This window comes from Pan troglodytes, chromosome 20, assembly GCF_028858775.2.
Source record: "Pan troglodytes isolate AG18354 chromosome 20, NHGRI_mPanTro3-v2.0_pri, whole genome shotgun sequence".
NCBI lineage: Eukaryota > Metazoa > Chordata > Mammalia > Primates > Hominidae > Pan > Pan troglodytes.
In genome coordinates this window covers 3,542,669-3,609,151 of record NC_072418.2, presented here as the reverse complement: position 1 = coordinate 3,609,151, position 66,483 = coordinate 3,542,669, and the positions used below count along the sequence as shown (strand labels likewise).

General features: G+C 63.3%; 5 protein-coding genes and 1 long non-coding RNA gene across 26 annotated transcripts; 2 read left to right on the top strand and 4 right to left on the bottom strand.

Moving 5' to 3' along the window:
* Positions 1 to 6,254: 6,254 nt before the first annotated feature.
* LOC468645 (small ribosomal subunit protein uS19-like) lies at positions 6,255 to 6,702 on the top strand. Its single transcript, XM_054673742.2, has one exon. The coding sequence runs from the start codon at positions 6,325 to 6,327 to the stop codon at positions 6,676 to 6,678; it is 354 nt and encodes a 117-aa protein (XP_054529717.1). The 5' UTR covers positions 6,255 to 6,324; the 3' UTR covers positions 6,679 to 6,702.
* A 5,483-nt stretch (positions 6,703 to 12,185) lies between these two features.
* EFNA2 (ephrin A2) lies at positions 12,186 to 27,734 on the bottom strand. The gene is made up of 4 exons (XM_024351245.3): positions 27,231 to 27,734; positions 17,589 to 17,902; positions 14,857 to 14,922; positions 12,186 to 13,665 (listed from the first exon to the last, which is right to left on the bottom strand). The coding sequence occupies exons 1-4, from the start codon at positions 27,368 to 27,370 to the stop codon at positions 13,544 to 13,546; spliced, it is 642 nt and encodes a 213-aa protein (XP_024207013.1). The 5' UTR covers positions 27,371 to 27,734; the 3' UTR covers positions 12,186 to 13,543.
* A 7,359-nt stretch (positions 27,735 to 35,093) lies between these two features.
* FAM174C (family with sequence similarity 174 member C) lies at positions 35,094 to 39,383 on the bottom strand. Its single transcript, XM_003953305.4, has 3 exons — positions 38,561 to 39,383; positions 37,098 to 37,214; positions 35,094 to 35,561 (listed from the first exon to the last, which is right to left on the bottom strand). Coding segments are annotated over exons 1-3 (402 nt in total). The 5' UTR covers positions 38,845 to 39,383; the 3' UTR covers positions 35,094 to 35,560.
* Positions 39,384 to 39,583: 200 nt separating this feature from the next.
* Positions 39,584 to 53,260, bottom strand: CIRBP (cold inducible RNA binding protein). 16 transcript variants are annotated; one of them, XR_010153488.1, is made up of 9 exons: positions 52,217 to 53,260; positions 49,897 to 50,104; positions 43,349 to 43,457; positions 43,136 to 43,242; positions 42,915 to 43,053; positions 42,750 to 42,831; positions 42,333 to 42,403; positions 39,953 to 40,086; positions 39,584 to 39,745 (listed from the first exon to the last, which is right to left on the bottom strand). XR_010153488.1 is itself a non-coding variant. In XM_063800376.1 (8 exons), exons 3-8 carry the CDS (start codon positions 43,449 to 43,451, stop codon positions 41,943 to 41,945), a joined length of 519 nt encoding a protein of 172 aa, XP_063656446.1. In that variant the 5' UTR covers positions 43,452 to 43,457; positions 49,897 to 50,104; positions 52,217 to 53,260; the 3' UTR covers positions 41,217 to 41,942.
* LOC101058752 (uncharacterized) lies at positions 44,426 to 46,896 on the top strand. The gene is made up of 2 exons (XR_675791.3): positions 44,426 to 44,556; positions 45,977 to 46,896. It is a non-coding gene; the product is annotated as an uncharacterized LOC101058752 (long non-coding RNA).
* A 1,943-nt stretch (positions 53,261 to 55,203) lies between the features above and the next one.
* MIDN (midnolin) lies at positions 55,204 to 65,860 on the bottom strand. 6 transcript variants are annotated; one of them, XM_016934540.4, is made up of 9 exons: positions 65,711 to 65,860; positions 63,848 to 64,484; positions 62,729 to 62,816; positions 62,477 to 62,539; positions 60,295 to 60,423; positions 59,899 to 60,210; positions 59,316 to 59,472; positions 58,683 to 58,955; positions 55,204 to 57,383 (listed from the first exon to the last, which is right to left on the bottom strand). In XM_016934540.4, the coding sequence occupies exons 2-9, from the start codon at positions 64,078 to 64,080 to the stop codon at positions 57,106 to 57,108; spliced, it is 1,533 nt and encodes a 510-aa protein (XP_016790029.1). In that variant the 5' UTR covers positions 64,081 to 64,484; positions 65,711 to 65,860; the 3' UTR covers positions 55,204 to 57,105. The 6 variants fall into 6 exon arrangements, with proteins under 6 accessions (XP_016790029.1, XP_016790028.1, XP_016790030.1 ...); XM_016934539.4 differs by having other exon boundaries at positions 59,316 to 59,475; positions 65,711 to 65,859; XM_016934541.4 differs by lacking the exon at positions 60,295 to 60,423 and having other exon boundaries at positions 59,316 to 59,475; positions 65,711 to 65,859.
* Between the last annotated feature and the right edge of the window lie 623 nt (positions 65,861 to 66,483).

The following is a 66,483-nucleotide window of genomic DNA, read 5'->3' as shown; positions in this document are numbered from 1 at the left end:
ATTGAAATTGATCGTGGGGAACAGCTCGGCAGGGTGGAACAGACACACGGCCACCGGGGAGCGCAGGGGCGCCCAAGCGTGTGAGCGCATCCCAGCCTCCGACGGAGAATCTTTTAATCTGCGGTGGATGCTGCTAGCTGAGGCCTCTAAGTAGCCACAAGGCACGGGGGCTAGACTGCAGCAGCTGGCAGGCATGAGGACACCTCCTTCCACTTCATTCATTCATTCATTTCTTCCTCCAGAAGACACTGGGTAAATCTAGAGCAGCAGAGGGTGGCCAGAAAGGCCCCTCCCCCTATTCCAGACAAGGGGCTCCTGGGGCCTCCCCGGGGAACACACAGGGGCCAGGTACCCAGAGAGGTTCCTGAAGACTAGGGGTTTGTAAGCTAGCCGTGCCTTCCAGGGCCAGCCAGACGTCCCGGAATTCCTGTTTGGTGACTCAGGGAGGGGCAGCTGCCAGCTGTGTCTCTCTCCCTGCAGGTGGCTAGGCCTGGCTCCCACCCCAGAGCTGTGGGGCTTAGGAGGGCTCTTCCACGCCTCAGTTTCCCGTGTTGGCCTCCGAGAGGTGATGACCGGGCACGTGGCCAACGGGGCAGCCGCGTCCTGCCGAAGCCCCTCCGACCCTGACCCGGAAGCCCCCCTCGGTGCCTGGGGCGGGGGTCGTGCCCCAGCTCATCTCCCAGGGCCCCTCTCCGGTGAGAGTCTCAACCCCGGGATTAGGGGGCCGGGGTCAGGGGTCAACAGCATTTGCCGCGGCTCCATTCAGGCCAAGAGCGGATCCGTTCTCCCTGCCACCTCGAATTTCCTGGACAAAGGCGCAGTGGAGGGACCGGGCAGAGGGACCCCCGAGCACCCTGGGAAAGCCCCGGGAGAGCCTCTGCCCACACAGCCCCCATTCAGCCGCCAATGAGCCGACGAGAGGAACCCTGTATGCCCATGCTGCAGACGGGGAAACTGAGGCAGCCAGCGGATGGAGCCGGCCGAGAAGCTGCAGGGCTTTAGTCAGGCGGGGGCCACGCGAGGCAGCCCAGCCCCCAGAGAAACGGGGCTCAGGCACGGGAGGCAGGGTCTGTGACGGCAGGCGGGTGGGGGGCTGGCGGCGGACAAAGGCGGGCGGGCTGGGTCCGCGGGGGCGCGTTCCGCTCGTCAGCCTTGGTTCCACTTCAGTCCACCCTGGACAGGCCGGAATAATCCCTCCCGTGGCCGCTGCTGGGCCGTGACGACTTGAAGGGGGCCCGGCCAGCCTGACTGACGGCTGGGCGGGGGGCAGGGGTGCCTGGAGCTCCCCCCCACCCACACCCCTCCGGCCCTCCACCCCCATCCAGTGCTGGGAACGGCATCTGGCCGTTGCTGATGACACGGACGAGGAAACTGAGTCACAGACAGGCACACACCCCCTCCCAGGTCACAGAGCAGGCCCACCATGGCCGACTCCAGAATCACCCTCACTGGGACGGTCCCACCCTGCTGCAGCTTTGCACAACCCCTCACCTGGGAGTTGGAGGAATTCTGAGGCCTGGGCCTGAAGGAGTCAGAGAAACCCCTCGCCTCCTTTTCATTCCCCAGCACCTGGGAGGCTGGGACAAGCTGCTGGCTGGAGCGGGGCCAGGCCCCGTCGGGTGCCGCCCGAGGCCTGCAGAAACAGCTGTCAGCTCATGCCTCAATTTTTTCTTTTTTTTTTTTTTGAGACGGAGTTTCACTCTTGTCACCCACGCTGGAGTGCAATGGCACAATCTCAGCTTACTGCAACCTCCACCTCCCGGGTTCAAGCAATTCTCCTGCCTCAGCCTCCCGAGTAGTTGAGATTACAGGTGCGTGCCACTATGCCTGGCTAATTTTTGTAGTTTTAGTAGAGACGGGGTTCCACCATGTTAGCCAGGCTGGTCTCGAACTCCTGACCTCAGGTGATCCACCAGCCTCGTCCTCCCAAAGTGCTGGGATTACGGGCGTGAGCCACCGCGCCCAGCCTCATGCCTCAGTTCCTCCAGCTGCCAGCCGATCTGCAGAGCCGCCTGCAAACTCCACTAGGTGGGGGTGAGGAGGGGCATCACCCCCTCCCATCATGCACCTGGGCTCCTGGACGGACTTCAGCAGGTGGGGACAGTGTGCAGGGGAGGAAACTGCTGGACCAAGGGCCCCACAGGCAGGAGGGTAAGCAGGCCCTATGCGAGGGGGCTGGGTGAGCCTGGGAGAGTGTGGGGCCACGCTGAGGAAGCTGTGCTTCCGAGGGAGGCGGGCTTGGGGGTCCACGGTCCCGCCATGGATGCTGCAGGGGCCATTTAGGTTCAAGCCCTCCGAGGGCTCCCTGCCACCCTCAGGAGCAGCCCAGCCACGGGGCTTCTCAGCTCACGCCTCCCTTCGGCCACCAGGCCTTCCCTCAGGCCTGCAGTGGCCTCACCGCACTTCTGTGGGGTGACCTCCTCCTCCCCACCTCCCAGCGGAAGCGGGAGTCCTTGGGGAAGGCCTCTCCCGGCTGCCTTCGTCTTCGTTGAGTGCCCTGAGCTGCCAGGGCACTGGGCTCCCATCTCCTGTTACCTTTGCCACCTCTGGCTTGGCAAGTGGTAGGTGATTAATAAAGACATTTCAAAAGCACCAAAGGATGGGGCAGCTTCAAAGGGCCTGCGACGGCGGCAGGAGATGCGGGCCGGGCCATGGAGCCTTAAGCCGGGTCCAGGGGTCCCCAGCTCCCCATCTTTCAAACCCACCGAGTCCACCATGTGGGAAAATAGCCCTGGGTTTGCGACAAAGGAAGGAGCGGCTGGCAAAAGTGCCCTTGACGCTGAGAGGGGACCCCTGGTGGGGGGGGCCCTTCCCCGGCCTCAGTTTCCCCAGCTATAAAATGGGTGCTGGCTTCTTCAGAGGACCCCTCTCCCTCTGCCCTGGACCTCCGGGGGCTGCTCCCCCCAACCCTCCAGGGGCCCCGCTGCGCTAATCCGCCAGGCGGCCTGCGCCTCGGTTTCCCCTCCCGGCGGCCTAATCCCCGGATTGTCGGAGGCCGGTTTTACATACATTTAGAGGCTTTTCATAATAGATTTACTGGGCCCCAGAACGGCCCTCACTGGGAGATTAGCTGCTTCGTAATTGAAAACTGCCCCCCACCCCCTCCGCCCCTCTCCCCTGGGCTTGGGTCAGAGGGAAGGGCCCAGGGAGGACCCTGCAGCTGTGCGGGCCCCACGGGGGCCTCCCTGTGAGCTAGAACGGGGTCTCCCTGGTACCCGACCCGACGGAGGCTGCTCCCAGCCCTTGAGTGCTCAGCCGGGACTTGAACCAGGTCTGCCCCATGCCCACTGCCAAGGGCAGCCTCTGTGCTGGGATGGGGGGCCATGGTCTCCCTGTTTCAGACGAAGACACTGACTCACCCAGGGCACCCCGTGGGCAGCTGGTCTCTCTCTAAGCCGGGCCAGATCCTGGGTGCCCAACTTGGGGCTCAGAATTTGGGTCCTTACTCCCTGACCCCCTCAGCGCTTCCCAGAGACCCGGCAGGACACGGGTCTCAGGAATGTTCATGGGATACAATGTGGGAGAGGATGGGGCTGAGTCACCGCCCTTGGTAATTCGGCACCATCCCCTTCCACCCCCAGCCTTCGCTGCCCGGTCCCCAACTGGGCAACTTAATTCTGCCTGTCACCAGGATGTGGGCTGAGTTTATTTATCTGGTGTATATATGTATTTTAATTTAAAGATCTGCCAGCCAGCACAGCTGACTCCCGCGGTTCCCCCGCTGCCCCCCTCACCTGCGAGAGGCCGTTCCCCACCACCACCCCTGCCCCCTAGGCCTTCCTGGAGGAGTGAATGATGGAGAATGAGCCCTTTGCCTCCAGTCTTGCCCAGTTGGCAAGAAAGAGCACTTGACTCAGAGTCCACACATGACACACTCATTCAGTCATTCCACAAACATCCGTGGAGGGCTTGCTGGCATTGTGCCAGACAATGGGATCACAGGGAAGGCGGGGAGATCAGGCAACAAAGGGCCTGCCTCCATGGGCCTGGCGATTCTGCTCATCAAGAGCCCCCAGGATGTGAGACCCCACCCTGTGTCACTGTAGCCTGTTTTCCAGATGAGCAAACTGAGGCTCAGAGAACAGCGGCCTCACCCACAGCGGGTGGTGGAGAGGGCACTGGAACCTGGGCTTATCTGATGTCTGCAGCTGTGCCCTCACGCAGGGGTCGAGGCGAACCTCTCGGTGCCTCAGTTTCCCTTCCTAGCCAAAGAACTTCTAGAGCCACAGCCACAAGCGTGATGGACGATGTTAATAACAGCCCCGGGTGCTCGGGGACTCGGATACCACCGTCATTAATGCTCAGGCTGGGAGGGGCATGGGATATTGCAAACCATAACTCTAGTGCCTGGTGGGCGGGCAGAGGGGGCCGACAGCGGTCCCGGCGAGAGGCGGGCCCCCTTCCCATCACAAGATCATAACAAGCTCTGGTTTTCAACGCTTAGGGGGCCATGAGGACCACCCAGCGCCGAGACCACCCACTCAGGTGCCCCCAGCTCCTCCTCATGTGGGGAAGAAATATCCAGATTCGTCGCTTCTCTGGGCACCTGCGCTGCTCTCCCTGGAGGCTGGGGCGGGAGGCCAGGCTGGGGCGACTGGCTGGAGTCGGTAGTGGTCAGGCTGCCTCCCCTCTGCCATCCACTGGACCCTAAAGGGGTCCCGGCTGTGGGGCCCAGGGCCTGGGCACTCCCCTTCTCTGACCTCATCTTCCTTATCTACAAAGTGGGTCTCAGACTGGGCTCATGCCTGTAATCCCAGCACTTTGGGAGGCCAAGGCGGGAGGATCCCTTGAGCTCAGGAGTTGGGAAACCAGTCTGGGCAACATGGTGAAACCCCATCTCTACAAAAATAAATAAATAAATAAACAAAAATTAGCCACGTGTGGTGGCTCATGCCTGCAGTCTCAACTACCCAAGAGGCTGAGGTGGAAGGATCACCAGAGGCCAGGAGTTCAAGACCAGTCTGGGCAACACAGCGAGACCTCATCTCTACAAAAAATAAAAAAAATTAGCTAGCATGGAGCCGCGTGCCTGTGGTCCCAGCCACTCGCGAGAGGCTGAGGTGGGAGGATTGCTTGAGCCTAGGAGGTGGAGGCTGCAGTGAGCCACGATAGCACCATTGCACTCCAGCCTGGGGGACAGAGGAACACCCTGCCTCAAAAAAAAACAAAGAATCACAGAAGCCCCAGGGGAGGCCAGATGGGGGCGGAGAAAGCCCGTGAGAGATAAACTTGCCCCACACCTCCCTCCTCTCTCCTGCCATCCACGCTCCCTTCGGAGCTTGAGCTGGGGAGAGGCAGGGAGGGATGCTGTTGAAAGATGCTCACAGATTGTCTCTAGAAGCTTCTCTCATGCCTGGAGACAGGCACTGTGGACCTCAGACCCAGAGGGGGTGCCCCACAGCGCCTGGTGGGAGCCAGGACTTGAGCCCAGGACAGAACCGTAAGCCCCAAAACCCGGCGGGGCAGTCGGAGCTGGGGAAGAGACCACCCTGGGCACACACAGCCTGGTGGGGTGTCCCTAATGACCCCCGGAATGAAGGGTCCCCAGCTTCATTCTCCCTGGGCTGCTCCAGATGCAACCCCTGCTTTGGGCCACTGCTTCGGGCCAGTGACCCATGGGGCCTGGGAGCGGCCTCAGTTTCCCCCTCTGCACAGGGAAGGGTGTCTCCTGCGACTCAGCGCCCCTCCCCCCACACACACATGTCCATTAGGGCGCATTGATCGCTCCTGGGCCGAAGCCGTCCATTTCTGGATCAATGAGGGTGGGGGAGTCAGGGGCTGTCGGGTGGGCAGGCCCCTGGGAGGCCTGGGCAGGGTCTCTCCCTCTCTCAGGCTGTAAAGGGAGGGGTCCGGTCTGAGACGTTCCAGACTCAAGTGCGGAGCAGGTGACTCCGCAGTTCCGGCCTCGGAAGCCACCGTCTGAGCCCAGGAATGTGCACAGACAAATGGACGGGGAGCCGCTGGCGGTGGTTTCTGCTCCACCAGGCGACCGTGCAGGAGGGCCCAGAGCTTGCCGGGGACGGTGACCCACGCCTGTGATCCCAGCATTTTAGGAGGCCGAGGCAAGAGGATCCCTTGGGCCCAGGAGTTTGAGATCAGCCTGGGCAACGTAGCAAGACCCCATCTCTACAAATAATCAAAAATTAGCCAGGTATGGTGGTGTGCACCTGTGGTTCGAGCTACTCGGGAGGCTGAGGCAGGAGGATCGCTTGAGCCCAAGAAGTCAAGACTGCAGTGAGCCATGATCACAGCACTGCATTCCAGCCTGGGCAACAAGGGCAAGACCCTGTCTCATAAAGAAGGGCCTGGAGAGCTATTCTGAGGATGCAGCAAGATGGCAGAGGTACAGCGCAGAAGAAACAGACCTTCCGCAACTTCACCCACCGCGGCGTGGACCTGGACCAGCCACTGGACACGTCCTCGGAGCAGCTGACGCAGCTGAACAGCGCGCGCCGGCGGCGGCTGAACCGGGGCCTGCGGCGGAAGCAGCACTCGCTGCTCAAGCGCCTGCGCAAGGCCAAGAAGGGGGCGCCGCCCACGGAGAAGCCGGAAGTGGTGAAGACGCACCCGCGGGACGTGCTTCTCCTGCCCGCGATGGTGGGTAGCACGGTGGGCGTCTACGACGGCAAGACCTTCAACCAGGTGGAGATGGCCGGGCGCGGCGGCTCATGCCTGTAATCACAGCACTTTGGGAGGCCGAGACGGGAGGATCACCTGAGGTCGGGAGTTCAAGACCAGCCTGACCAACATGGAGAAAACCCGTCTCTACTAAAAATAAAAAAATAAAAAAAAAAAATAGGGTCGTGGTGGTACGTGCCTGTAGTCCCAGCTACTCGGGAAGCTGAGGCAGGAGAAACGCTTGAACCCGGGAGGCGGAGGTTGCAGTGAGCTGAGATCACGCCACTGTACTCCTGGGCGACAGAGTGAGACTGCGTCTAAAAAAAAAAAAAAAAAAAAAAAAGGCCGGGCGCGGTGGCTCACTCCTGTAATCCCAGCACTTTGGGAGGCCGAGGCAGGCAGATCACGAGGTCAGGAGATCAAGACCATCCTGGCTAACACAGTGAAACCCCGTCTCTACTAAAAATACAAAAAAAAAAAAAAAACAGCGGGTGTGGTGGCGGGCGCCTGTAGTCCCAGCTACTCGGGAGGCTGAGGCAGGAGAATGGCGTGAACCCGGGAGACGGAGCTTGCAGTGAGCTGAGATCGTGCCACTGCACTCCAGCCTGGGCGACAGAGTGAGACTCTGTCTCAAAAAAATAAAATAAAATAAATAGGCCGGGCGCGGTGGCTCACGCCTGTAATCCCAGTACTTTGGGAGGCGAGGCAGGCGGATCACCTGAGGTCGGGAGATCGAGACCATCCTGGCTAACACAGTGAAACCCCGTCTCTACTAAAAATACAAAAAATTAGCCGGGCGTGGTGGTGGGCGCCTGTAGTCCCAGCTACGCAGGAGGCTGAGGCAGGAGAATGGTGTGAACCCGGGAGGCGGAGCTTGCAGTGAGCCGAGATCGCCCCACTGCACTCCAGCCTGGGCGACAAGAGCGAAACTTCATCTCAAAAAAAAAAAAGAAAAAAAGGTGGGGAGAGCCCAGAGGAGACTCGGGAAGGGTGTGCCAGCCAGGGCAAAGAGGGAACACCCGTGAGTGAGAGGTGCCCTGGGGAAGAAGCAGGTGTCAGGGCTGGGTTGGGGGACCAGAGGACAGAGTGCTGTGGCCCCTGGGGACGGTGGGGGGGTCTTCTTTTTTTTTTCTTCTTCTTATTTTGTTTGTTTTTCTTATTTTTGTTTTGTTTTGTTTTCTTTTCTTTTCTGGAGCCTCTCATTACTGCCATGTGGCTGTTGGATCCCTGCAAGGCGATTCTTGTGTTTCAGCCTTCCCGAGTAGCTGGGACTACAGGCGCCTGCCATCACGCCTGGCTAATTTTTGTATTTTTAGTAGAGACAAGGTTTCACCATGTTGGCCAAGCTGGTCTCGAACTCCTGACCTCAAGTGATCTACCCGCCTTGGCCTCCCAAAGTGCTGGGATTACTGGTGTGAGCTGTTCAGTTTTTTTTTTTTTTTTTTTTGAGACAGGGTCTGGCTCTGTCACCCAGGCTGGAGTGCAGTGGCGTGATCATGGCTCACTGCAGTCTCAACCTCCTGGGCTCAAAGCATCTTCCCCCCTGGGCCTCCCGAGTAGCTGGAACCAGAGGTGCGTGCCAGCATGCCTGGCTACTTTTTTAATTTTTATTTTGCCGAGATGGTGGTGGGGGGGGTCTCATCCTGTTGCCCAGGCTGGTCTTGAACCCCTGGCCTCCAGCAATCAGCCTGCCTCGGTCTCCAAAATTGCTGGGATTACAGGCAGGAGCCACCATGCCCAGCCTCCGTTCAGTTTTGAGGGTGAAGAATGAGACACCATTTCTAAAAAGCAAAAAAAAAGTGAGCCCCCCTCCATCATGGCTGTTTGGACCAGAGGGTGGGGACCAAGGGGTTTTCTCCTCAAACACAGATGTAGACAGGGACACTGAGGCTCAGTGGTGAGGTCTGGGGGGAGGCAGAGCCCTGCCCTGGGCCACCGGGGCTGTGGGGGGCGGCACGTTCCACCCCAAGCCGCACTCAAGAGTTTTGGGCGCCTCAGGCCTCCTTTCCCCCAGCAGCCTCCCGCCACCCCCTGCCCGCGGCGGGCACCGAGGCGGCAGTAACTGGCCGGCAGGAGGGAGATGACTTCCCTCAGGATTCTCCGGGCGGAAAAGACTCTGCGCAGGACCAGCGTACCAATGGCTGTCCAGGGCTGGCAGGAGCCGGCATTGGGGTCTCGCTGGGGCTGGGGTCGGGGGGTAACCAGGTTCCCCAAGGAGCGCCCACACCCGGCGGGGACATCCCAGCACAGCCCCTGGAGTGAGTGGCCACTCGACACGTTGATGCAGCCACTGGGAGAGGCACCAGGGTCTGATCAGGGTCTGGCGCGGGAGTGGAGGTCAGTTCCTGAGAGGCTCGGGCCCAAAACACATGTGTCTGGCGACACAGGGGTACACAGGCATGCAGGTGCAAGCGCAGGGCTATGCGTGTGTGTGTGTACACGTGTCTGTGTGTGGCCAATGACACGGTCCCAGGAGATTCCCTGCTCTGGGCCCAGCACTGGTCCCGGCGATAACCAGGACAGACCCAGCCCTGCCCTCAGCGGCTGCAGCCTGGGGAGGAGTCAGGTAAGGAAACAGTCACAAAGGGCACCACGGCCTCCTGGCCAGGAGCTCAGGTGACATCTGAGCTGAGTTGGAAGGGGCTGAGTGGGGGAGCCTGGCTGCAATCTGCAAGAGAGGTTCATCGGGGCAGTGGGGTGGGGTGGGGGGACAGTGCGTGCAAAGGCCCAGAGGCAGGAGCTCAGCCATTCTTTGTGTATTTACCCAAAGTCACCTTTTAGGCTGGGCGCAGTGGCTCACGTCTGTATTCTCAGCACTTTCGGAGGCCAAGGCAGGTGGATTACTTCAGGTCAGGAATTTGAGACCAGCCTGGCCAATATGGTAAAACCCCATCTCTACTAAAAATACAAAAATTAGCTGGGCGAGTTGGCACACACCTGTAATCCCAGCTTCTCGGGAATCTGAGGCAGGAGAATTGCTTGAACGTGGGAGGCGGAGGCTGCAGTGAGCCGGGTTCGTGCCATTACACTCCAGCCTGGGTAACAGAGAGACTCAGTCTCAAAAAAACACAAAAACAAAAACGAAAAAGCAAAGTCACCTTTTGCATTGAAACTTTGTCTCAAAAATAATAAGATTGTCACAATATGCCTGTAGTGCCAGCTACTCAGAGGCTGCGGGAGGCAAATCGCTTGAGCCCAGGAGCCAGAGGTTTCAGTGAGCCGTGATCGCACCACTGCACTCCAGCCTGGGCGACAGAGTGAGACCCCGTCTCTAATAAATAATACAGAGTTAAATAATCAATCTAAAAAAAAGCATCTTGGCTGGGTGTGGTGGCTCACTTCTGTAATCACAAGAACTTTGGCTTGTGAGTTTTTGTTCTTTGTTTTTTAGAGACAATCTCTGAAAATGGTGAGATTACAGGGGTGAGCTACCATGCCTGGCACCCCCAGCACTCTGGGAGGCCAGGGCGGGAGGATCACTTGAGCCCAGGAGTTCGAGACCAGCCAGGAAATATAGCAAGACCCCATCTCTACAAAAAACAATAATAATAATAAATTGTATTTTTAACAATTGTCATAATAGCTAAAAGGTGGAAAGTACCCAAGTGCCCCTGGATAGACGATTGGGTAAACACAGCGTGGTCCTTCCACACACTGGAACATGCTCAGCTGTGAAAAGGAGCGAGGCTCTGACCCAGGCCACAGCGCAGGTGCACCTTGAGGACGTCACACTCACTGAGAGATGCCAGACACGCAAGGCCACACAGTGTGTGACCCATTTCCATGAAACGTCCAGGACAGGCCCATCCACAGAGACAGGGAAGGAGGGGATACGTTGGTGCCAGGGGAGGGGATAAGGAGTGACGGCTGATGGGGACAAGGCTTCCTTTTGGGGTGATGGAATGTTCTGGAATCAGAGCTGATGGCCGCACAAGTCTCTGAATGCACTGAAATCCATGCAATTGTACTTAAAATGGAGGGAAGGACACTATTGTGTTTTTGTAACAGCATCACAGTCAGCGCTGGGATGCCTCCCGTGATCCCTGATCTCATTCTGTCCCTGGTCCTCTCTGTCCCTGTGGTCACGTTGCAGTTTGGGTTGGGGGTCTCGGCGTGAATGGGCTGTGGGGGTCGCCTCCCTCTCTGAGCCTCGGGGTCCTCTGTGGAGTGGGGCATGGTGAGGCCTCCCCCGCGGTGCTCAGCACGGTGGCCGGCCGGCCCTCTGTGCCTCCGTGCGTCCACCCCGCGCTGGGCAGGGGCGGGGCGGGGCACACACAGGGGTCTTTGTGCCTGGGCTGCCTCATTAGGAGGCGGCCCCCGTCACCGGGCCCAGCGCAGCTGAATTAATTAGCTGGGAGCGTTCCCGCTAGCTAATTGTGCCGGAGACGCCGTCGTCACGGCAGGTGGGATGCAGGCGACCATCGTCCAGCCGTAAAGACCTCAGTCCCCTGGGCCGGGTCACCTGCCGCGTCACCCCCAGCCTCTCTGTGCCTCAGTTTCTTCAATCGGGGCGTGCCTGGCGTGAAGGCCCCTGGGACCCCAGAACTTACAGACGTGCCATTTGCAAGGGGAAGAGCTTAGGAGATGACAGAGCCCCTGCCCTGGCCTGGAGCAGGTGGGGAAACTGAGTTACACGGAGGTAGAGCTTGCCAGTGGAGGTTTCACAACATTTGATTGGATCCTGAGGCCCAGGAATTCCACCATGTTCAGGTGTGTGCCGGCCAGCGGTGTCCCCGGGGCCAGCCATGCACAGGCCCCGTCTCCTCCCTCCATCCTCCCAGCTGCCCCCTCCCAGCCCTAGGCGGGCTGTTGCTACTTCCCAGAGAGGGAAACTGAAGCCCATGGATGGCTATGAAGGATACGGGCCCTATAAAATGCTCATCCCAAGGCCTGACCCCAAAACGATGCACAGAACCAATGAATCAGTCAGGTTCACAGCTCTGGGGATCCCCAGAGGTTCCTCGAAGCCGCACCCCTCTCCCCAGTAGATTCCAGACCCACCTCTAAATTATTATTATTATTATTACTATTACGATTATTTGAGGCAGGGTCTTGCTTTGTTGCCCAAGCTGGAGTGCAGTGGTGTGATCATAGCTCCCTATAGCCTCCACCTGCTGGGCTCAAGCCATCCTCTCACCTCAGCCTCCCGAGTAGCTGGGTCTACAGTTGTGCACCACCACGCCGAGCTAATTTTTTTTTTCCTTTTTGAGACAGAGTTTCGCTCTGTTGCCCAGGCTGGAGGGCAAAGGCACGATCTCAGCTCACTGCAACCTCCACCTCCCAGGTTCAAGGGGTTCTCCTGCCTCAGCCTCCCGAGTAGCTGGGATGACAGGCGTGCACCACCTCACCTGGCTTTTTTTTTTTTTTTCATATTTTTAGTAGAGATGGGGTTTCACCATGTTGGCCAGACGGGTTTCAAACTCCTGACCTCAAGCGATCTGCCCGCCTCGGCCTCCCAAAGTGCTGCAATCACAGGAGTAAACCACCACGCCCAGCATCCACCGCCAAATTAGGAATGCAAAAGTCTCCTTCAAGTAGGGCAAGGCCCCCACATACAGACACACGCGTTTGAGGTTTATGCTCATTTTATTATAAAAAAATACAGAATCCAAAGTTGATTGTGACGGGAAGAGGGAGGCCCGGTCGCCAGCTCCAGGCCTGGCAACGCGGCCCGCCCCGCCGACCCCCTACAAAAGCCCTCTGCCCACCCCCCACCACCGGGCGTGCCTCGAGCCGCTGGCCGGCGGCCGTACACAATATATATTTATATATAATATATATAAAACACAGAGTCAGGAAAGGCGGGTAGAAATATGAAATCCGTATAAATGTGTTGTTTCCTTCATTAAAGTGTCTTCGGGGAGGAGTTTCTTTTTTCTTTTTTTTTGGTAGTGGTTCCCTCCCTTTTGTCCTTTTTTTCTTTTTCTTAGAAACATTATCAGGTCACAGAGTTGAGAGAGGGGCTCTGACAGACGACACGAGCTTATTGCCAAGTGCAGCTTCTACTCTAAAAGTCCACCCCACCCCCCCACCAAAATAAAAGACCCCCTATGAAGGGCTGAAAAAACATCAACGGTCCAGTCCGTCCTCAGGAATACGTGGAAAATAAAATCACAGTTTGCACTTGCTGGCTGTATTTACAGGAACAGAAGGTCTTCTCGGCCTCGGAGAGGGACCGTGTGAGGCGAGGGGGACGGGTAGGGGGCTGTTTGCATCGGCCAAAGCAGTTTCTAAGACACGGCGGGACTGTGATTCCGAAGGGCGCTGGGGCGAAATAGTGTCTGGGAGGAAATGACCAGGAGGACGGGGGTGGGCGATGGGGTATGAGGTCTCCCCAGCCACAATGAGGGGCGCTCACCACGTACCCCTTCCGGCTCAGACTCACCCAACCTGGAGCACCAGGGGGGTCCGCGGTGGGCTGCAGCCAGGACCCCACGAGTGGGGTGCAGAGCAGAGAGGAGCAGCTGTGTTCCCGACCCCATGTTCCGCGTTCCCCTCCCCCAGGCCAGGGCACAGGGACCCCGCCCCGCTGCAATGGCAGGGAATAAATTAAATTAAAAACTCAAGTCTTTTTGATCCAACCACGAAAAATACACTAAAAAAAAAAAAAAAAAAAAAAAAAAAAAATCGCCAAGAGGTTCCCGGGTTCTCGGACGCCCCAGAGGAGATGGCTTGGCCAGGGTCTGCATCCACACCCCGGCCCCTCGGGCCTCCGTTGGGGGGGGGTCTCGGCCGTTTCCCCTCCCTGAGGGCTGGTCCTGGGGCGGGTGGATGGCCCCTGCCCGGCGGGGGCGGCACCAGGCGAGGGAGAAGCAGCGTCTCTATTTGGTCTCGGAGGCGGGGGCCGCAGCCGGGTCCGGAGGGCCGAGGTCAGGTGGTCCAGGCGGGGCCGTCCAGGCAGGGCCGGCGTCCTGCGGGGCTGGGACTAGGAACCCAGGAGGGTCCAGAGCACGGGGATGGTGCTGAGGAAGAGGCGGCAGCCGCCCGGGCTGCTACACGAGTTATTGCTGGTGAAGATGGGCTCAGGAGCCTCGTACAGGGTCTCATCTGCGGGTGGCAGAGACAGCACGCTCAGCGGCCGCCCGAACCCCACTGGGCTCCCCACGTGCCGCCCGCCCTCAGGGTGCACATCTGCCCAACGGGCTCATCACCCCACCAGGCAGGCCCTCCGCTCCCTCTTGGTGCCATCCCTGATGCCCACTCTCCGGGCAAAGTCACTTGGCCTGAAGTGGGGGGCCTGGCTGTTGAATTCAACCTTCACTCTTTTCATCTTTTTTTTTTTTTTGCTTTATTTTATTTTATTTTTTGAGTTGGAGTCTCACTGTCGCCAGGCTGGCGTGCAGTGGCGCAATCTGGGCTCACTGCAACCTCCGCCTCCCGGGTTCAAGCGATTCTCCAGCTTCAACCTCCCAAATAGCTGGGACTACAGGCATGTGCCACCACGCTCGGCTAATTTTGTATTTTTAGTAGAGACTGGGTTTCACCATGTTGGCCAGGATGGTCTCCATCTCTTGACCTTGGGGTCCACCCGCCTCAGCCTCCCAAAGTGCTGGGATTACAGGTGTGAGCCACCGTGCCCGGCCACTCTGTTTTTATTTTTATTTTATTTTATTTTTTAGACACAGTCTTGCTATATCACCCAGACTGGAGAGCAGTGGCGCAATCTGGGCTCACTGCAACCTCCACTTCCCGGGTTCAAGTGATTCTCCTGCCTCAGTCTCCTGAGTAGCTGGGATTACAGGAGCCCGCCACCAGGCCCGGCTAAATTTTGTATTTTTAGTAGAGATGGGGTTTCGCCATGTTAACCAGGCTGGTCTCAAACTCCTGACCTCAGGTGATCCACCTGCCTCAGGCTCCCAAAGTTGGGATTACAGGCGTGAGCCACCACACCCGGCCTGCTTTGTTTTTTAGAGACAGAGTCTTGCTCTGTCACCCAGGCTGGAATGCAGTGGCGTGATCTCTGCTCACTGCAGCCTCGGCCTCCTGGGCTCAAATGATTCTCCCACCTCCGCATCCCACTGTGCTGGGATTATAGGCGTGAGCCACTGCGCTCAGCTAACCTTCACTCTCGAAGGTCTGACATGTTCATCAGACGGGGAAATCGAGGCTGGGGCAAGGCAGGGCAAGATAGGGAAACCCGAGGCTCCCTGTCCTGGCTCTCCTGAACACTCACTGGTTCTGTGGGTTTAGGACACAAGGGTAGGGGCCTGGATCCTGCCCATCCCCCTGAGCACTTACTGGTCGGCCGCACGTACACCTTCAGTCGCAGGCAGGGCCGGTCCACAGCATTGGGAGGCGTGGCAGCTAGAAGAGAGGGGATGGGGATGAGTGGGGAAGTGCCTCTTGGTGCCTGAGACCTCCTGGGGCTGTACTCCCTTCCCCACCTTGGTGAATCAACCCTGACCCCAGGTGGAGAGCCACCCTTAAAACTCCTAATCGTACATCAAAGCCCCAGACACAATGCCCCCTGTTTCCCAGCAGTCTCCTGCACATTCCCCCTGCTCCTCCCTCTGTCCAATCCTGACCCCAGAACCTGGGGGTGTCTGTGTTTTTGTTCTGCTCTGCCTCACCCCAGGGCAGCACAGGGTGAGCTCGGAAAATGATGTATTTGTTTTCAAGCAATCAGCAAAGAGGTGATATATTAATAGTGAAATGATTGACCTGGGTTCAAATCTCTGCCTCTGAGAGCCTGTGGACAAGCCGCTCCCTCTCTGGGCCTCGCCTGGCAACACAGTAGATTCTCTGGGAAAGATTCTTTTTTTTTTTTTTTTTTTTTTTTTTTTTTTTTTTTGTGATGGAGCTTTGCTCTTGCCGCCCAGGCTGGAGTGCAATGGTACGATCTCGGCTCACTGCAACCTCAGCCTCCCGGGTTCAAGCAATTCTCCTGCCTCAGCCTCCCAAGTAAACAGGATTACAAATGTGTGCCACCATGCCTGGCTAATTTTTGTATTTTTAGTAGAAACGGGGTTTCACCATGTTGGCCGGGCTGGTCTTGAACTCCTGACCTCAGGTGATCCACCCGCCTTGGCCTCCCAAAGTGCTGGGATTACAGGCGTGAGCCACCGCCATGCCTGGCCGGGAAAGATTATTTCCATCTGGTTCTTACGCCCAAAATTCCAGCATCACTGCCCCTGCTTTCGGGCCCCCAGAAGCATCCTGGAGTGCAGTGGGGGCGTCTGCAAGGGTCAAGAGAGGAGGAAAAGGACGCCTGAAGCCGGGGCCGCTGGGGTGTGCACACGTGTGGACAATCGAACAGGGGTGGGTCCACGTGCACGCACGCAGGGATGTGGTCTTGCTGTCTCTGCCGGGCCCTGGGCCCCTGATGGCCTGGCTCTCATGGCCACCACCTCTGCCCGCCCCCTAGAAACCCCTCACCCTGGAAGATGAAGATAAAAAGCATGTAATAAAAATAACATTCATCACAGAGGTAGGACGAATAATTACAATAATTATCTTTATGAAACTGCCGTCTCAGAAAGAAAAATATAATTTTTCTCATATTATGGGGACTTAATTTAAACACCTTCCCCCGTCCCCCACCTGCTTCTTCCCTGAATTAAAAGGGAAAAATCCAACTAGAGCAGAGAAAGGAGGCAATGGGGCCTTGTAAAGTTTAATTTCACACAGCAGGAGCTGGGTGTCCAGGCACTGGCCCCCCTGCAGCCTGGGGGCACAGACCCCAGATCCCTGACTCCCCATCCCTCAGGCCCCGAGATGCTGAGAAGCCGGGGTCCCCACTCCACGAGAATCCCTCAGTCTCAGCGCCACGGCGGAAGCCACGAGTGTGATGCCATCATCCCCATCTCAGGTGGGCAGTGCCTGGACCCCTCATTCCCCCGCCAAGGTCACAGATATCATGGCCAAGCAGGACTGGGACTCCGGCTGGCGCTGCTGTGTTCCCCACCTGCCGTTGGCCTTTCGTGGGGACAAAAAGGCCAGCTTCAGACCTCCGATAAGCAGCAGGGACTGGCAGCCTCCCTCAGCCTGGCCCACCCAGCCTGGCCCACCATGGGGTCCTGCAGATGTGACTATCCCCAAGGCTGCCGCCACCCAACCTTCAGATGAAGACCCCACGGTCCTCAGGGAGTCTCCGAGCCTGGCATGGGTCCCGGGGAGATGCGGGGGTGGGTGCGGGGCAGGGAGGACCTGGAGACCCCTACCCAGTCTGGGTGCGGCTGGTGCGGCAGGGGCCCTGTGGGGTTTTTTCTTCTTTTAAAGACAGGGTCTCGCTCTGCCACCCAGGCTGGAGTGCAGTGGAGCGACCAGAGCTCATGCACTCCAAGCAGCCCTCCCACCTCAGCCCCCTGCACAGCTGGGACCACAGGCCCATGCCACCACACCCGGCTAATTGTTTTTATGTTTTTGTAGAGAGAAGGTCTCCCTACGTTGTCCACGCTGGCCTCAAGTGATCTTCCCGCCTCGGCATCCCAAAGTGCTGGGATTGCAGGAGTAAGCCCCAGCACTCAGCCTAGCTGTGGCTTCCACCAAGCTCCCCTCCCCTGCTGGGCTCCGGATGCCTGTTTCCCTCATCAGTGTGCTGGGGCTCGGGCACCCTGGTCTCGCTATCGGGGGACTGAGCCAGGTCTATTGGCCCAACCACCAAGTGGTCTGAGCTGGAGGCCCGAGATCACAATAGTGCAGCCTCAGTCCCCCTCCAAGCCTCAGTTTCCCCATATGCAACGAAGGACGAGGAAAGTCCTGGCCTCCTGGGATGGCTGGGAGAATGGCACGTCCATCATGCACTTGACATCTGGGGGGGTGTCAGTAACCTGGGTGGGTCAGTGGCCAGCACCGGCCCTGGCCCCACTCCGCGGCCCCGCCCACTCCCCCCCGGCCCCACACCGCGGCCCCGCCCACTGCGCTGCCCCGCGACTCCCCGGCCCCACCCCCGCGGCCCCGCCCACTTCCCGGCCCCGCCCCCGCGTCCCCGCCCACTCGGGCCCCGGCAGCCCCGGCCCGACCCCACTCACAGATGTAGTAATACTCGTGGCCGGGCCGGAACTCGAAGCCCAGGGAGAAGGGCGTGAAGAGCTGGAACTTCTCCGAGAACTTGAGCGGCCCCCCGGGCGCCGCGGGCCGGTTGCACTCCCAGCGCTTGAAGCCGCGCTGGCGGTGGTCGCAGGAGGCGTGGCCCTCGCCGTTGACCATGTACAGCACGTAGTGCTCCATGCGCTCTGCCGGCGGCAGCGGCGCCCCATAGTGCGGGCAGTAGATGTCCAGGTAGTCATTGATGCTCACCTCCACCGTGTAGCCCCCGCCGTCGTCCCCCGCGCCTGCGTGGAACCTGCGGGGACAAGGCGGCCAGAGGTCAGCGCCCGGAGCGAGGAACGGGGCACGGGACAGGGTGCGCGGGGAGGGCCAGGGTCAGGGGACAGGAGCACGGGGGACGGGTCAGGGTGCACGGGGAGGGCCGGGGTCAGGGGACAGGAGCACGAGGGACAGGTCAGGGTGCGCGGCGAGGGCCGGGGTCAGGAGCACGGGGGACGGGTCAGGGTGCGCCAGGGGGGACAGGGTCAGGGGACAGGTGCATGGGGCACGGGTCAGTGTGCGCGAGGAGAGATGGCTCAGGGGACAGGTGCACGGGGCATGGGACAGGGTGAGCGGGGAGGGACCGGTCAGGGGACAGGTGCATGGGGAAGTCAGGCCGGGGAATGGGGGAGGGGTCAGTTCGCAAGGTGGACTCCCCCTGGGCCCTGAATGGTGATAGCGGTCAGCAGGTGGGGTTGCACACCCCGATCACGGCGGGCTTCCAAGGTTGGGAGCCCACGATCTCTTGCCTGGCACTGCCCCCCACCTCCTGCCGCAGTGTCCCCAACAGCCCCACAGCAGGGCCAGCAGCGAGGTGGGTGTCCGGGTGGGTGACATCTGGACCCCTGTGTGCAAAGGGCCGGCGGGGGGTTCCTGACTCCGGGCCTCTGCACGAGCTGTCCCTCCACAAGAATTCCCTCTCCAGAAACTTCGCATCTACCTAACATGCTTAACATCTGTGCCGCCTCCTCCAGGCAGCCCCCAGCCCTGCTTTCATTCTGCACTCCCACCTGTTGAGAAGGACCGGGGCAGCGTGGGGGACACAGGTCGGGCATTCCAGCTCGCTCTGGGGCAAGCTCTGCCCCCACCCTGGCCTCAGTTTCCCCAAAGAGAACGGAGCTTGGCGTGAAGAATCCCTCCACCCTCCTCTCAGCACCCCCAGAGTTCCGCCCACCGCCCCCTCTCTCTCAGCCCGCCGAGTTCCACCTGCCGCCCAGCTCGGAGACATCCTGGGCTCCACTCGCAGCCCCACCCCTGCCCTCCTGTGTGACCCTGCGAGCCCCATACCACCCTCTCACATCTGGAACCCAGAAACCTCCCGAGCCCCGAGCCCCGGAATCCGGCGGCCTCCTGGTCTCCCTCTTGGGTGCCTGCACTCCTGACACCTCAGCCCCCTAGCCCTGCCTCCAGGCCTTTGCCCTGAGGTCCCCCAGATGCAACCCACAGGCTCCTTCCTCCAGGGAGCCCCCTGACCCGGCCTTGTCTGTGAGGATAGAGGTCAGCCGAGGGAGGGACCGGCGGCTCCCCTTCCCTCACTGCCTCGGGCGATGGCGGCAGGAGTCCTTAGATCTCCTGGCTGTGGTCCCCAGGGCCCCTGTCATGTAACCGGCGGCCTGGACCAAGCGGGGCACCAGGGGGGCCCTGAGAGGGGCTTATTAGCACATAAAAGACCTGAACAGGGAGGAATGGGGGGTCCCCCACACCGCTCCTGCCTCCTCCCTCCATGCACAGGCAGGGGAAACTGAGGCCCCACCAGTGTTGGCAGCACATGGGTGCAGGCTGCTACGACCCCGGCCCTGGCACTGCCTCTAGGCCCGGCACAGCCACCGCCACCCCGGCCTGCAGGGGTGAGCCCGCCGCAGGCCCCACACTGGGGGCACTAATTGGCACAGCAGCTCGAGAGAGAGGGTGGTGGGATTATCAGATGGCATCAGCCCGGCCCCCCGCCACCCCGAGATGCCACGCCAGGCGGGGCCGGGGGTTCCTGGGTCTCCAGGGGTGAGAAGGGGCAGACAGGTGTGCTCACTTGCGCCTCAGTTTCCCCACTAGGGATCCAGCATGAAGATCTCCAGAGCAAAGAATTTCAAGGCAGGGTGGCGGAGGCGGTGAAGTCACCCTCCAGCCCTTCCCTACCTGGTTGGATTCGTCCAGGGACAGAGAGCTTCCCAGGCCTCCTTCATCACCCCTGTGAGCCCAGCACAGGGGACAGTGGGAGGGCGTGTTGCAGGGAAATCTCCCCCGGGCACCAGGCCTGGAGGGCAGGGGCCCTTCCGGGGCTTCGGAACCTTGCAGTTCTGGGCTTGGGTCTGGATTTGAACCCTTGGGTCTTGAGGTCCGTCCTCCTCTCAGAGGCTCCCTTTCCCCTCCGTGCAAGGGGATGGTCCTCCCGGCTGTTGGACACTCGGGGTGCGTCCGCACAGACACGGGGGCAGCCCCCATACAGGCTCAGATGGAGATGGGCTCGGCCTCAGCCCACCCCTCAGGCTGCCCCATTGGCCGGCCGGGCACAGGCGTCTCATTGACCCGCTGGCCCCTTGGGCACGATCGATGCAGAAGCTGCTCCAGCCTTTTTGAAAAGTCATTTTCGTTCCTGACCAGCCCAAGTGAAAGCCCATTGATCAGGCGGTCGATGGCAGCCAAGGCCCAGCTCCCGCCTGGGACTGCCCACACCCAGGTCGCCCTGCAGGGGAGGCCTCCGTGGAGGGACCACAGGGGCGTCTGGGCTCCCCACTGCCCTCTGGCCTCAGTTTCCCCTCCTGTCCCGGCAGTGATCCCCAGGGAGCCACATTCAACCCAAAAAAAGAACCTGGCTCCTAGCAGGACACTTCTTGAGACAGAGCAGCCTCTGAAGGTGCCCACAGCACCAGCCCTGTCGGTCCCCCTCTGGCCTCTTGGTTCCGCAATGGTGCCTCCTTCCCCCACGTCTGACACCACTGTGTTCTCTCCTCCTGTTCTGCCTTCGGTAAAACGTCAGAGACCGAGGCTTCTGTGTGGCTGAGCGGCCAGGTGCCCGGGCCCCTCCAGGCTGCAGTGAGGGTCTGCCAGGGCCCAGCCTCCCCATATCCCAAGCCTCGCTCTTCTGCAAAGCAGACCCTGTAACACGCTGGCGGCGGCTCAGAGCCCTCTATCCATTCCTGATCCTCAGAATAAAATCCACACTCCTCCAGGCCTGTGTGGCCCATCCACTGCACCCTCCTCATCCTCCTCTCTCCAAGACTCCTCCCTTCCAGCCACACCAGCCTCCCGGCTGTCCCTGTTCCCACCAAGGGCCTCTGCAGCTGCTGTTCCCACTGCCTGCAGTGCTGTTCCCTGTGCCCCGCCCCACATCACATCTGCTCTTTACAGGGTTTGCTGTCTGAATCCCGGATCCTGATGTTGGCCTCCTCTGTACCTTCCCCAGGGCCCTACACAGGCCCTGCATACAGTGGTGCTCAATAACGAGTGAATTAAAAAGGTCAAGAGGCGAGGACTTTGCAATGCCAGAGTTGTGGGGAGCAGCCCACAGGTGTGTGTGTCAGAAGGCAGGTCCCAGGGGAACCCCCACCCCCGGCTCTGCCTGCCGGAGTGGGGCCATATTTTTCCCTTTGCGTCTCTAAAATAGCGGCGGCCTTGCTGTGTTGGCATTCCCGGTTCCAAGTTGGCGGGCGAGCCCGAGGCGGGCGCGTTGCCCCTGTTGAGGGTGGCGCCTGCAGGGGGGAGGGGGCCCCCACCCCAAAACCGCACCTGGGGAGAGGCAGACAAAGCCTTCGCTTCCTCCATTAGTGATGAAACCTCCATACGCAAATCCTCCCCGGAGCGGCAGAGAGACTGAAATTCTCACTAAGGGGTTAATGACTGATTTGGGATTTTTCCCAGACAGAGCGGCGGTGGCAGCTTTTACTCCTCCGGGTTCCCTGTGCCGGGCCACACCTTCCCCCCCACGCTCACTCAACCTGCGGGTGCCAAAGTCCACGCCTCCAGGCAGCCCTCCAGGCCCCAGGCAGAGCCTCACCCAGCAGGGCTCCCCTCCTGCCCACCCGGGCCTCCGGGCTGTCACCCGCTTCCAGCAAGCGGCCTGGAGCTAATTAGCTCCAATCGGGCAATTGTCAAGTTATTAGACGCTAATAGCTAAGCGACTAATTAGGAATCTCACCCAAAACTGGGGTGGGGGTGGGCTGGGCTGCCTTCCAGGACTGGAAACTGAGGCAGCGGTGTGGCCGGCAGCCAGGACCCCGTGGGTGGGCAGGTGGACGCCTGCACCCGTCCCCATCTCTCTTCCAGGGTGGAGAAGCTCCCGGGGAGACCCAGGCTGGCCGGATGAGCAGGCAGCCCGGGTCCTGAAGCCCAGCATGGGGCTGAGGCCGCCCGTCCCCTCCTGCCACCCCCAGCAAGACCTCCTGGGGTGACAGCACCCACACCTGGCTTTTCCAGGGACGGAAGAGATGTCCCCCCTGACTGAGGACTGGAGCTTTTCCTCCTGCTCAGGACCTGGGTGGGACCTGAAGGGAAATCAGTCCCCGGGATGGTGCAGGGTCTGCCCAAGAAAGGACAAGTATGGCCTTGTGGTGCAGGAGGGTAAACCGAGGCAGGGCCCTAGAAATGAAGCAAAATAGGAAAAAGATGGGCCGGGCAGGGTCAGCCCCACCTGGGCCTCCGTCACCGTGGGCGTGGGTGGCCCTGGTACAGAGTGCAGCGGGCGCAGCTGCCGTCGGCCACCCACCTTCCTGCCCCTCCCAGGGCTGTCCCTGGCTTCCCCCGGGCCGGCCCCAGGTGGGACACCCTGGACTGTGCCCAACTTCCGGGTGGCCTTGGGTGAGTCACCGTCTCTCAGGGCCTCGGCTGCTCTGTCCCTGAATTGGGGGCCCCCGACCCACAGGGCAGGTGGACAAGGGGCGCACAGAGCTGGGGGGGCACGCCGCTGAGTCTCTCGGCCAGACCCCACACCAGCCTGGTCTGGGAGCAGGTGTGGCACGAGCCCCCCACCAGGACCGACTCGGCCGCAGAGTTCAAACGCCTGCTTGAGGTTAAAGCAAAAACCCTGCCGGCTCGTCTGCTCCTCCGCAGGCTCCAGCCGCGTGTCTGGGGCGACGGGACGGTGGGCACAGGGACGGGAGCAGCTCAGCCCTTCCCCCAGCAAGGTACAAAGCCCAGCTCTCCCTGAGGACCCATCCGCAGGAGAGGCTGGTCCCACACACAGGACTGAGGGGCAAGGCCTGGCTGCATCCCGGTTCCTGGGGAGGAGAGAAGCCGTGTCCCGGGGAACACACGGCCACCGGGGCAGGACCCTCATGGATGACAAGGAAACCACCAGCTCCACAGGAACGCTGCCACCCGGACCCCCATGAACGCACAACCCACTGCCTCCGCTGTGACCCCGAGCGACCCACGTAGGGCCGGTCCCCTGCAGACCTGCGGAGACGTCAGCCCAGAGACGGGGGAAGGTCAAATCCCACTGCGTTCACGGCCCCCCACCACGGAACCTCTGTTCCCTTCTCTGCAAACTGAGGCCGCCCAGGGAGGCCTGCAGTGGAGGCGGAAGGCCTGGGCCACCCATGGCACCCCGGGATGCCCAGAGATGGGGAAGACAGAGACCCAAAGAGACCGTGAGACACACAGACCATGGTGCCTCGGCAGAAGCATCCTCCCCACCACAGGAGCTGCCTCGGTTTCCCCTCTGGGGAGGGGACACTAACCCCTGGGACCACCCTCAGGCCTTTGCCCATCCACACCAGGCCCTATCAGCCGAGCCGCACCCACCACAGGGCTCCGTCACCCCCACTTCGCAGAGCAGGCCTGGGGGTTCCAGGCTGCTGAGCCACCTGCCTGACGTCATGCCCAGGTCTCCCAGACTCCCGAGTCTGAGTCCAGGTACCCCACGGCCTCCAGGACCCCACCCTCAGGCCCCGAATCCCCCAGGCCCACCGCCCGGATCTCCTAGCCCCCCCAATGCCGAGTGGACCAGCTTCTCTCAAAACAAAAAACCCTTATGCAGCAGAACACGGCATCACCCCCTTCAAAACCGGCTCCCCGAGAGGCCGAGGGACGCCAGCGGAGCCACGGGGAGCGGGACACCCCGTTCACCTCTGCCCTCTGCTGGGGGACAGCTCCTCCCTCAGGGAGTGAGCCCTTGCATAGGTCACCATTTTCCATCCGGTGTTTGAGGGGAACCCGGCTGCTGCCCACACCCGAGGGCCACTGGGTCCGTGGGGAACCCCGGGAGGGTGGCCAAAGCCCAGAGATGCCCAGTGTGGGCAGGCGCCCACCCAGTGCCCCCAAGGCTGCAGATTTCCAATCAGAAGGTGGGGACTCCCGGGGACCACAGGCCCCTGCGTCCACCCTGCTCTGAGGCTTGATGGTCTGCACACGGGCCCTGGTCCCGTCCCCAGGCGAGGAGGAGAGGGAGGGCCAACAGCGGGGTTGCCATTGTGGACTGTGCTGGGGCCACCACTGCCCCCACATTGCAGGCCCTCAGCCAGTCAGCACTGCCCCCAGACAGACACACTTACATGCAACCCACACGCAGACACGCACACACACCTGCACTCCACGCACAGACAAAACGCATGCATGCCACAGGCAGACACGCACAGGGACCTCGGACACTGCAGACATCCCGTGCAAGGGCGCGCACATGCAAACGCGGGTGCCACGCACAGACACACTCATGCACACACATGCACCTCATATGCAATCACGCAGACACATGTGCAAACACGCCAGAGCTGTGCCCTGTGGATTCATGCAGTCTCCTGCCACACACAGACACATGTAACCTGCAGCCGGATGCGACTCCAGGCACACCTGCACGCCACCCCTCCCCACCGCTGCACACAAACACACATGAGCAGCCGTGGGAACGCACACGCGGTGCTGTGGCCAGGACAGGTGAGGGCAGCCGGCCAGGTCCAATAGGACAGGTGAGGGCAGCCGGCCAGGTCCAACAGGACAGGTGAGGGCAGCCGGCCAGGTCCAAGCCCTGGACGCCCCAGCCCGATGCGGGTCGGCTGGGAACAGGCCCAGAGACTCCTGGCGGCCAGCTCAGGGGTACCCAGCCCAGGTTGGGGGGTGGGTCGGACAGACGCTGTGCAGTCACTGGTGGGAGTGGCGGGGCCAGCTAGCCAGACCACCCAACGGGGCCCCACCTTATAGCGGCCCAAGGAGGTGGGTGCGGGGTCCCCTGGGTGCAGGCATCGCCTCTCACAGCAGAGAGGGTGTGATGTGGAAACAGACCACACAGTCATCGCCTGGGCAGAGGTGCCAGGCCAATGGGCGGAAGGGGCGGCCGGCGACGCCGCGGCACTGCCCGGGCCTGCAGGCCCCATCGAGCACACGGTCCCCTGGTGCCCATGCTGCTGTCTGCCCCCCATCGCGGCTGTCCCCATCTCCAGTGCCTTTTCTGTATGCCCCTCTCAAAGACTTGGGGTCCCCGCATCCCCTACACACCTGCCCGACCCCATCATCTGTCCCTGGCCAGCCCAGCCTCACACCTTAGGCCTGCCGGCTGACGCCACTCCTCTCCCCAAGCCGATGTCCCCTCCACAGGGTCTCCTTGGATACGGAGGCCCAGCACCACCCCCTGCTGTGCCTGACACCCCCACCACTCAGGGACAGGTCCCGCGCAGGTGCCCCTGGACACCAAATCTGAGAACTGCAGAGACCCCTGATGTCCGCGACAAAGCCCTGATTCTGGCTGGATCCCGGCTTCCCGGGAAGGTGCTCACCCAGCCCTGGGCCCCACTGCAGGGTGTCGGCTCCGTCCCCAGCAACCCTGGATACTGCAGGCAGGAGAGGAAGGAGGAGGCAGCCTCGGTGCTGCCCAGGTTGGCTCTGCGGACCAGCAAGGCCGTTCCCTCAGGCAGCGGTTTGAGCTGGGCAACCAGGTCAGACCCGGAGCAACAGGAGGTGGCTGGGCCAAGCCAGGCACTGGAGAGGCCACTTCCTTCCCCTGGCCGGGGGTCCAGCCCGCAGCCCACAGCCCTGTGGCAGGTGGGGCAGCAGGGCGGCCCTGATGACCCCCTTCCTCCCCCAGTTGCCGGGTCCTCGTGTGTTTGGCGTTTGCTAGAACAAAGGACAGGCCACGCTGGGGACGGGAGATTCCGCAGCTGAAACCAAAAACTTGGGCCGGGGAAGCGCTGCCCGCTGGACTCCCCGCACGGCCAGCGACAGCCTTAATCAAACCCACATGTGACCAGCACAGCGGGCGGCTCGGGGACCCGCTCTGAGGTGGGCCAGCCGTCCCCCAGCGGCCCGGGGTCCCTGCCCTCAGCCCCCAGGGCCCGACCCGAGGCCGTTGACCAGGGTGGGGGGTGGGCCTGTGCGTGTTCCCCACCCCCACGGCGGAACACGGGCCGCCCTTGTCCCTGAGCCCGCCTCAAAGAGACCCCTTCATGCAACTTTCCTCCCGGGGACCGAGGACAGCAGGAGACAGCGGGGACAAGGAGGGATGGCGGGCTCCAGAGGGCGGCTCGGTCGGCACAGGAAGCGGCTGGAAAACGGAGAGAAAGTGACCAGTGGCAGAAGAGTGGGGGGGGGCGACCTCAGCCCCCGATGTGCAGCTCCGTGCGCCTTAGGAAGACGGTGACACCCTGAGTGCTGGGGCTGACTCCCTCCCGAGCCCCAGGACCCCCAAAGCCCCGGCTCCCACGGGACCCCCAGGGAAGCTGCAGCCTGCTCCTGTCTTGGAGACCCTGGGATGGCTCAGAGGGTTCTACCGACGTCCAAGCCATGGCCAGGCCCCGGCAAACTTTTTTTGCTCTGACCAACGGGGGCTTCTCCTGTCCCCCACATTGTGCCTGGCCCGGACCTGGTTCCAAACAAGGGGGCCTGCGGCAGGCGGGTGCGGCATCTCGGCCGGGCGTGGCAGGCAGGGCACTGGGCCACCTGGGTCCTGCCCCCAAGTCCCCCCCTTGCGTGACCTTGAGCCAGCTCCTCATCCCCTCTGCACCTCAGTTTCCCGGTCAGCGCCCAGAGGACAAGAGAGGACTCCATCCCACTGCCCCTCCTGGGGCTGACCCCCAGCTCCCCGGCCCCTCAGTCTCCTTTCAAAGCTGGGCCCTAGGCCCCCTGGAGTGAAGCAGATGCTGGGTCCTGAGGGAGGGACACTCCAACTTCCCCAAGTTCATCTGGGGACCTGCGGGCAGGACGAACCCAGAGATCCCTCGAGGGCCACAGTCCCCCACCTCCGGTGCCAAGGTCCCCGGGGATCCCCACCAAATGCGAAACCGAGGGGGGCTCCCCAGAGAGGCGGGTGGATCAGGGGTCCCCCCAAGTCCAGGCAGGCAACTCAGGGGCTACCCGGCATCGGAGGGTACCAGAGGGGTTCCCCAAACTCCAGGAGACGTCGGCGCTCTGGGGGATGTGGGGCGCGAGTCCCCACAGTCCGTAGGGCAATGGGGCGCCCCGGGGAAGGCAGGCGGGAAAAGGGCGAGTCCCCCAAACTCCGGGGGGCCGGAACTCCCTGGGGGGCTCCCGCGGGAACCGGGCGCCCGCATCCCGGCGGCGGCGCGCGCGTGGGGGGCGCCCGGAGCTCGGGGGGCGCGAGGCCGGGCGCGGCTTGGGGGGCGTTGGGGGGTCCCCGGGCGCCCCCCGCGCGCGGCCGCGCTCACCTGGGGTTGCTGCGGTTCCAGTAGACGGCGTAGCGGTCCGAGTTGGCGCGGGCGGCGTCCTCGGCGCGCGCGAAGGGCGGCGGCGGCAGCGGTAACAGCAGGAGCAGCAGCGGGAGCAGCGGGCGCTGCGCGGGCGCCATGGCCCCGGTCCGGCCGCCGCGCTCGCTCTCCCGGCCGCCGCCTGCCAGCCGTCTCCGCCTCCTCCGCCGCCGCCGCCGAGCGGGCGGGCGGAGGGCGGGCGGGAGGAGGGCGCGGCGGCGCTTGGAGATCCCGGGCCGCCCCCGCCTCCGCGCGCGCGACCTCGGGCGCGGAGAAGTCAGGCGGCGGCGGGGCGGGGCGCCGGGGTCGCCCCGGGCGCAGGACCCGGCCGCGCGGACTGTCGGAGCGCGGGCCGCCGCCGCCGCACCCGCCGGGGAGGGGCCCGGGCTCCGGCCTTTGTCCCGCCCGAGCGTCGGGAGGGCCGCGGGCGCCCCCTGCCGCCGTGCCCCGGCCGCGCGGGGACTGGGCGGGGGTCTCCAGCCTGCGCCCGCCCCCTGCCCCGGCCCACCCCGTCGCAGGCTCGTCCCCCGGGGCCTGCCCCCAGCGACCCCGATTCTGCGGGCCCCCCGCCGGCATCCGCGTGGCCCGGCCTGGGGTCTCCGAGGGGCGGGGGCGCACCCTGCCTCCCGCGCCCCCACGCGCTCCACCGGGCCCGGCCCTGGGTCCCGGGCCTCTCACCTGCCCGGTTCCAGCGCTATCCGCAGCCTCACCAACCCCGACGCACGCGTCCCAAATCGGGCTCGGCCAACTCCAGTCTCCCTGCGGGGGCCGGGGCAGAGTTTCAGAGGGGCGCTGGCCAAAGTCCAAAGCTGCTCGGGCTGCGACCTCCCTGGGGCCCTCCTGGGAGTCGCCTCTCCGGACCCACGCTGTTCCCTGGGGATGGAGTAAGTCCCTACACCTCAGCCCTAAGGGTGCCGGGAGCATAGTAGGTGGACCGACGTGGAGTGTGAGCAGCTGGGGATGGGATCCAAGAAGCCCAGAGTGAAGCCCCGGCCGACAGCAAATCAGTCTCCACGCACGAATCCTGCAGGCAGGGGAGGGCCGCTGCCCGGGGGCACAGCTTGTGCAAAGACCCGGGGTCTGATCTGTTCAGGGAACGCCGAGTGATTTCTCCTCCTGGTAGGCTGACACAGGCGGGGAACTGGGGGCCTGGCCTCTGCTTTGTGTTTTTTCCAATCTATAGAGACAGTGTCTGGCCATGTTGGCCACGCTGGTCTTGAACTCCTGGGCTCAGGCGATCTTCCCACCTGGGCTTCCCAAAGTGCTAGGATTACAGGCGTGAGCCACTGCACCTGGCCTGCCCTCTGTTTTTGCCCTTATTCGTGCCACAGCCTCCCTCACCAGACGCTGAGCTTGTGGAGGGTAGGCTGTCATCAAACGCTGGCTGGACTTTGCTGGCGATGCCCAGATCGTGTTGTACGTCTCTGAATTAGTGTCATTCACCAGGCCCAGTGCAGGAGAGGGAACTGCAGGGCAAGCACCAACAGCCCTTGGACCTGAAGGTCCCTGTGTGAGGCATTACCCAAACTCCTGGCAGGGACCATGAACCCAGAGATGGGCAAGCTAACCTGTGCCCCAGCAAGGTGGGGTGGGGACGGGACCCACCACCGCCCCACAGCTCTGAGACGTGGTGGGCTCTGTCCTGTGTCTCCTGCGTGCCCTCCTCCCCCGATTCCCCAGCGGGCCACGCGGGCCACACCACCTGACCTTTGTTCAGGCTGGGTCCTGCTGGGAAGTCCTTCCACTTTTTCTTCCTGTTAAAATCCTGCTCTTCCAGAAAGGTCTGTCCCACCCAGTGCTCTAGCGTCCCTGCCAGGACAAGGTTCTCAGTTCTCTCTCCTCCAGGGAGCTCAGCCCATCTGTTCTGAGCTCCAGGTCTCATCCCCTGACCCCACTACAGACGTCCCAGGTCGAAGGCCCAGGGCTGGCCGGGTGTCTCTTCAGTGGAGGGCGTGAACCTGTCCCAGGTGGTGGCTGAGGCAGGCCCTAAGTCATCTGCCAGGCCCTCTGGACAGGCTCTCTCAGCACTCCTGGAGTGAGGGCCTGGGGTTCTAGCCACACAAGGCTCTGTAGCCCAGACAGGCTGGAGAAGCTTCCCGGGTGGCTTGGTCTGGTGGGGCTCTTTTAGGGAGGGGGACGGCCACTCCCGGAGGTGAGCACTTTCGGAGCAGAGTGGGGCGGCTGCACCCAAGCACAGGACAAGGGGCCGTGAACCTGGGGTCTTGGCGTGCCCGGCCCCAGCATGCCACCTGGCAAAGGTGGGAGTTCTGGAAGCTTCCTTCTACCCTGGGACCAGAAGCCCCCTCCTGCTTCAAGGGATCTCGTGGGTGAGGAGGGGTGGGCCAGGGTCGGGAGGAGGGAGTCTTTTCTCAAACCAGGACTGGGACCTGCACAGGTGGGAGCTGGAAGGGCACCACCTCCACCCAGGCATGGCAGGGCCACTCATTTGCATGCAGGGGCCACCGAGGCGAGAGCCGCCACCACCGCCACCACTGAACGGATTTGAGCAGAAGCTCCGTTTTCCTTCTGTTCTTGTCTCTCTCAAGGTCAGAGCCCAAGCAGGGACGGGAACAAAGGCGGTGCGTCCCCCATTCAACCTCCCCGCGCCCGCTGGCCGCTCCTAGAGGAAGGACCTGGGGAAGGGAGGGGAGGGCAGGGCGTCTCCGAGGCCTGGCCCTGGGCGAGGCTGCCCCGGCAAACCCCTGCCTGGCAGGGGGGCCACTGTGGGGGCCCAAGAAGCCCTGTTCCCTCCTGGGGCTGGGAGCTGTCCCAGCTTTGGGACGCAGCCGCGGCCGGAGGTCACTCTAGAGTAAGCTTCCTGTGGAGCCAAGGGTCAGAAATCAGGCTCACTCTGGGAACAGGTGTCCGCCAAGGTCAGGGGTTATCCAGGGTCGCCCTCAGCCCCTGGTCTGGAGCCAGTACAGGGCTTGATGGGGTCTGGCCCCGCCCCCTGCTCTGCCCTGCTGGGCCTGGGGTCTACCCAGACTCAGGAAGGGACTTGTCCAGCCCGTGCCCAGCACCCACTGCCCACATGGCCAGGCCACAGGGCTTGGGATCAGCGTCCCGCAGCCCCTCAGCCTTCAAAGGCCGCGACGCCAGGAGGAAGCTAAAAATATGCGGGGAGAATTTCTCATTACAGAATAAATTGGACCCAATCCGCTGCCTGCCCTGGTGCCGGCAGCCTTCAGAAGCCCCATCTCAGCCAGGCAAGGATCAGGCGGCAGGGGTCACGGGGCACTGGGGCCTGGGCAGGTCACAGGCTCCACTCAGGGCGGGAGCCCGACCGCTGTCCATCGCCCCCCACCTGCGAAGCACGGAGCTGGGGTCTGCGCTTAGCCCCAGGGGTCAGGGGCGTTTCCCCTGGGCTGGGTCGCTGTCCTTGAAAATAAAAAGGTATCCCTTTCTCCAGCGGGTAACATGAAAATCCCCACCCCCATCCAGCCATGGACCCAAGATTCCTGCAACCCCTGCAGCCAGTGGTGGAAAAGAGCAGGCACACAGCCCCATTCCCAGCTCACCCTCCTCCCTCCTCCCCAGCTCCCATCCTTCCCATTCTCCTCTCTTCACACTCTCCTCCCTCCCTCCTCCCCTCCCTCCTCCCTTCACACCCTCCTCCCCAGCTCCCATCCTTCCCATTCTCCTCTCTTCACACTCTCCTCCCTCCCTCCTCCCCTCCCTCCTCCCTTCACACCCTCCTCCCTCCCTCCTCCCCTCCCTCCCTCCTCCCCTCCCTCCTCCCTTCACACCCTCCTCCCTCCCTCCTCCCCTCCCTCCCTCCTCCCTTCACACCCTCCTCCCTCCCTCCTCCCCTTCCTCCTCCCTCCACACCTTCACACCCTCCTCCCTCCTCCCTTCACACCCTCCTCCCTCCCTCCTCCCCTCCCTCCTCCCTTCACACCTTCACACCCTCCTCCCTCCCTCCTCCCCTCCCTCCTCCCTTCACACCCTCCTCCCTCCCTCCTCCCCTCCCTCCTCCCTCCCTCCTCCCCTCCCTCCTCCCTTCACACCTTCACACCCTCCTCCCTCCCTCCTCCCCTCCCTCCTCCCCTCCCTCCTCCCTTCACACCCTCCTCCCTCCCTCCTCCCCTCCCTCCTCCCTTCACACCCTCCTCCCTCCCTCCTCCCCTCCCTCCCTCCTCCCTTCACACCCTCCTCCCTCCCTCCTCCCCTCCCTTCACACCCTCCTCCCCCCTCCTCCTTTCACATCCTCCTCCCTCCCTCCTCCCCTCCCTCCTTCCCTTCACACCTTCCTCTCCCTCCCTCTCTCCTTCCTCCCCTTCCCACCCTTCTCCCCTCCCTCCTTCCTTCCCCCTTCATGCTACCCTCTGCACCCTCCTCTCCCTCCTCCTCCTCCCCTTCCCTCCTTCCTTCACACCCTCCTCCCATCCTTCCTCTCCATTCACATCCTTCTCCTTCCCACTCTGTCCCCTCCCTCCTCCCCTTCCTCCTCCTTCCTCTCTCCCTCATCCCACCTTCAGGTCCGGGGCCTGAACACAGACCCGTTCTCCAGTGTCCAGACACCACCAGCGTCCAGAACTTTCCAAGACAAAGGAAATGTCCCTGCCCCCACCAATCGCTGTCCGCCACAGTGACTGAGGCCCCAGACCTCTCCCCACGGCGACTGAGACCCTCTCCCCACGGCGACCGAGGACCTCTCCCCACGGCGACCGAGACCCTCTCCCCACGGCGACCGAGGCCCTCTCCCCACGGCGACCGAGGACCTCTCCCCACGGCGACCGAGGACCTCTCCCCACGGCGACCGAGACCCTCTCCCCACGGCGACCGAGGCCCTCTCCCCACGGCGACCGAGGACCTCTCCCCACGGCGACCGAGACCCTCTCCCCACGGCGACCGAGGCCCTCTCCCCACGGCGACCGAGGACCTCTCCCCACGGCGACCGAGACCCTCTCCCCACGGCGACCGAGACCCTCTCCCCACGGCGACCGAGGACCCCTCCCCACGGCGACCGAGGACCCCTCCCCACGGCGACCGAGGACCCCTCCCCACGGCGACTGAGGACCCCTCCCCACGGCGACTGAGACCCTCTCCCCACGGCGACTGAGACCCTCTCCCCACGGCGACTGAGGACCCCTCCCCACGGCGACTGAGACCCTCTCCCCACGACGACTGAGACCTCTCCCCACGGCGACTGAGGACCTCTCCCCACGGTGACTGAGACCCTCTCCCCACGGCGACTGAGACCCTCTCCCCATGGTGACTGAGGCCCTGGACCTCCAGTTTTATGTAACTTAGTGAAGTAACGTGAATAGCCATGTGTGGCTTTTGTGTCCCACAGCAAAGCACTGGGTGCTTCTCAGGGGCTGGCTGGCCTGGGACGGGGACGTCAGTGGCCTTAATGTGGGGGCAGTGGTGGCTCAGGCCCCCCACAGAGGAGATGGGCACCTGGGGGTGAGATCCCTGGAGGTGGGGAGTCGAGGGTACAGGGGTCTCAGCACCCCCAGAAGAGGCACAGAGCCGTCGCCTGCCAACCCCTGAGTGACTGTGATTTGGCACATGGGGCCGCATCCCTGGGGCACCCCGGCACCAGGGCAGCAGAGGAGCCCTGTCTCTATCTCCCCAGGATGAATGTCGGCCCCAAGCTGTGGGCACAAGCCGGCGGCGCAAGGAACCCAACGCATCCCGCCTTTGAGGCCACGTCCCCAGCGCCCACCCGCCCCTATTTCACAAGTGGAGAAGCCCCGCAGTGAGTCCACTGGACTCCAGCCTGGGCCGGACCCGCTGCTGAAGCAGAGACCCCCCCCCCCACCCAGAGGCAGGGACCTGATATGCTGCTTGTCCAGTGGGCACACCGAGGGGCAAGGGTGGGGGTCATGGGTCTGAGACACCGCCCGGCGTGGGGTTAGGATCTGAGCAGGTCACACCCATGTGTGTGATCGCGTGTCCCGCGGGGCTGCGGGCGTCCCATCCACGGAACTGTCCGCGTTGCTTAGCGTGTGTGCGTGTGTCTACGAGGCTGTATTTTGTGGGTGCCTGTGCCTGCGTGTCTGCGTGGGAGAGGTGGAAGCCACTGCCTGTCCCCCCAAGCTCCCAGGCACCCGCACACACACGCACTCCCACGGGCACACACACGCTCACAAGCCGAGCACCAGCCGGGACCTGGGGCCTTTCGTTTCTCGCCGACAGGCCCCTCTCCGGCTCTGAGCCCAGGAGAATCCCTGGCTAACAGTGCATTAACCTCGGGGGGCTGCCAATTACTCTGCACCAACGCGGGGTGCAGCACGGGCCCCGACAGGCAGAGGGGACGGAGGCAGCAGAGCCCCTCTCCCTGCTCGAGCGGGGGGCGGCGGCGGCTGGGCTGGGGGCTGCGGCATGTTCCGACTCCGGATGGCAGAGCGTGGGTCTCTCCTGACCTCATTAGAGTAATTAATGTGCCTTTTGAAGCTGGTGAAAGCGCTCAGAGCTGTGGGACGGGGGGCGCAGATCACAGGGTTGGGGGCCGGGGCTGGTGTCTCCGTGCCTGTTAAAAGTGCGTCCCAGAGGGTCAGACATGGAGACAGAGACGGACAGAGACAAAGTGAAGGAGGCAGATGGAGAGATGCAAACGGGAGTTTGGAGACAGACGCAATGGCCAGACAGATGGGGAACAGCAGAGCCCGGGGCATAGGTGTGACCTGCTTGTCCCCAGTCCCACACACAGCCAGGCTGAGCCAAGCTGCCCTCCCCACCTGCAGTCTCAGGGGCCTCCCTCGGGCTCTGCCCTCACTTTAAGCGTTGCTTCCCCAACCTTCCCTGCAGGATTCCCCTAAAGAACAGGCTGGGGTGGGAAATCAGGGAGGACTTCCTGGAGGGGGCAGCTGAGGCTGGGGCAGAGAAGGACCGGGGCACTGGAGGGGGAAGGAGAAACGTAAGCAGAGCCTTGGCAGGCCTGGTCAGACGGACATGCCCAAGGGAACAGATAGTACCAGGACAGGGGACCCTGGTCTGAGGGGGCGATAGCCTGGCCCCCAGTGGAGACAGCCCCTCCCAACCCTGGCGGCGGACAGGGAGGGTCGGCAGGTATGTGAGACGCAAACCTGGGGGACTGCCCATCCCCCAGTGGATGTGAGGACACGGTGGGCTCAGGAAGTGGAGTGACAAATGGGCTGTGCTGGACTCGCTTTCTCACATGAAGGGTTAGGACCAGGGAGACAGCCAGAGAACTGGGTGGCCCAAGGCTGCCACCTGGTGGCAGCTCCTCCTCATGACAGGGCAGTGGCAGCTCCAGACAGGTTGCCTGTGGGGAACCTCAGGCCATGGGTACCCACGCACCATGGTCTCTCCAAGGCTAACCTCATGGGGGACAGGATGACAGGCCAGGGCTGGACTCCGCCCAGACACAGGCCCCTGCAGGAAGAACAAGGCCCCAGGGAAGCTGATTAAGCACCTTGCCTGGGATGGGGTCTCAGGCTCCAAGTTCCACAGGAGGCAGATGGGGGAGGAGTGTCCGGCATGGGGGCCCAGGCCGCAGGGAACTCCAGCCTCCTGCAGCAGAGCTCTGGGGCTCCCTGGAATCATTGCCAGAGGTATCCATGAGGGTGATGTGGGGATCCTCCAGGGCAGGGCCCATGAGACCCAGGCTGAAGGGATGGCATAGAGGGGGCCCTGGGGCAGGGGCTTTGACGGATGAATAGGAGTTCTCTCTAGGAAGAGAGATGCTGACAGGCGGGGCCTCATCCCAGGCAGCTGGAGATGGGTTCCTCACTCGGGAGCAAGGCTGGAGAACCCAAGCATGGTCGCAGATGGGGAACCGAGGATGGCCTGAGCCCTGCTCTGCCACCCACCCCCACACTGGCTGCACCAGTACACACGGGTCTAGAGGTGACATGGGGTCAGCACCAGCTGCAGAGACATGGCTGCATTTATTGTTCCCAGCCTGGCGAGAAGGTGTTCCCAGAAAGGTTCCTTGGGTCACCTGCCCACCCAGCCTTGGCTCTGGGCTGCCATGTCCCCACGGGGGCAGGAGAGAGGCACAAGTCACAGTCAGGCAAGGGAGCCTCAGCGTCCTGGGCGGTGGCTGTTGGGGTCCCTCTGGTCTTCACCTGGGACCCTCGGCCAGGCTGGGACAGCATCCGGGAGGCGAGGCTGCATGGTCCAGCGGTGGGTGCAGGTGGCAACAGATGGGCGGGCTGTGCAGGTTCCAAAAGGAGCTCTCGGGTTGGCACTGGGTGAGACCAGCCCCGGGGCCAGCAGGGGAATGAGCGGTGAAGCAGGGGGTTGCTGGGCACTGGGGTGGGCCCCATCTCCTGTCCTTCCCTCATGGCTGCTGGAAGGGCCGCCTCCCTGGCTCAGCATCTGAAAGCAGGGGGTCAAGGGTGAGAGGGAAGGAGTGAAGGGCCCGCCCTGCCGGGCAGAGGCTTACCCAGGTCAGACAGGGGCAGGCAGCCTGTCCAGGCCCCTCGGTCCACCAGGGCCCAGCCTCCCTCCCCTGGCCTCCCTCCCTGGCCTCCTGGGCCCTGCGCAGCTGCCCACCCCGGGGGAAGGGGCCCCCAGCCAGGAGGTAGAAGAAACCTGGGAGGAGTTCCCAGGATGGAGTCAGACCATGGGGAGGGATCCCAGTGCCTCCCTCCCTGGGGGATCAAAAAGTCAGAGCTGTCCCCAGAGGCCGCCCTGTCTCCTGGTCTCCCAGCCTCCATGCCTGCCACCCAACAGGCCAAGGTCCCCCCAGCAGCCACACTGCAGCGCAACATACCCATCATTCCCTGCCCAGAACCCTGCTAACCCCTGACACCTGCCTCAATGCCCAGGCCTACCCCAGTCCCGCCCGGCATCTGCCCAGCCCGGCCGCTCCCTGCTGTTCCCTCGGCCTGAGACACTCTTCCAGAAGCCAGCCCCATTACACCAGGGAGAGGCCCTCCCTGACCCCGCCCGCTCAGAAGCATCCTGCAGTCAGCCCCATTACACACAGGGAGAGGCCCTCCCTGACCCTGCCTGCTCAGAAGCATCCTGCAGTCAGTTCTCCACCTGACTTAGACCTCATCTCTCAGGGAGGGGCCCAGGTTGAGCACCCACTACCCTAAGCCCTGCAGCCGCTTTCCTGCCTTAAAGAAGCAAGAAGGCTGACCACGGTGGCTCACGCCTGTAATCCCAGCACTTTGGGAGGCCGAAGCGGGCAGATCACCTGAGGTCAGGAGTTCGAGACCAGCCCGGCCAACATGGTGAAACCCTGTCTCTACTAAAACTACAAAAATTAGCCAGGTGTAGTGGTGAGCACCTTTAATCCCAGCTACTCAAGAGGCGGAGGCGATGGGAGAAATGCTTGAATCTGGGAGGTGGAGGTTGCAGTGAGCAGAGATCGTGCCATTGCACTCCAGCCTGGGCAACAAGAGCGAAACTTCATCTCAAAACAAAACAAAACTTAGGTCAGGTGCGGTGGCTCACACCTGTAATCCCAGCTCTTTGCGAGGCCCAGGCAGATGGATCACCTGAGGTAAGGAGTTGGAGCCCAGCCTGGCCAACATGGTGAAACCCCATCTCTACTAAATACAAAAAATTAGCGAGGCGTGGTGGCGGGTGCCTGTAATCCCAGCTACTCGGGAGGCTGTGGCAGGAAAATCGCCTCAATCCCGGAGGCGGAGGTTGCGGTGAGTTGGGATCGCGCCACTCCACCTCAAAAATAAATAAATGAACAAACATTTAAATTAAAAAAAAAAAGTTGTAAATGGAGGCTGGGAGAAGGGATGAGCCCTGCCCAGTGGGGCCGTGGCCTGACTACCGCTGTCAGCTGTGATTGCAGGGACCACTCCATGGCTTGGCCAAGTCCCCGGGGTCCTGCTGAGTCTCCAGCCCAGCCTGCCAACCGAGGCCCCAGAGCTGGGGAAGGGTGCACACCATCTCAGATTCCGGGACTCAAAGACCGTCTCCTCGTCGCTGTCCAGCGAGGCCATCTCCGTGGGGTCCTCAGTGTTGGCGAGAAGGCCGTATCGCCTCCGCTGAGGCTTCTTCAACCTGGAAGTAGGTCCAGGCATAGTCAATGGCCCCTCCCCGCCAACCCTGCCTCCTCCTTCCCTCAGGACTCTCATTGCCGTCCTCTACTGGACCCCCGAGCCCTGCTGCAGACCTCCCTGGTTTTGCTGTGCCTGCTTCTTTCATGTCCTAATCGCCAAGTGATTACCATTCACTCCCATGGCGATGACAGTAAGACATGTGCCCTAGCAGGCCCTCCCATCTCCCCTGCGCCAGGACCCCAGGAGAGGCACGCTGATGTCACTCCCATTGCACTGATGAAAAGAATGAGGCTCACACAGGGGTGAGACTTTGCCAAAGACAACAGAATGGAAGCCTGTCTCAGGGCCAAGCCCCTGGTGGCCCCAGCAGCCAGGGAGGCAGGGAGGGCGCGGCATACAGGCAGGGGAGAGCGCGCAGCAGGTGCTTCCACAGGAAGAGGTGTGGAGCACAGGGGAGGCTCTGCACAGGGCCCATAAAAAGCAGCATGGCGGAGTGCAGGTGTTCACATCTATAATGCTAGCACTTTGGGAGGCCAACGAAGAAGGATCACTTGAGCCCAGGAGTTCAGACCAGCGCGGGTAACATGGCGAGACCCCATAGCTACAGTAAAAACTTATAAAAAATAAAAAGAGGCTTGACTTTGCCAGGGTGGTGATGGGGAGGGATAAGGTCCTCGCAGTGTCTCTCCCACCCGGGAGAAGCAGCCACACTGGGTAGTCAGGAGCCCAGAGGAGACTGGACCCACAGGCCAGGGAAGCCGGGGTGGCCTGAACAGGCAAAAGCCCCTCCTGCCCAAGGGCTGCCTACAGCTGGAGACCCCCGCGAGGGTCTGGGGACGCAGCTGCACCTCCCGGGCTGTGGGAGCACCCAAGGCGGGCACGCGGCCGACCCTGGCGACGAACCAGCTTCAGTGGGTAGAAGCAGAAAGGAAAATATCGGGACCCCACGGAAAAGCGTGGCAGCAGGCGGGAAGATGAGAACGAGGACAGGCATCCGGCGACAAGGAGCCAAGGAGGCCCCCTCGCCCCGCCAGGGCCTGACCCCTGCCCGGCATGCTCCGGCTTCAGTGGCTCCACCTGGGAAACGGGCAGCGTCACCCCCAAGTTAAGAGGCGGCGGCGCTGGGCACCTCGAACCCCAGGCGCAGGCTAGAGAGCGGGTGAGTTCCGTGGCCCCTGCACCGCCCACACCACGTGACGACCCCGCACAGCACCGCCCACGCCCACTCCAGCAGGGAGAGAGGGAGGGAGGGAGGGAGGGGAGGACCCCGCGGCCGGGCACGTGACGCACTAGGCGCGCGCTAATTGGCCACGGCTGGGAGACGGCGCCCGCGTGCGCCTGACGCACCTAAACGCCCGGATCAGGAAGTAGAGGGCGGTCAGGCCGCAGAAGCCCAGGATCACGTAGAAGGAGCGCGTAAGCGCCGAGCCCGATGCCCCCGGCGGACGCGCGTGCGTGCTGTTGTGCGGCGCGCCCGGCTGGCTCCCGTTCGTCACGGCCGGCGGCGGCGACAACGTGACCTGCGCGGGGCGCAGCGGCGAGGCCTCTTCGGCACCGCACGGCAGCGCCGCCAGCAGCAGCGCCAGCAGGAGCAGCAGCAGCGGCGGCGGCTGCAGCACGCGCGGCCCCATGGCCCGGTGGAAGCGGTGGCGGCGCCCCGCCCCTATGCGCGCTGTCAGTCAGGCGCGCGGAGGTGATGCCGGCCAATGGGGCGTGGAGGCGGAGCTTGACGTCGGGCCCCGCCTCCGCCTGGTGAGCCCCGGCGCTACCCACAGTGCCCCGCGCGCCCGCCGCGGAACTTGCTTCGTCGACCCGCTCCAAGGGATCAGGACGGAGGGCCGGAGCCCGCCCGTGGGAGCCCCGGCAAGGCGCAGCAGGCAGAGCCCAGAACTGCCAGCCCAGCGTGGGGGGTCGCGGCTTCCGAGGAAATGGGGCTGGCAGCGGGGGAACGGGGCGGACCCCGACTTCAGGACCTCGGGCCGCTCATTCCCACCCACTTCGGGGCGGCCCCCGCCACTCCTGCCCCGGCCTCACGGACACTGAGAACGCGTCGGCCACATCCAGGGCCCAGGAAGGTGACGTCCCGCTCCCCAGCCTGCTGCAGGGGACCCGGGGCTCGGCCCAAGACGGGGCCTGACAGCGGCTGCGCGGCCGCCGCTCCCCCGAAGCCGAGTGCGCCTCAGATCCCGCGGGACTGGAGTCTCCGCGCTGCGAACCCCCTCAATGGCGAGCCCCCCGCGGTCACTGCTCGGACAATGACCCTTGCAGTCTTCCTTGTCGGGTCCTGCTCGTGCGCTGAACCGAGGTCCGCAGGCTTTTCTCCCAGTGGCCCCGCTCCGCCGACAGACCCCCCTGAACCACAGACTCGGCTTTCTGGGTGCACACGTGGCCCTTTATTCGAATCCGACTTTCACAGGGCTCCACATCGTTGTGGGCAAGGACTGGCCGCCCCGTAAGCTGCCAGCGCACCGCAGCCCGTGCTCCAGGAGAGACTCGAGGCCCTGAGCCCGCACCTCACTGGCGAAGCGCCTCCTGGAAGGAGGAGGAGGGAGGGAGAACAGGCGCGGGCTCCAGGCGGGGGACCCGGCGCTCCCGGGAGGCGCTGCCCTGCACCCAACACACACCGAAAGGCGCCCGCCGCGGGGCCATAGGTGCGGGAGAGCAGGACTCACTGAAACGCCCAGGTGTCGCCCGGGACAGGGCTCAGCGCCACATGCCACTCTTCCCGAAAGCACTTACAGGGGACAAGCCTCCTGGGCAAGCGGCTGCCTCCAGCTCTCGTTCCAGGTGAAGTCCCTCCTGGGACAGTGACCCCAGAGGTCATCGCTGCTCTCAGGCCACCCTTCCCCGAGTCCTGGCCGGGCCCCTTCAACCTGCCAAAGCAAAGCAGCGTTACTCCCGACGTCCTCCATGGGGCTCACAGCTGCCCCTCCCGGCCTCCCCGGAAACAGCCACAGCCCCTAGGAAGGTCTCAGGCTAGTCAGGGGGCTGTGACCTCAGGCTCCGTCACAGGCCAGCATGCCCAGGGCGGGTCTGCACCGTGGCGCAGCTGGAGCCAGCTACCCGTATGGGATGGAGCTATGTGGGCCAGTGTGGGCTCTAGAAAAAAACTAATGGCGGCAACAGACATCAGAGAAAGCTAAGAGTGTGACTTAAGAGGTCTGGAAAAGACGGTCAATTGATGAGCAAAAAATCCAAAAGGCGGGGGCGTTCACTGGTCTCCAATCCTGCTTAAGGGATCTCATCTATGAGCCAGGCATGACTGGGCCCAGGCTGCACCTGGCTGCACGTGGGGAGCGTAATGGCCGGGCCTGACTTTAGTTCCAGCTTAATTGAAAAAAACAAAAAGTTAAAAAAAAAAAAAGGAAAAACAAAAAACAGTCACAGGAACATTCCCCGGGCACATGACTTTCAGTGAGCTCTCAACAAGAGGGATGTGGACACGAGCGGAAGGAGTTACCTCGAATTACAGGGCTATTTCCACATATGAGCTAGCCAAGGGAGCAGCTTGCGTCTCAGAGGGTTCTGTTGGGCGCACAACACTTCTGTCCTCCGAGGGCTGCAGCTTCCATAGGCTAGCAGAGAATGCTCAGAACTCGTGAAGCAACAGCAGAACTAGCTAACCGGCTGGCCGTCTGAGGTCGCCCTGAGATGCCACGTGCCTCTGCTCTCTGGCCTGCTTCTAGACTGAGGCAGTCCAGGTCAGCGTCAGGTGCACGTCCACTGTCCCTGTTAAGCTGCCCGCACAGTCCAGCCCTCTGGCCACCACTGCCAGAAGCCTCCCAGGGCTGCCCTGAGGCCTGAGCTGCCCGCTCCCGTCCCCCGCCTGGCTCCCCTACCCTGACCAGCGCCAGTCTGCTGGGCCTCCCTTTCTAGCTCTGCAGGCCCCAGGCAAGGCTTGCAGACCCACTGCTTCTCCACCTTCTCTCTCTGCTCAGGTCTGGCTGCAGGAGCCCGCAGCAAGGAGTGTGTGGTGCAATGCAAGGGAATTGTCAGAGCAAGGTTCATTTCACACGGTCTTTTAATCGGCTTCGTAAAGCCAAAGAAAACTGCGTACAAGAATTCCTCAGCCACTGCAAATACAACATCGATGGAGTATGCGTACGTCTTCCAGTAAAAAAGGACAATATAAATAAACATCTTCAAGAACCTCTCAGGGACGTCTGCACGTCTACTGTGGGGCGCACAGCACAGATGGACGCAGGGGCTGGGGCTCCAGGGCAGTTGCTGCCACACCCGCCGGGGTCCTACCACACTACACTCAGAAACGTCACACGGAGTTGGAAAAAAGCCACAGCTTGCTCAGCTTCCGACAGAGCGGATTCACAGTCCGTTCGATCTCAGAGAAGTGAATGGGGCACCCACTTCATGGGGCCAACCCCACTAAAAAAAAAAAGGCAACGCAACCAAAAACTAAAACAAAAACCAAAAACCCACACAACCCCCGATTTTTTTGAAAACTCATGGCTCGTGGTCAAAAAAGTAAATGCTTTTCAAAATGTTTTGAAACCCCTCAAAAAAAACAGCACTTCCTTAAAAAGAAAAGTCTAGTAACGAGGCCATCCCGGCGTCAGAAGCGGTCAGGCTGGGTTTGACAAGATCAGAACCGAAATGACTACGAAAGTGGGAATACAAGGAGGTGCGTTTACTACACATTAACGTTCAGCGAAGCTCCCACAATCTTTAAACACACAGCCATTGGAAGGACGATCTTGAGCAGGAAGGGTTTTTACTCGTTGTGTGTAGCTGAGGACAAGAAGCAGGCACAGTGTAAAGGCACCGAAGCAACGAGAGGCAGCTTCACCCCAGAGGCCAGACCAGGGCGCGGCCTGCGGCCGGGGAGCAACCACCCCCCACAGCCGAGGGAGGCTGGCCTGTGGCCACACATGCACCTAGCTGACTGCCCAGCGGGCCCTCGCTCTCCCTTGCCTTTTTGGTCAGTCTCATTTGGCTTTTGCATCCTGCGATAGAAATGGCTCTGAGGACAGATGCGCCTCTTCTGGGCAAGCACAGTGACAAGGTCTGAGTGTCCAGCCTAAAGTGCTTGGAGAGGGCACCAAGGTGAACCGAGCTCCCACCGCAGGCCACAGCAGCGTGGCGCCCTCGGAGTGTGACTTACCGTAACTGTCATAACTGTCTCTGTAGGACCCGCCCGAGCTCCGGTCACTGTAGCCACCACTCTGACTCCGGCTGCAAGACAGACAAATGTTGAGTACCGAAAGGTACCCGTCTACTTCTGCTCTGCCACAACAGGCTGAGCCGCCGGCCCCCATGCCAGCCGTCCCTTCTGGGGATGCAACAAGGACCCCAGCAGGGCAGAATCTTGGAAATCGTCCAAAATCTCCACCAGCCTGTCCCCCAGGCCCTCCCGCTTCTGTGAATGTCCTGAGCAGTCTCCTCTCCTCTTGGCCTGGGCCCCCACCTGCCTCTGCTCCTTGCCCAGCCAGTCTCATCTCAGCTCCCCCAGGGACCTGGGACCCGGGACTGAAGCTGGCCATCCCGCAACCACCCGTGCTTGGGCTGGCCTCCCCCTCACCTGCTATAGTAGTCTCTGGAGCCTCCGTAGCCCCCACTCCTGGACTCGAACCGGTTCCCCCCATAGCCTCGGTCCCCTCCTCCTGCACATACAGGAAAAAGTGAGTACCAGCTCCCACCAGCAGTACCTCACAGCATCCCCAAGGGACCCGCTCATGGCACTCACCTCTAGAGAACCCACGGCCCCGTCCTCGGCCCCCGCGGAAGAAGCCCCGGCCCCCGGCAGAGCCACCACGGTACCCACGGGATCGGTTGTCTGACGACTTGCCTGCCTGGTCTACTCGGATCTGCCGTCCATCTACAGACTGGAGACAGAGGGCGGGACGGGTTAGCGGGTGGGTGCCCCATCCTCGAGATGGGACTCCCGCTCAGCACCCTGATCCTCACCTTCCCATTCATGGCCATCATGGCATCCTTAGCGTCGTCAATGTTCTCAAAGGTGACAAACCCAAATCCCCGAGATCTCTGGGTCTCCCTGTCTTTCACAACCACCACTGTGCAGGGGAGAGAGATCTGCAGTCAGCACCCAGCTGTACTTCCAGGTAGGAGGAGCACAAGCCCCCCCCCCGCCCAGGGCCGCGGGCCCAGCAGCAGCCTCACCTTCAGAGATCTGTCCGTACTTTGAGAAGACCTGCTCCAGCGACTGCTCATTGGTGTCAAAACTCAGCCCTCCAACAAAAAGTTTGCCTTCATCTGATGCCATGGCGGCCTGTGGCAGACACCAATGAAATCCTCAACAGGGGTCATCTCTCACCACCTCTCCCCGCTTCCTATTTTATGTAAATGACATGTATTTTTTAGGGGAAATATTAGAAAGTCAGATTTTTATTTTTCATTATCTCAAACTCATACCTAGGACTTATTTTTTTGGGGTCGGGGGCAGTGTGTCTAGCTGTCACCCAGGCTGGAGTGCAGGGATCACTGCAGCCTCCACCTCCTGGGCTCAAGCAATCCTCCTACCTCAGCCTCCCAAGAAACTGGGACTGTAGGTGTACACCACCACGCCTGGATAATTTTTTTAAATTGTTTTAGTAGAGATGGGGTCTTGCTCTGTTGCCCAGGCTGGTCTGAAACTCCTGGGCTCAAGCAATCCTCCCACCGTGGCCACCCAAAGTTTTGGGATTACAAGTGTGAACCACGGCACCCAGCCACCTAGGACTTCTTAATTCAAATAATTTACTCCATCCACCCCCAAGACTGAAGGCAGGCCGCACCCATTTCCACAACGGGTGTCTCCCTTCCCCCACAGCCTTCCAGTTGTGCCCTGGGCAGGACTGCACTCTCAGGTTCTCCTATTTCCGAACTAGTGCCAACTCCTACCCTAACCGACTGACATCTACTTGTTGCTGGACCAGAACGTGCTTCTGTTCACTGTAAAATGGCTCCTGAGACTGGGGGGGCTGGCTGTCAGGGAGGCTGCCCCGTCCTGGGGGGCACCTCAGGGCAGGTACTCACTTCCATAGACAGGACCTCGGCCGGGAATCGGGAAGGGATGGCCCCGGAAGTGATAAGGCAGCATTTCCAGGCAGGGGAAGTGGCATTTAGGAGAACTGGCTATTTAAGGGGGCGGTCAGTGCTGACACAGACAAAGCATTCATTGGCTGGGAATGGCCGCCACCCAGTGGCTCTGAGAACTAGACTTGGAAGTCTGGCACTGGGAGCTGTGCCAACTTGGACCAAACTTTGGGCGCAAAGCACGACGTGGCAGACGAGGAACCACACTAGAACGGGCCACGCCTACCCAAGATTTACGAGGCCGTCCTTTCCCTCATGCAATCGCAATGGGAAAAGGAGGAAACTAAGGCTCGGTAAGCAAAAGCGTTGGTGTGTGGATACCTCCAGCCCCAAGGCCGGGAAAGCGGCCCTGGAGACCGGGCGCGCCACGTGGCCCCGCCCCCGCCGCGTGCGCATGCGCCGCGCGCGCACCCTGCGCCACTCCATCCGGGCACTCGGCGCTCCCGCCATTTCGCTGGGCACAGCCTCGAGCTCGCGGCCGCCATTTTGCGGCGGCAACCGGGTCGCCGGCGGCCCGGACCGGCGGGGAGAGGCCCTCTGGCCGCTACTCGGCCCAATCTCCCGCTGTCCCTCGCCGCCGGCGGGGCGGACTCCACCCCGGGCCCGCCCCCTCCCAGGGGCGTGCCGCTGCGGCCCCGCCTCGCCTGGCCGCCGCAGGCCGCCCGCCGCCCCGAGCTCCTCGGAGCCGGTGCAGCCAGGGCCCTCACCACTGAGTCGGGCAGGTCCCTGACGCAAGCGGGAACACGGCGCACCACAACGACCCGAGCCTCCTAACGCGCGAGTGAGGGGGGGCGTCCCCGAGCCCGGCCTTATATACGGCTCCGCCGGGCCCCGCCCCCTACACATCCTGGGCCAATCAGAGGGCGCGCCTGCGTCTTATATTCATGAGCTGGGGGCCGAGTCTATCTCGGTTCCGCCCCCTCCCGCGCACTGTTGTCGGGCTCGACTATTGGCCGAGACGTTTGCAGTCCGCAGTCCTCCACCCGCGCTCGAGGGGGCGTGACCAGCGCGCGGCGGGGCGGGGCTGACCCAGTTACGCGTGCCCGCTCCCTGGCCTGCGGCGGGGAACAAATGGGCCTCTAGCCCCGATTCCCAGGCCTCCGGCCTCATGGGGACCTCTGGGTGTCACTGGGACCCCGACTTTGCCTGTGCTCCAGCAGTCCCGACATAACAACCTAGCCCAGATCCCCTACCCAACCAAGACCCGGCTGTCAGACATCCCAACTTCATCTGAACCCCGACACCTGTCGTGATATTCTTGCCAATACAACCGACGTCCCAGTTTTCCCAGCACTCCATTCCTGCCATCAACCCCATGCCCACCCAAACCCCAACAGAGACAACCCCATTCATGCGAACCCCAATATTCGCAATCCCAATTCTTCCTACATCGCCACACTTTGGTGCACCCCAACTTTACGCAACCCAGTTTGCCTACAAACTCCAACCCGCACCCAAGCCTAACTCCCACTGGAACCGCGATTATCACGGCTGGGTGCGTGGCCCACACCCCCACACTCGCCTGGCCGGATAGTGTTGTGCGTCCCTGCTGTCGGGTGCAGGCGGACACCTCGAGTCCCCACTGCACCCCAGCACTCAGCCCGGCCCTCGGCCTCCCCTCCCACCGTGCTGCACACCAACGGCGCACTCGCTCCCCACGCGGGGCCAGGCCCACTCTGCTCCTCCACCCAGGCCTTTTCTCTCCTTCCACAGGCCTCCCCTACTGAGCCTGGTTGGCGGAGGGGAGTCTTAAAGCCGCCGCCATCTGGAGAACCAGCTTTACAAGGACCCTCACTCACTACTCTTCGGCGGCCCCAAAGCCTCTGGGGGGCCCTCTATGGCCATCACTTGCTCCTCGCCCAGGAATCATCTCATGCCGCCGCCTCCCTCAGCCCTGGTGGAAGAAGCCAGCGCGGACCCCTGCCTCTCTGCCTCAGAAAGTCTTCGGAGGGATGATCCTCTGCTGACAAGCTGGGGGAAGTTGGCGTACAGAGACCCCCGTTTTGTTGCTCATCCCAGGGAAATCCCGGCCCCACTCCTGACCTCAGACTCACTTCCACCCTCAAGTGGATCGAGGTGGGGGTAGCCAGGGGCGCTGTCTCCAGTGACAAGGTCTCTGGGACCCCTCATGGGCTCAAGACCCCCTCCCCCAGGCAGCAGCTGTGTGACTCATCACCACCCCCTCTGCACCTCGGGCCCCCCCACTACAGCCGCCCCACTCCCCGTCAGCGGCAGCCGGCTGCTGCGTCAGCCACTCACGCAGGGTGGTTATTAAAGGAGAGAGACATCAGCACCGAGCTCCCCTGCGCCCGCCGTCCATGCGGGAGGGGCCACCCACCCACTGGAGCCCCAGACGCGGGCGCCACATGCCCAGCCTGGGAGCAATTCAGGCCCATTCTTTCTGATCTGCCCCCCCAGCCCCCAGCCCCAGCAGTCAGCGCGGGGGACGTTCTCTGCCCCAGAGCAGCCCTTGTAGGGGGGGAGTTGGAGGGGGTGCCTGGTAGTCACAGCGGCCCCTGCATAATTGCGTAATTCTTGCCGCTCCCCCCAGCCCATCGTTCCCTGGTTCTGTGAGCCTCTGCCTTTTCCTGGTTTTGCGAAGCGCCGTGTTCATTCATTCATTCATTCATTCAGCCAGTGCCTAGTTATTAAGCGCTTACTACGAGCGGGTTCCTGGGTGCGGGCTCCGTGAGTGTCCGCAGCCATCCTGGGTTCCCAGGGTGGCGTTGACACAAACCTACGCACACCTGCCGCTTTGCATCTGTGCCGAGCACTGTGCACCGGCTTCCAGGTGTGGACCTGTGTCCGTACCTGTGCCTCTGGGGTCAGCTGCGTCTGCGAGCACCTGTGACTCCCAGGTGTCTCACCGCGATCCTGTGTCCCCACCGGGGGTCTCAGGCGGCTGGGACCCCTTCATCCACCCTTGCTGGCCACTGACCATGCGGGACCCGACCGGGACGCGCTGCTCGTTGCGGACACCAGGGGGCGCTGCGGCCTCGCTCCGTCCGCGGCGTTTGGGTCGAGCGCCCGGGCTCCCGGTGCCGCCGCTCCACGCAGACGCCTCGCGTGGGAGAGGGGGCCCCGCCGCCCAGCCCTGCGCGGCCACAGCGCACAGTCCTCGAGGGGTCCAATCTCGCGGGGCGAGGACGTAGCCTGCGTGTCGACCCCCAGCCTCCGCCGCCCCCGCGCCTCGGCCCCAGCGGAGGAGCTCAAAATAGCCGCGCCGGGCGGGGGCGAGGCTGCTATTCCGGGCCCGACGCGCGGGGCTCGCCCCTGCCCGGCGAGGCGCGGGGATCAGTCAGAGTCCCCGAACCTGCTCCCCGCGCGTCTGTCTTGGGCCCCGTGGGCCCATTCACAAATCCGCCCCCTTTCCAGCCTGCCGTCTCGGAAGGGGCGCGCACCTCCTGCACCCTGATACTCCTCCCGGGCCTCCGCCCCTGCATGACGTCGCCATGGAGACGAGGGCGGAGCCCCCTCGCTCCCGCACCGCCCACTCCGCCCTCCCCACGGGGCCCCGCCCGCCGGACGCCGGGTCCTCCCCCGACCCCGACTAATGACCGGGCGGGAGGCGGTAGAGAGCGTCTAGGCCTGGGACGGGCGTGGCCAAGGATGAAAGGCGCGTGGGGGGGACCCCGGGGCCGCATAATTACCGCCCCCTCCTAGCCAGGCGGGGGCCGGGACCGTGCACCTGGCGGCCGCCCCGCGGGGGCGCAGAAATAGGACCGTCCTGGCAGAGGCTGCAGCCGGCCCAGCTGGCCCCAGTACGCGGGGCCCAGAGCCAGGGTGGGGGATGCAGAGACCGGGCGTGCGGGTTGCCAGGTGTGGCGCACATGTGTGCCCGTGGGCAGAGGACAGAGACACAAGCTTGTGTGGACACGAATGTGTAGCTATGTGCGAGTGCACACGGCGTGGTGAGTGCAGGGACCCCAGGCCGGCCTGCGTCGGTGCGCAGGGCATATAGGGGCGTGCACGCAGTCTTGGAGGTGTGTGCACGGAGCCCCCGGCACCCGCGTGTGTGCAAAGACACAGGAACCCGTCTGCGTGGCGCTGTGTGTGCAACCCAAGGAGGTGGGCGCTTGGACTCCAAAGTGTGCGCTTATCCGGATGTGGATGTGGGGGCAGCCGGGGACAGGGCTGGGTGTGCGTGACTCGGGTGTGCCGGGACCCACAGAGCATATGTATCCATGCCTGGTGCTGTGACTCATGTCCCTGGGGTGGGCACGCGTGCTGTGTCAGCGGGAGCCGCGCCTCGCAGGGCAGCCCAGAGTTCCAGAAGCCCAGAAGAGGAAGGGTTAAACCTGCCTCTTCCCCCAGCTCCCAGCTGAGTCCAGGGCTGGGATCTCAGGTCCCCTGGGAGGCCCCGCGCGCCACCCCCCCACCCGCCCCACCCCCGGGCCTGAGATTCAGGGGCTGCTACACAGGAAAGCCGGACTGAGCTGCTCCCCAGCCTCAGTTTCCCTCCTGTTCCTCGGATGCGGTCGCAGGGTGAGTCGGCTTCCCTTCCCTGTGACTCACCCCCTCCCCACAGGCCAGGACAGCTCAGGAATGTGGAGGCTGGGAGGCCCTGTCTACTCCTGCCCCGGCCAGGCCATCCCAGCAGCCCAAAGGCCAGGCCTGGGCCACAGAGGGACATCCCCGGCACACACACCCCGCCACAGGCCACACACAGGTGCACACCCACACCCCTGCTTCGTACCCACTGGACACAAAGTCATACACCATGCACTCGGCATCCGGAGACCCTGCCTGCCACAGGCACACGCAGTAGACAGGCTGGGGACAGGACGGACCCCGACCTGCCCTGGGGTCACACACCTGTTTGCTCTTTCAGTACACAGGATACTGCAGAGACATAGGTGACCCCTTCTGCTGGGGCGCAGACCAGCCAAGCACATGTGGCGGACGTGCAGTGACGTGCACCCATGCGTGTCTGTGACGTGCAGATCAGGTGTCTGTGAAAGGCCCAAGACCCTGCATGGCCCACGGACACCCTAAAGCTGACCGAGGCTTAGGCTCGCCTGCGTGGAGGCTGGGGATGCAGCCACCTAGTTTCTGAAACTGGGAAAAGGTCTGGGGGCTCCGGAGCCCCCACCTCCATGCAGCCTCAGATGTTGCTTAGCAACAGATGCGCGCTCTGGGGTAGGCGGATGGATCTCCACCTGGGCCCAGTTCCCTCTCATGGGACTACAGGTCCTGTGCCTAACAGAGAGGCCAAAGAGTGGGGATTTCCTGCAAAGCCAACCAGGCTCAGGGTGGCCCTGCCTAGGGTGGGAGGTATCTCCATGGCAGCAGTGGAGTGGGACAAGTGGAGAGTATTTCCCCACTCTCCCAGGCAGCTGCAGGGGCTCAGGACCTACGGAGTGCGAGTGAAGACACCTATGTTGCATCTTGCTGGAGAAGCACCTGGCACCTGCCCGCCCCCGCGTGCCTGGAGGGTTCCCACATCCAGACGGACAGACGGGCCAGGGGACACCTGTCCAGGCAGCCATGGCTGCTCAGCCACAGTCCCTGGAGGGTCAGGGGCCCAGCTGTGAGGCAGGCGGTGCCCAAGACGCTCTCTGGACCGCACTGCTTCATCTGAGAGGTGGGCATGCCAGCAGCACCTCCTGGGGTTAGAGGCGCACGGGGAAGACCTGGTAGGAAGTCGGTCAAGGGCAGTTAGCAGCGAAAGACAGCTCCACGCAGCGCCAGGCTTTCCTTGTTTGCTTCCTTGATGTGGCAGTCCACATGGAATCATCCCGTATGCAGGCCGGGAACGCTGGCTCATGCCTGGAATCCCAGCACTTTCGTTTGAGTCCAGGAGTTTGATACCAGCCAGGGCAACATAGCTAGACCCTGTTTCTACAAAAAAAAAAAAAAAAAAGCAAAATTAGCTGGGCGTGGTGGTGCTCACCTGTAGTCCCAGCTACTCAGGAGGCTGAGGCAGGAGGATCGCTTGAGCCCAGGAGTTCCAGCGAGGCTGCAGTGAGCTGTGATGGAGCCACTGCGTTCCAGCCTGGAAAGAGAGTGAGACCCCGTCTCGAAAATACTAATAACTGGGGCCAGGTGTGGTGGCTCACACCTGTAATCCCAGCAATTTGGGAGGCCAATGCGGGTGGATCATTTGAGGGCAGGAGTTTGAGACCAGCCTGACCAACATGGTGAAACCCCTTCTCTACTAAAAATAAATAAAATTGGGCTGGACGCTGTAGCTCACGCCTGTAATCCCAGCACTTTAGGAGGCCGAGACAGGCAGATCACTTGAGATCAGGAGTTCGAGACCAGCCTGGCCAACATGGGGAAAGCCCGTCTCTACTAAAAAAATACAAAAATTAGCCGGGCGTGGTGGCGGGCGCCTGTAATCCCAGCTACTCCGGAGGCTGAGGCAGGAGAATCACTTGAACCCGGGAGGCAGAGGTTGCGGTGAGCTGAGATCGCGCCAGTGCACTCCAGCCAGGGCGACAGAGTGAGACTCCGTCTCAAAACAAAAACAAACAAAAATAATAATTATCCCGTATGCTAACTCTCCTGTTTCACTTGTATTTCCAACATGCACAGAAAGACTTTTGGAAGGCATAGGTTGGGGCTCGCCTGGGAACCCCTCTCCATCCCCCACCCAGACTCCAGCAGGCTGGAGTCAAGCTTGGCTGGGCAGCGGAGGCTCACTGGTGCACAGAGGGGTGAGTGGGTGAGTGTCTGTGGCTGGCGGCCCTGGGGGTGTTCCTGCCCCCGCCCAGGCGTGTGTTGGTTGTGGGGGAAGGCAGCTGCCCTCTCTGTATCTGGTCAGGGCCCTCTTTGTATCTGGTGACAGCTGCGGGGTGTGGTGTGACTCTGCAGGCTGGAGTTTTGTTCGGGGAGGCCTTGGCCCAGGCTGAGCGAGGAGGTTCTGTTTGTTTTAGGGTCACACAGTGGATTGAGGTTGGGGACAGGTATATGGGGTGTGTCTGGGGGGGGGGGTTGTGTATCTGGGAGCCTGGCACACCAGCCGCACCCATAAATGCGTGGCCTGTGGAGGGCTGTCCCGGGCGTGCTGGTCGGGGGTGTGAGATGGCTGTGCAGGCCCCTCGTGGGATGGCACCCATTGGTTTTGCTTGCTCTCCCCCAGGGCTGAGTGTGGGTAGCGTCCTGGGTATGGGGCGTGTGCCCTCCGTGGAAACCAGCTGTCTCCCTTGCCCCACTCCGCCCACATTCCAGAGGGGTTGGGGGTGCCCTCCCAGGCTCCCGCCCGCTCCTCGACCTCCGACCTCGGCCCAAGCCCACTCCCTCTGCTCTGGCAACCGAGGAGGCAGCTGGCTCCAGGGAGGGACTGCAAGGCGGGGGAGGAGGCTGGAATGTGCCCCGGGGTGAAGGGGGCCCCCAGAGAGGGGGCGGAAGCAGCGGAGGGACGGAGGGGCGGAGATGGTGGTACTGGGTTGGGGAGAGCGCCAGAGATCGGGACAGAAATAGAGAAAGGCAAAAGAAAGAGAAATGGAGGGAGTGAGAACCAGAAAGAGGGTGGAGGCAGGGCCCAGGTGACAGCCTCCCCTCCCCCACCCGCTGGGCTGGGCTGGGCTGCTCACCTGTCCCAAGTGACCCCAGAGGCAGCCAGTTCTCTGCCCTTCCAGGGCTGGGCGGCCCGTGGGTGGGGCTGCACCAGGCTCCTGGGTTGGGCCCCAACGCCCTTGGCCACGGGGTGGTGGCGTCCCCAGCCTCCAGCCCGGTAACTCCCATTCCCATGGTGCTGGGAGAGGAGGGCGGGTGGGGCAAGGCCCTGTGGGGGCGGCTGTGCCCGGGCACTGGCTCAATCCCTCCAACCCAGTGGCTCCAAGCCAAGGGCCTGGCTTCCACTGCTGTCCACCCTAGCCACCTCCCAAGGCAGCTCCAAGGGCCCATTCGGCCACCCCCAGAGGACTCCGGCCTCAAGCCAAAAGCCATGACCTCCACTGACCTTCTCCTGCCCGCCCACAGCTCCGCGTCTCCCCAAGCACCGCTCACCTGTGAGATCACCGCCTGGCAGGGACGCCAGCACGGGCTCCCAGCCACAGGGCAGCTCCCACCCTGCGAACTCCAGCTCTTCCCAGGCCGCTCCAGAGGCCAGGCTGCACAAACACCTTGGCTAGTCTCCCCACCTGGCACAGGCCCTGTTCACTCCAACCACTGCCTTCTCTGAGCACACACCAAGTTGGAGCCCACAGCCAAGCAGCGGGCGGCCACGGGGGATTCCTGCCTCCTGAGTCCTCAACTCTCTTGGCCCGGAGCTCACACCGGCATTTCAGATTTTCTCCTTCCCCCTGTTACCCCTGCCTTGCCAACCACCTCCCTGTGGACCTAAAGCCACCACCTTCCGGGCACACCGTAGTTCCTTTTTCGTCTCTACCTCCCCCAGGGTGAGGCCGCCAGGGTCCCCATCGATCATCGATCCAACTCGACCGCCCCCCAAAGTCCAGGCCACGGGTCCAGCCACCTCCCAGATGTCCTGGCCGCCGCTCCCCCTCACCTGCTCTTCCTCCCTGGTCCCCCAAGTCATCCCTCCAGTGGCCGACTTGGGGAATCACCGTTTAGGGTCCTTGTCAGCCTCGCCTTTCCTCCCATCTTTGATTTTTCTCCACCAACTGACTTCCCGGTTGCCCCCGAAAAGCACTCGGTTTCACGTTTCCGGGCCTTGGCACACGCCGTGCCCCCTACCTGGCGCACCCTTCCCGCTTCCTACAACACTTGGCAAACTCCTGCTCCTTTGGCAAAGCCTCAGCCCCAAAGTCCCCCTCCTCCTAGCCTCCTGTCTGAGCTCCCCCAGCCTAGGGACCGCGGGGAGGCTGGGCCGGGGTCTGGGACGTGCAGTGGTGCAGGGGTGGGGGCAGCAGGAAACGCGTTGGCGTGAAAGGACGGGTGCACGTGAGCGTGCCCGTGCCGGGGGTCCACGTGCGGCGCCCCGGGGCTCGCCCCCTCTTCCGTCCAGGCCCCGCCGCAGCCGTCAGACCCTCGGCTGCGCCTCCCGCCCCCAAGTTTGCAGACGCGCGGGGAGAGAGGCGGGGCTGCAGCGCCTCCGCGCTTGCGCCTGCGCACTCGGCGCTGCCGGGCTGAAGTCCCGCCTTCTAGAGGCTTCGTCGCGCTGCTACTGGGGCACGCCGATGAGCGAGCGGTGCGATCACCAATGAGGCTTCCCCGCTGGTGGGCGGGGCCTGGGCCGCGCGACGCGCGGACGGGGGCGGGCAGGGCGCCCTACCCGGGGTGACGTCAGGCTCCTTTCGCGGCGCGTTGCCCTGGAAACCGCGTTTCCATCCCGGCGGGTTTCCGGGGGCCGCCCCCTCCCATTCAACTTTTTCCTCAATGGTGGGGGGAAGGGAGCGATCCAGGGCCGACCCCGCCCCCCGAGATCCCAGCGGTCCCTGCCCTCTTTGTGCCTCAGTTTACCTCTCCGTGCTTCCCTACGCACACTTGGCCTCCGCCTGCCGCCCCTCCGCCCGCTGCACCCCTGGTTGGGCTGACCCTACCAGGCCAGGGCTCTGAGCCTGGAGCTCCATACCCCACCCCACGCCCCCAGGGCACAGCCTTGACCCCTGGGATCCCCAGGCTGGGGTGGGGGTCGGCATCCCGAGGGGCGGGTCCTGGAGTGCAGGGGACGCGCCCCCCACCCTGCAGGCTACAGACACAGCCCCTGTGATTCAGCAGGTGCTTCAGACAACATCCTCCTTCCTCCTTCCCACCCCGCCCAGCGAGGGGGCGGTGGCGCCCTGGGGCCCTCGCCCTGACCCCAGGCCTGGCGTCGGTGACCCGCACCCCACCCTGAGCCCCGAGGGGACATCCGCACCAGGGACGGGGCGGGGGGGGGCGTGCCGCCTGACTGGGCATCCGCCTTCCTGCCGTGGGCGTGCGATGATTTGGGGTTGACTGGGCGTTGGGAGGGGCAGAGGGGTCTCAGGAAGGTGCTCCCAGGCCACTCCCTGAACCTGTGCCCCTTCCCCTGGGGGCTCCTGGTACTGGGGCCCCTAGAGATGGGATAAGGGGTGGAGGTCACATCATTGAACAAACACCCCAAATCCTCTGGGCCAAGTGATGTTCCTCTTTGGGCCTCTGTTCTCCCATCTATAAAATGGGAGCCCAATTACTTCTCTTAGGCAACTCTTGTTACCTGAGGAAATACAGGTTAAAAAATTCAAAAAAAGACGTGAAATAGTGTTATTGCCTCATCTCTGCCCAGCCCAGACATGGGTGGAGGTGGGACCCCAGAGAGGACTCAGTCCTGGTGAGGCTCACGGGGAGCTCCAGGCTAGGGACAGAGAGAGGGAAGGGTGGGGTCTGCGGGACGGGGTGGACAGGGGTGGAAGGCGCAGGCTGGGGAAGTTCCCAGACAGCAAGGGACAGCCGGACCAGGGGTGTTCCTAGACAGGGGCAAAGGCCGGGAGGTTTGGAGCTGAAGGCCAGGTCTGGGAAGGGCTGGAATGTCAGGAGGTGTGGCCAGAGAGGCCCCCCAGGGCTGGGTCAAGCCAGGCCTGTATCACCTGCCAGCCCAAGGTACCCTGCGGAGTCCTAGGTCCTCCCAGTCGGCCTGGTGATCTCCCTGCAGCAAGCCACACAGATGAGACTCCAGGTGGGTGTGGCAGAGTGGGAGTCCCCAACTCCTGTGGCTGGGGAGAGGTGGTGGTCGCGTCTCCCCCATACTGGCAGGTCCTGAGGGGGCCAGGGTCCTGCCCAGGCCACGAAGCAGGCAGGCAGGCCCTCGCCCCACACCCTAAGGGACTTCCGGCCTTGGGTACCAGGAAGTGGCTGGGCTCCTCCCTCCCACACCCTGGCTGCTTCCTGCCCACCCGGCAGCCGGGGAAGGAGCGTGGGAAATTCTCAGGGCCCTGACCCCTGCCCCACCCCCTCTTCGGGGCCTTGGGACCCAGGTCAGTCCCTCTGACTCCCTGAGCTGACATCCCACCCCAGGAACCCTCCCAACCAAGGCCAGATCCCCCCACTAGACAAGCAGGCGGGAGTCAATGTGTGTTTCATTTTCTGTTTATTACTTGAAATCACGGTGCTCGTGTAGTTTTTTTTTTTTTTTCCAATTTTATGTTTTCATACATGAAACTCACACCAGGTGCCGGGACCCCCACAGCCCGACCCCCCGAGGGCGGGTAATGCTTTCTTGGGCAGCCCTTACCGGGTAGAGGGTGGCGAGCCGGTTCCTGCCTGGAGGTTCCACCCTCAACCCGTGGAGGCACAGACGTTATTTAAAAATCGTTAAAAAACAAAACAGAACACACATTTAAATAGGTATCCAAGACAGTTCTTCAAAAAACAAACCCGCCCCTTTTTCTCCTTTTTTTTCTATTTTTTTTTTCTTTTTTTTTGGAAAAACGAAAACAAAACAAAACCCAAAATCCTTGAGCTCTACCCTCTGGGACCCCTCCCTGCCCACCCTCCCACAAAAAAATTTACAGAGCTACAGTTATAACACGTGATGTTCACATCTGAAACCATTAACTTTCAACACATAAAGGGGGGGAGTTGAGGACCTGGGGTTCACCTACGAGAACAACGGGGGGGGGGGGGTGGGACAGGCAGAGCCAGGACAAGACCGACAGGTGGGGTGAGGAAGGGTCCAGACATCTCCATTATCATTAAAAAATAAAAAGTGAGTGGGGAAAAAAATCCAAAAACTACCCCATTGAAATGGCCCCAGTAGGGGATTTGTCCCTCCCCTCTGGAGACAGACACCCCTAGGGCAGGGGCACTGAGGGGCGGGGGGTCCAAATTAGACCAGCAGCGGGCCCCGCCACGGGGGTTAATGCTACACGGAGTTGTTGCCCCCTGCCCAGGGGATTCACAGCTCAGCACCCCCTCCCATCCTGGCTGCGGGAGGGGCCCCCAGACAGTCCCAAATCCACATCCCTCAGGTTGGGCCAGGAAGGAGGGCTCGGAGGGGGGAACTCCCCAGCACCCAGCCATTCTCTCCCCTTTTTCAAGAGTTCCCCAACCACTATTGGCTCAGTCAGAAAATTAATAGTCTATAAATACCCCAAATTCAGGCAGGAGGTCAGAAAACACGGGGGTGGGGGCGGAGGAAACAGCACAGTCCGCCGGCTGGGGCGGGGCGGAGGGCAGGCTGGGGGGTAGTTCCCCTCTCCCTTCCCGACAGGAAAGGGTGCCACGCCCCTGCACCCAAACCCCATGTGGACCCCAGCCCCAGCCTCTCTGCTAAAACGGCTTTGCTCTCCTTGTTAAAGAAATGAAGGAAAATGCAAAAAAAGACCAAGAAAAGAGGATAGGAGTGGAAGAGAAACAGTCCCCTCGTTGGCTTCTGTGACCTGTTGGCTTGCTGTAGCCCAGTGGGCGCTGCTGGCCTGGGGTGGAGACCCCGAAGTCTGCACTGGGGGGTGGGGTGGGTTCTGCACTGGGGGGTGGGGTGGGTTCTGCGCACTGCGGCCCCTCCCTCATCTGTAAAGTGCATAATGACATATCGACATTTTTGACTTAAAACCTGAATAGGGTCGGGGGGAAAGGAGGCGGCGGAAGGGATGGGGTGGGTTTCTCCGTCTCCTTCACTCTCCGCCATCCAGAGAGACTGCTACATATTGGAGCTGGGGAAGGTTGGCAGGGAGGACCGACCCGGCGCAGAGGTGAAAGGAGACAGACGGAGGAGGAGGAGGAGGAGGAAGAGGAGGGCAGGAGTGAAGGGTGAAGGAGGTAGGAAGCAAAGCCCATGAAGAGTCCAGGAAACCACGGTCAGAACTTTTTAAAAAAAGAAAAAAATAATAAAAAAGAAGAAAAGAAAAAAAGGCTTCTGGCTGGGGGAGTGGCCGCCTGCCCTCCAGGGCTGGGCCACGTTCTCTCCGGGGCTCTCGGAGTCCCCGCCGCCCTGGGCTGGGGTGCGAGGGGCGAGGGTGGCCCATCCGAAGATCCTAAGCCACCACGAACTCTGACTTGATGTCAGGGTTGACTTCTGGCTTCCACACGGAGTCCTCGAAGTCGAGGCCCAAGCCGGAGGCCTCGCTGGGGCTGCCGCCGCCCCCGCTGCTACTGCTGTCGCTGCGGCCGGCCTTGCGGCTGGGTGACCAGTGGTACGGACCCCGCGCGTCCCGCCGGGCCTTTCTACGGAGCCGTTTCTGCTGCAGAAGCAGCTGCAGCCGTTCCACCTTGCAGCGCGTGGCGCGGTTTTCCGTCTGCCGAAGCCGGTCCCCTGCAAAGGAGGTAGTGGCCTGTGACTCCCAAAGCCTCCACCTGCGGAACACAGAGGACCACCCCAGACCCCAGCAAATGCCCCTGAGGTCAGACACAGTCCTGCCCTCCCTGGAGGGAGGTCAGCAAAGGAAACGGTCAAGGACATCCACCATGCCGGGCACAGTGGTTCACGCCTGTAATCTCAGCACTTTGGGAGGCCGAGGCAGGAGAATCGCTTGAGCTCAGGAGTTCGAGACAGGCCTGGGCAACCTCAGGAGTTCGAGACAGGCCTGAGCCACAGAGCGAGACCCCCCCTCTACAAAAATTACAAAATTAGCTGGGCATGGTGGTGTTTGCCTGGAGTCCCAGCTACGCAACTGGCATCTAATTCTCCAGCTCAGCCATGAGCTGGGGAGGTCAGGACTGTCTTGCCTCATTCTTCCTGGAGTCCTACATGGAGGGGGCTTGGCCGCTTCTGTGATCCGAGGGGAGATACTTGGGGGTTGTACCTTGGTTTTTTTTTTTTTTTTTTGAGACAGAGTATCGCTCTGTCGCCCAGGCTGGAGTGCAGTGGTGCGATCTCGGCTTACTGCAAGCTCCGCCTCCGGGTTCACGCCATTCTCCTGTCTCAGCCTCCCGAGTAGCTGGGACTACAGGTGCCCGCCACCATGCCCGGCTAATTTTTTGTATTTTTAGTAGAGACGGGGTTTCACCGTGTTAGCCAAGATGGTCTCAATCTCCTGACCTCGTGATCCGCCCGCCTCGGCCTCCCAAAGTGCTGGGATTACAGGCGTGAGCCACCGCGCCCGGCCAGTCTCCCACTTTTAAACTGAGCTGGGAGGAGCCCCCGCGATGGGTGCGGAGCCCAAGGGCAGTACAGTAGCCATCTTCCGGTGAGACTCTGGAGGGAGTAACCCGCCGTTTGGGAGTAGCTGGGGCCAGGCTGGCGGGGGGGTTGTGTTCGCTGCTTTTCCAAGTCACTGAAATGCTTAGGGGTGGGCTCTGGCCCCGCCTCAGCCTGCCAGGCCTGACTTGGCCATTCACAGAGGCACCAAATGCCATCTGGAGATGATGCCCCGGGGGGGGGGTGGCAGGAGGAAGTGGGCCTGTGGCCCCCCGGGAACACACAAGGACACTTTGTGCCCTGACACACATGCTGCCTTCTCTCCGGGCTGGAGCAGAGCAGTGGCCACGGCAGCTGCCATCCCCCCCAGCCCCTGGGCAGGTCAGCTGCTCCTGAGCCCACCAGCTCACACAGAGGGGCCTTGAGAAGCCCGGGCGGGCGGGGAAGGCAGGACCCCCGAGGGTGGCCACTCACCCGGGGGCTTGCACATGCGGATCTGGCTCTGGCCCTGCAGCAGGGAGGCTGAGGGGGCGGCCGTGAGCTTCTCGCAGGAGGTAGTTCTGGGGGCCAGGTCGGGGGCCGGCGAGGCCGGGGAGCACTGGGCGTGGCAGCGGAGCTGGGCCAGCGAAGGGGGCATGCCCTGGTAGTGCCGGGTGGCGCTCAGGAGGTCGTTCAGGATCTGCAGGATGGTGCCGATGTCACGCCGCGGCCGCCCGCTGCTGTCTTGGCAGTTGGGGTGTAGCGTGCCTGCGGGCAGAGGTGGCCGTGAGTGCCCGGCACGGGCACAGTCCCGCATGTCCAGGACGGGCGTCCAGGGGTGTGAGCTCATGAGCTCAGGCAACGGCGTGGACATGTGGGCTGATGTGCACGAGGGACCACGGGGCGGGAGCGGGACACGTCCCCAGTATGCAGGCGCCTGGTGACCCGCGGCCTCCCGGGCAGGGCCGGGCGTGTGTGTGGGGGATTCCTGGGGGACATGTGAAGTGAGCAGACGGACACAGCCTGTGTACGCCCAGAATATGTGGAGTCGCCTGTGGGTGGATGTAGGCCCCAAATGCACAGGGTCACGGGACACACGTGAGCTCACGCGTGTGCTGTGACACCTACCAGAGAAGGTCCCTGAGAAGACCCCCGGGGCGTGATTCACAAAGCTCTCGATGACGGCGCCGGGTTTTCGGGAGCGGGGGGCAGGGCTGGCCCCTGGGGTAGACGTGGTGCTGGCACCAGGACTGGCACTGCTGCTGGCCGTGGGGGAGCAGTCCATCTGCTGACGGGAGGAAGGGGCACATGAGCACGGGGTCCAGGATCAGGGGATCACCAGCAACCCAGGGACCAGAGGTCACCCACCAGCCCAGCTCAGGAGATGACCTGTCAACACAGGGTTTAGAGATAAACTAGCCCAGGGTCACGAGGTCACAACCAACCCAGGACACAGAGATGACCCATGAGTCAAAGATCAAGAGATCATCTACTGGTGCAGGTCATGTCAGGCGATGACCGTCAACTCAGGATCTAGAAATACCCCACCAATCTAGGCTGGGGGATCACCCACCAGCCCGAGGTCACAGGATAGCCCTTAATACAAGGGACTCACCTGGGACTAAGAGTCCTTGTCCTCCCCAAGACCTCCCCAGGACGGCCCACCCTTTGGATTCCAACCAAGGGTCACCCTTCCCTTCCCCAGGCTCACCTCCGGGCAGGTGGTGGAGGCTGCGTGGGACCGGAAGGAGCCGGCTGTGATGGGCGAGGGAGATGCAGGGGACGGGCTGGTGGGCACCGGGGGGACTCGGGCGGCACTGGACACCGGCCGGCAGGGTGAGGACACGGGGGAGGCTATGCTGGGGTCCCCCCGCGCAGCGGCGGCGGCGGCCGCGGCGGCCAGCACATGGCGGTGTTGCAGTGGAGCGTGCTGGGCCGCGAGCTGCAGCTGCACGAACATCATGTGGTCGCCCACACGCAAGGCCAGTGTCAGTGGCGAACGGCCCGACAGGAAGTCACTGACCTGCAAGGAGAGCGGTCCGTCAGCTGGGAGCCCCAGCTTGCGGCGCCCCCAGCCCAGCCCGGCCCAGTCCCCCCGCGCTGTGACCTGGGGCCTCTCGCCGCCCCTCTCTGGGCTCTGGGGTCCCTGTCGGTGCCACGGACGCTTAAATAAAATGAATCTGTATTTCCGGAAGCCTCCTCCGCCAGCCCGGCCCGGCCCGGGCGCCGCTGGGGGCTGTGGGGACAGAGGCGGGTCAGACGGGGGCCTGCCCCTCCCTGGCCAACTAGGTCGGTCTTGCAAGGGGAAACTGAGGCCAGAGGGGGCGGGGCCCAGCTGGCAGTCACTGACCTCAAACAACCTTCACTTTGCCTTTCCCCCACCCTCATGGGCCCCTAGATCCTCTCCGCCTGTGGATACGGGAGGGGCTCCACCTCAGGCCCCCTCCCAGCTAAGTCACCAGGGCCAGCAAGTGGGTGGAATTCCTGGAGGAATTCTTCTGTCCTAACCTTTGCTTTCTCAAGACAAATATTTATCTGTCCTGGGCGGGGCGGAGGCCTAGGGGGCTGCGGCAAGGCTGCAGGAAGGGGCCCTGACCGCCCTGAGGCTGGAGTCCCGGAGGGCACAACCTGCTCCAAGCACAGAAACCCTCAATCTGCCCCCGTTCAGGGTGGGTGGGGGTTGAATCTCACCCTGTCCTCACCAAGCCCCCTGCTCTGGGTATGGGCCAGAGCCCTGCTCTCCCCAGGGGCCGGGATGGGGGGGGGTGGCGGAGGTTTCTGAGAAGTGACATAGGCTGGGATGACTCAGAACCGACCGCCTCCCAGCTCTCCCTCCCGGCTCTCCTCTCCGCTGGCAGTAGCTGGCGTAACCTTCTCTGCTTGGGGCCCATGGGGAGGGAGGCAGGGAGGAGGGCAGGGTGAAGCCCCCACCCTGCGGCCCAGCCTGCCTGGCCCCCTACCCCCCTGCCCCAAGACAGCCTTTGCAGGAAGGGCCCGGGGTGGCTTCCCGAGAGCAGCTGGAGTCCCCACCACCACCCGCCCTGCAACTTCCTCCCTGGGGAGGGCTAATGGGCGGGCATGACTCGGTGCCAGGCAGGGAAGCAACCCTGGGGAGCCCAGTGTCTCCGCCCAGCACACCCCCCCAGCCCCCTACCAACCCAGCTCCTTCCTGACGCAGGCGCCCAGGGAGGAGGGTGTGAAGCCAACACGCCCTGGGCCCCCTGCCAACCGCAGCCCCCCAGCGGCGGGGAGCTCTGCTCACACTCGCCCCAGGAAATCACCTGCAGCCCCCGCCCTGGCTCGGGACCCCGGCTCTGCCCCCACGCCACTGCTGCTGCTGCTGTGGCCACCCCCACGGCAGACCACCCAGCTCCCGGCCCCCGCCCTGCCCCCGCAATGTAGGGAAAGGGCAGGACTCTACATGCCGCTGGGAAAGCGGAAGGGGGTGCGGGCCTCGGGGCCAGGGAGGCCCGGGAAGCCGGCCACCCCTTGCTGGGGCGGGTGGCAGCCTGCGTCCCCCACCCTGGCAGCGGGCGGATTGCTGAGGCCTGTGTCACCCTCCTGGGAGGTGGCCAGGGCCCTTGTCTGAGGAAGGCTTGGCCGCAGCCAAGAAAATGAGGAAAGAAGGAGAAAAAAAAAAAAAAAGTCCGCAGCAAAACCGGGAAGCGGGTGAGGGCCAGCCCCAGCCTCCCTCCTGGCCGCTTACTAAATATTTTCCTAACATCCTGTCTAGGCCTCGCTGGCCCCAGAGCTGGGCACCCCCGCCCCCACCCCTTTCGGGGTAGAGAACAAAAGCCAGAGAGAGGAGGGGAGGGTGACGAGATCCCCACCCTCTCACGATGGGGGTCACGGAAGGCGGAAGGAGTGTCACCCAGGCCGCCGCCCCCAGCCCCCAGCAGAAATGTAAAAAAGGAGAAACTCGCTCTGGGGAAGCCACAGCGGCTGGAGGGGGGCTCCTCGGTGGGGGCGGAGGGGGCTGGGGATGCAGGCGGGGGTGTGAGCAGGGATGAGGCCCCACAGGCCAAGGTCATCCTGCAGGCAGTCGTGTGAAAGCCAGGCCCCCTTCCCCCAGGGCAGCCACCATGGGAGAGAAAGCCCTCCGGGTCAGGTGGTGAATCTTGGGGGAGAGGAGGTGGGGAGGCCAGGCCAGGCTGGCACCCAGGCGGGGTGGCGCGTCCCCTCCCCTCCCCCAGCCTCCTGGGAGCACAGACAACCCCCAGGCCCCGTCGGTGGCCAAGGCACCCTGCCTCCAGGGCTGCCCTGTTAGGAAGGGGCTGGCGAGGTCTTACCTGCGTCTCCGTGAGACTCTCGAGGGCTTGCATCACGGACTGTTCCGGCCTTGAGGCCTGAGACTACAAAGAGAGGCAGGAGAGGGGCCTGAGTGTGGGGTCGGAATCGTGGGCTGGAACATGGGGTGGAGAGGGCCCTGCTGGCTGGCGGGGTGGGGGCCCCAGGTAGTGTGTGTGCGGACAGGTGTCGAGGGAGGGGCTACTGCCTGTGTGCGGGGGCCTCTGGGGGCACGCAGCCCCATGGCCATTTACCATGAGGCCCGCTTCCACGGTGGGTACCAAGGTCAGCTTGCTGCCATCACCCACGCCGAACTCCTGCAGCTTCCCCGAACTGAGCCGGCTGGGGGGAGGAAGGAAGAGCATGAGACTCCGCGGAGACGACACAGGGACGCGGAAGCAGAGGCCGCGGGGGAGGGCTGTGCTTGTGTGGGGAGAGACGGATAAGTTCCCACCCCCACCCCTTCCCGGCTTCCAGATCCAGGGCCCTAAGCGCGTGCAGAGAGGTCTCCGTCTGGTGCTGGGAGCCCCATCCTGGCGATTCGGACCCCTTCCCTCCAGTGGAACCCCCGCCCTGGACTCTGGCACCCTCTCTGCACCCCAACCAGGCACTTTCTCCTCTTCTGGGCCCCAGTGTGCTCTATGCCACCTTCCCCCGCGCCCCCAGGGCAGCCCCTGCCTCCAATTCCCTAATTCTAGTCCTGGCTCCTCTTTGTAGCAACCACGGGCTTTGGCCCGAGGAGAGGCCCTGGGGATTGCGCCGGGCCGGGCTCCCCCTCCTCCTCCCTCCCCGGCGCAGGCGGCCGCCGCCGCGCAGACAAAGGAGACCCTCCCCCTCCGCCCCTCCCCCGATGGGCCCCTCCACTGGGATGGACACTGCGTGTCCCCGGAGGCCCGCGGGGGGAGGGCTCCGGGCCTGCAGGCGATTTAAATACCAGGGGGGAGGGGAGGCTGCGGGGAGCGCTCGGAGGCGAGAACAAAGGGGGGAGAGAGACGCAAGTGGGGGGAGACAGCCAGACGCAGAGGAGGCCGCCGAGCAGATGCGGAAGCCGGCGCGGACGCAGGCGGGAGGGGGCGGTGGCGGCCCCCACACCCGCAGCCGGGACCCCCGCAACGCCCTGGGATTCCTGCCCGCCCCCAAGGGGGGCCGCCGAAGCCCGGCCCGGGACGCCCTCGCAGCCGCCTTTGTGCGGCGACCCCGGGCGGGGGAGGGGGCCGAGGCAGGCAAGGCCGAGCAGAGGGCGCCCGAGAGCGCGCGGCGCGCCCCCGCCCCCCGTCTGGCCGCCCCCTGCCTTCCCCGCGCGGCGCGCTCTTTGTTCCCGCCCGGGGGCCGGGGCCCGAGGGGACGGCCGGCCGGGGGCGCGCGGTACCTACGTGTCTTTGTGGAGAAGAGCCAGGCGCTCCTTGGGCACTTTGAGGCGCTGGGACAACCGCTTGCGCAGCCCCTCCACCGTCTCGTCGGGCGGCACGGCCAGGTCGTAGCGGGTGCCCGTGGTGCTGTGGATGGCCAGGCTCATGGGCGCCGCCTCGGCCGCCGGGCCCAGCTCGCAGGCGCCGCCGGGGGCCCCGCGCCGGCAGCTCCGGGCGCCGCCGGGCTGCGGCTCCATCCCCGGCGCGCGCTGGGGGACTGGGGGCGGCGGGCGCCGCCAATCCTCGCCGCGCCTCCGGGACAGGGGCGAGAGGCCCCCGGATGCCGGGTCCTCCGGGCACTCGGGGGCGCGGAGCAGCGCGCGTCCTCCTCGAGAAAGTCCCGGCCGCGGAATGCGAGACCGAAATCCAAAATCCGAGTGGCGCTCCGAGGTCGCTCCGGCTCCTGGGGGCGCCTTCCGGGGGTGGGGACCGCACTTGCTTCTCCTTCAGAGGGCGGCGGGCGCGACCGGGACGCGGCGCGGGGAAGGGTCCTGGGGAGGGGGCGCCGCTCGGCTGGTGGCGCTGGGTGCCGTCTGCCGCCCGGGTCGCGCTTCCGCGCGTCCCCTCCCTTAGCAACAGCCGTCGCCGCCGCTCGGAGGATCTGGGGGTGAAAGTAACAAGAAAAAAAAGTTATAATGTATCAACGTTCCAGGAGGCGGGGCCGCCGCCCCCTCCCATTCACTACTTACTCCGCCGGCCCCGCGCCGGCCAATCGCCGCGCGCCGAGCGCCCAGTCGGCCGCGAGCCCGGGCCTATGAGAGCCGCCGCGGCACCGCCCCACGTGGCAGCCGGGCCCGCCCCCTCGCCCCGCCCCCAGCGCCCAGGCGACCAAGGGGAGCGCAGCGGGGGCGGGGCTGGCGCCTCTCCGCGCCCGCCCCCGCCCCGCCCGCGCCCGCAGCCATTCATAAGCGCCCGGAGCCCGCAACAAAGGGCGGGCGCGCCCCGGGGGGCGCGGGACCCTGGCCTGGAGTCGGGTCTGGTACCCCTCGCGATCCCAGGGGAGCGGCCGGGAGCGGGAGGGGGCGCGGGCCATTGTTCCCGGCGCCGGGAGGGGCAGGAAGTCGTGGGGCCACCCCGCCGCGTCCGTCCGGGAAAGCCGCGAGCGGAAGCGGGAGCGCGAAGTCCGCGCCTCGTGGCCGGGGTCCCGGGGAGGGCGGGCGACGGTGAGGCTAGGGCCGCGGCCCCGGGGAGGGCGTGGTGCGTGGGGGCGGAGTTGTGGCCGGGGCGGGGCGCCCGCACCTCGGTGACGTGGCCGGGTGGCTGCTGCCGGGGGCCCCGCGCGCCCACCCGCCGGCCGCGGGCAGAACCCGTTTCCCCGAGGCGCGCCCGCTCGAGCCGTGACGTGACGCGGCGTCCCCGGCTGCGCCCGCGCGCGCTCGGGGATGCGGTGAGTCAGCAGCTCGGGCGCGCCCTCTGCCGGGCCCGCCTGGGAGCGCCGCCCGGAGTCCCGGGGAGGGGGCGCCGCGCTGCCCCTGGCAGGGGAGGAAGACGACTGGGCTGCGCGCGGGGGAGGAACCCCGATCGGGGACGAAAGACTGTAGTCGGGAGACTGCGACCGTGTGGCTGGGAAACGGAGGGCGGAACGGCAACCAGTTCAAGGTCACCCGCGGTGAAGGGGGAGTGCCCCGGGGGGCGGGGCGGGGGCTGAGGTCCGGCCAGGGCGGCGCTGGCTGCGCGGAGCCCCTCCCACCCCACACCCCGGGGGTCTTCCCAGAACCGGAGGCTCCCGATCCCTCCTGTCCCAAGAACAAAGAAAAGTGCGGGCATCCTGAGCCATCTAGAGTGGGGACCCTTCCTCGGCCCGCAGGTCCCCCCCTCCACACTCACCGGGCGCGGCCGGTTCTGTGCTCCAAGTGCTGCGAGTACCTTCGTCCGGGGCCGAATGCGCGCTGGCCGGGCCGGTCTGGGCCAAGCGGGCGGCCCTCAGCCTTTATCCGCGCCGCCTTCCCTCGGGGTGGAGTTAGGGCGGGCAGGGGGGCGGGGGGCCGGGCGGGCGGTGACGCAGAATGGCCCCCGCCCCTGCCTGCCGGCCCTGGCCCTGGGGCGCCTTGACGGCTGGGCCACCCGGTACCCAGGCTTGGCGCAGTTCATGGGGGGACTCCCCTTGAATGCCCCGAGCCAAGGGTCTCGGCCTGCCTCGCCGCGGGCTGAGATGCACCCCGAATCGTCACCGGGACAGGGTTTTGGGGTGTACAGCGCGACTCGCTGCCCCGCCCCCTTCCTGTCGCCCCAGGCCCGGTGCTTCCGCCTGGGGGCGCCCGCGTGGGGGGGACGGGAAGAGGGGCCTGAGTCAGCGGCTGTCGTCCAGGAAAACAGGCTGGAGTCACCTGCCGTAGAGTGGGGGTGCCCTGGCCAGCCCTGGCCTCCTGCATCTGTCAATGGTGACCTCAGAGGGCATTTATGGAGCGATGAGCCAGTGCCAGGCCTGCCTTGTGCCCAGCCAGTCACCAGCCGGCTATGCTGTGACCCCGGGAGGTAACTGGCCTCTCCAAGCCTCAGTTTCTCCAGGGTGGGTGGGAGTGTGGTGAGGGGATGCGGCAGGATCACTCTGGGGCCATCACCCCCCATTAATGCAGGACATGCACTGGTTCCCAGCCTTT

Bases quoted from the DNA above. Each gene is read 5' to 3' on its own strand.
- EFNA2 (XM_024351245.3), bottom strand. From the start codon at position 27,370: ATGGCGCCCGCGCAGCGCCCGCTGCTCCCGCTGCTGCTCCTGCTGTTA. The intron at 14,923-17,588 runs GTGAGTGGGGTC...CCTCTCTTCTAG, and splicing joins CCACGAGTATTACTACATCT to CTGCCACGCCTCCCAATGCT. The intron at 13,666-14,856 runs GTAAGTGCTCAG...TGCCACCCGCAG, and splicing joins GGTGTACGTGCGGCCGACCA to ATGAGACCCTGTACGAGGCT.
- FAM174C (XM_003953305.4), bottom strand. From the start codon at position 38,844: ATGGGGCCGCGCGTGCTGCAGCCGCCGCCGCTGCTGCTGCTCCTGCTG. The intron at 37,215-38,560 runs GTGCGTCAGGCG...ACCTACTTCCAG, and splicing joins TTCCTGATCCGGGCGTTTAG to GTTGAAGAAGCCTCAGCGGA.
- CIRBP (XM_016934167.4), bottom strand. The intron at 42,832-42,914 runs GTGAGTGCCATG...CTGTATGTGCAG, and splicing joins GGGCCGTGGGTTCTCTAGAG to GAGGAGGGGACCGAGGCTAT. The intron at 42,404-42,749 runs GTGAGGGGGAGG...TCTGTCTTGCAG, and splicing joins TCCAGAGACTACTATAGCAG to CCGGAGTCAGAGTGGTGGCT.
- MIDN (XM_016934539.4), bottom strand. From the start codon at position 64,080: ATGGAGCCGCAGCCCGGCGGCGCCCGGAGCTGCCGGCGCGGGGCCCCC. The intron at 62,817-63,847 runs GTAGGTACCGCG...TCCTCCCCCCAG, and splicing joins GCTCTTCTCCACAAAGACAC to CCGGCTCAGTTCGGGGAAGC. The intron at 60,424-62,476 runs GTAAGACCTCGC...CTGTCCCCACAG, and splicing joins AGAGTCTCACGGAGACGCAG to CCCCCAGCGGCGCCCGGGCC.
- LOC468645 (XM_054673742.2), top strand. From the start codon at position 6,325: ATGCAGCAAGATGGCAGAGGTACAGCGCAGAAGAAACAGACCTTCCGC.